Source organism: Microcaecilia unicolor, chromosome 11 (genome assembly GCF_901765095.1).
Source record: "Microcaecilia unicolor chromosome 11, aMicUni1.1, whole genome shotgun sequence".
Taxonomy (NCBI): Eukaryota; Metazoa; Chordata; class Amphibia; order Gymnophiona; family Siphonopidae; genus Microcaecilia; species Microcaecilia unicolor.
The window spans coordinates 68,837,533-68,907,769 of record NC_044041.1 but is presented as its reverse complement, the minus strand read 5'-3'; the positions used below and the strand labels follow the sequence as shown (position 1 = coordinate 68,907,769).

Here is a 70,237-nt window from a genome sequence, read left to right as displayed (position 1 = left end):
GCAGCATTGTTGCTGCACGCTTGAGTTGTTCTGCCTCTGATGGTCCTAATTTTTTTCATTCTGAAACTGAAATTATCTTTGTTAGTTATGGATATGAGCAGTTAATTGATGAGAGATATTTGAGTTTTGCACGAGTTTCCCCACGCTGAAGGTTCAGGTCCTTTGTAAACAGATTTCCTGTAGGTCAGCATAATGGAAGACAATGACCAACCACCCCCCATTCCTGAGTCCCCTTGCACTCCCAAGAAATAAGAAATAAGCAATAAGAAAGAAAAGACCTCCTTCTGATCCCCACAAACACTCCCAAATACTCCCCTATCCCAACTTCTTCTTTCCTCAACCACTGTCCATTCACCATTATCCCAGAACCCCTCCCCCCCATTGTTATTCATACCCCAAGCCCATTACTCTATTTCATGCTATGATCTCTATAATGGTAAAAGCAGACCTAGATGCAATAAAATCAATCTAGTGCATCCTCCACATGTCTTCATGTCACTGCACTTCAGCGGTGCTCTATTTCCATACTGTCCGTTCATTTCTGCTGGTGGCGCGGTCTTTTTTCACCTTTTGTCATTTCCCTCCTGCAGAATTGTCTAGTTCTTGAGAATGGGTTAGCTCAGCATCGCCTTCTAGGCCTAGGTCCCTCATTGTACTCCAGGCCTCCTCTACCAATCACACAGTTTTATGCACTGTCCCACCAGTAAAGGTTAACCTGAAAGGGAAAACCCATCTATATTTCACTGTGCCTTTTTTGCGGTTGCCACCTGAAACTCTCTCTTCTTTTTCAAGGCAGTATAAGCACAGAAATATCTTCCAAGAGGATTTTACATTTTCTTCACATTATAGCTGTGATGAAACTGTGGGTTTTCCATATTTCTTGAAGTGTATTTCTCTAGTCTGCCCAGCAGGTGGTGCATCTTTATGTTTAAAGCTGTTACAGAGAAATGACTGTTCCTTCTCAGAACACAGAGAAGTAACCTGCAGTGATGTGCGCAGCTACTTTTAAAATTTGCTGTTCTGGGCTCTGATTGGCCTAGGAGCTCAAATTCAGCCAGGATGTACTAGCTTTTTCCCTAGTCTCTCAGACTGGGAGGGAAGCGAGAAAGATCTCTGCACTGAGACCCTGTGAGAAGTTATACACCACTGAAGCACTGAAAAAAAAGGTGTCATTTTGCAATGAGCTGCACTGCCATGATTTTAACATGATTCTCTTTGGATCAGAATAATTTCATTCGTTAACCAATCTGATAGGATGTAAGCAAAGATGGAACATACAGATAAAATAGAGTAACAAGGACTGAGTTCGATTCCCACTTCAGGCACAGGCAGCTCCTTGTGACTCTGGGCAAGTCACTTAACCCTCCATTGCCCCATGTAAGCCGCATTGAGCCTGCCATGAGTGGGAAAGCGCGGGGTACAAATGTAACAAAAAATAAATAAAAATAATAATTTAGAGAAAGTTGAACATGAAGTTAGAAAGGTGAATGACTATACTCCCAGCTACTGTAAAAGTTGATATGCTCTGTGGTGGTGAGGCAAGTAAGTATGTGGGTCTACTGCATAATAAGTAAGGGTATCCTGTTGGTCTGTAGGGTGAGGGCATTGTTTGGGTCCATATAACCGGCTCTGGGACATGAGGGCACCCTGTTGGCCTGTGTAACATATTCTGGGGGCTTAGGGGAATACGTGGGTCTGTATAACACGTTAGATGGGGGGTGAGGCAGTATGTGGATCTGTGTAGTGTAGGCAATATGTGGTTCTGTGTAATACCCTCTAAAAGGAGGCTGTCTGGTAGCGCTATACAAATGATTTTTAGTAGTAGTGGGTCTGTGTAACTCATGGGGGGGGGGGGGGTGAAGCCAGTACGTGGATCTATGTAACAGACACACTTTGTGGAGGGGGGGGGGGTATGTGGGTCTGTGCAACACTCTAGGGTGAGGAGTATGTGGGTCTGTGTAATGCTAGGTAGTAAAGGCAGTGTGTGGGTCTGTGGGGTGTGGGCACCGGGCGGGCCTGTGTAATCCTCAGAGGATGAAGACAATGTCCACGTAAGAAACGCTGTATCGACGCGAACACCCCACTTTTAACGGCCGCCTTGACTAGAGCTTTAAGGTATGAGGGGACAGTGGAGCCTTCTATAACGGCACTTGGAGCGCGAGGTGGGCGTGGGCAGGAAGGATACCCGAAAGAGCTACCAGCAGCCTTTTACCTATTCACCCATGACAAGGAAATGCTCCGCGCGCATTTCGCTTTTGTCTACTGTAAAGGCCAGAGAAAGCTCCCATCCCCCATCCCATCATGAACCCGACCCCTCACTACCAGCACAGCACACCACACCACCACCCACTTATTCGTATTCATTGATAGTAAGCGGCTACTTCTGTCTCTCATTGGTTGAAGAGAAAAGATTGTCTCGCGACATATTGACGAGATGGGCGGAGCGAAGAATGCTATATAAGGAACTCCGCAACAATTAACCGCCCTCTTTTTATCTACAGTTCGAGGCTGAGTGTGTGTTTTTGCTGTTCTCAAGCATTGTCTAAGGTAACCTCGTTAGGACGTGGGGGATTTGGTTGTGGGTAGGAGCGGGAATATTTTATCGGAGGGAAAGGACGTGGGTTGTAGAAAAAAAATATTAAAGGTGTAAACACCGAGCGAGTCCCACCATCTTTGTAAGCCAAAGATTTCTCTTAATGGGCAGCCGTGTTCTTTCACGGTGAAGCTTTGTTTTATCATTTTGATGGTTGCAAAACTGTGTCGGTTAGTGTGTGAGTCGTAAAATGGCGCCTGTTTGCGGAAATCCCGGACTAAGATGGCACTGGGCGGGAGGTCACGTGGTATGGATAATGGGCGCTGGCTTATGCATGCGCATTTCTAATTACTTTGTCTTTCAATGCAGAGGCCTGGTAACTATGGCGTCAAACGAAGGAAAACTCTTTATAGGTGGCTTGAGTTTTGATACGAATGAGCAGTCGTTGGAACAGGTGTTCTGCAAATATGGACAAATTTCTGAAGGTAAGTTTGTACAGTGATAGTTAAAGTCGGCTTTTTTTTTAAGTATTAGGTTAACTTATCTTTTTTTTTTTTTTTAGTGGTTGTGGTTAAAGATAGAGAAACACAGAAATCCCGTGGGTTTGGCTTCGTCACATACGAAAATGCAGATGATGCAAAAGATGCTTTGATGGCTATGAATGGAAAGGTATGGAGAATGCTGGATTTCACTTTAAAGTGGCATTTTAAAATTCAAGCTGTATAGTGTTTAAGAGCACTTTAAAAACTTCTTGACCTTTTGAACTGGTGAGCTCAGTTTAGTTTTATAGTGTACACACGTGCTAGTTTACAGAACAGTGGTTTTATAAAACTAGCATGTATGCACAAAACAATTTTAGCTTCACCAGTTTCATAAGTACAGATGTATAGGTAAATGTTTAGTGTGACCACTTCTATAAGAAAGCTGATGGGTGTTACCTGTTTTACCTGTGTTTAGGTTACTGCAGCAGTACTTATAGGTCAACTATTTATTATAATTCTAGACACTTGATGGTCGTCAAATCAGAGTGGACCAGGCAGGTCAGTCTTCAGACAACAGAAATCGTGGTTACAGAGGTGGCTCTTCTGGAGGTAGAGGCTTTTTCCGTGGTGGTAGGGGAAGAGGTGAGTTTGAGGCTGTTCTGAATATCAAGATTACAGTAACTATATACAATTTTGATTAACAGTAACAAAGTACTAATGCTTTCCTTAGGTGGAGACAGAGGTTATGGAAGTAGCCGGTTTGAATCTAGAAGTGGAGGCTATGGTGGTGGATCCAGAGAATACTATGGAAGGTAACTTTGTGTAGTGAACACTATTGCTTGATGTACTATAACTCCAAAAATAGTCGAGAGCAACTTTGTTACAAATTGGGTGAAGTTAAATTTGTAATTTGTACTAAAGCTGTAACTTAAAAGTAAATCATTTTTACTAGAAACTTGGAATCTGAGGTTACACTACTTATTTTATAAATGTTGACTTTTTTCCCCCAGTAGGAACCAAGGGGGCTATGGTGATCGTTCAGGAGGTTCATATAGAGACAGCTATGATAGTTATGGTAAGTATATAGCTAAAGTGGCATCTTGGTTGGGGATACTTGCCCATAAACTTGGCCTTGTACTGAAGGCTAGGAATAACCCAAGTTTCAATAAACGCCTGCATTCTGCCCATAAGGGTCTTGAAACATTTAAAGCCTTGTTATAATGCATGAGTACAGATCTGTTTCAAAACACATTTCAAGATGTCCAAATTTGCAAAATAAGCTGGGAAGGGGACAACTAAAATGAAGTGAAACTTTTTCAGATAAAACTAGGAGTTGAATGCTGGAACTTGTAACTATGCTTCGGTGCCTTTACAATTCTGCCTGCTTCTTGTCCTCAGCTACACACGAGTAAAAATCCTTCCTGGCTCAAGATCGTCCTTCCAATGGCTGTGTTTATAAAGATTTTTGGAGCTGCGCTGAATCGTTGTGTAGTACATCCTACTTGTAATTCTTTGTTTGTAGTAACTGTTCTGATGTTAAGCACAGCCTGACAGCTTCTGACTTTTTGGAGTTTTCCTTAAGAAAGCTCCTTATTGAGTACCTTAGTTTTAAAAAACACTTCAGTTTTTCCTTTTGTCTGAAGGACATTAATTCAGTGTTGACTGGAAGCTGAACAAGCTGTGGATTTTTTTTTTAAGTATTTATACCTCTTGACTTTTATAGAATTTCTCTAGTGTAGCAAGGTGGAATTTGGAGTGTGTACATGAGAAAGCAAACCACCTTGATATTTTAAAGAGAAATTACTTGTATATGTTCAGGCTGCAAAATACTTTTTTTTACTGTGTAACTTGCCCAGAGATAGGCTGAAGACTTTCTATTAAAGTTCTGAAATGTTAGTCCATTTTGCTGGAAGAAAAGATTTGGTTTGTAACGAAGTGATTTAAGGAATTCCTGTATTCAGTATTTTCTTCGGCTTCACGAAGCCTATTAAAAGACCATCTGAAACAAAACTTTTTTTTCCTGAAAATTACATCTCATGCACAACACTGTTCTCATGCTTAAACTTGGAAACTGAGAAGTTAGCCATAGTAACTGTAACTTGTCCCAGATAATCAGTTAAGATATTAGTACTTATTCTAAGTCGGGAAGAATGAATTCAGCTTTACCCTTTTTTGTTTATCCCAATTATTAAAATGACTTGGGAGGAGGGGGGGGGGGAAGGATCCACTGCTTGCTTCTAGGATAAGCAGCATAAAATGGTTTGTACTGTTTTGGGATCTTGCCAGGTACTTGTGACCTGGATTGGCCACTGTTGGAAACAGGATTCTGGGCTTGATGGACTTTGTCTGTCCCAGTATGGCAATAGTTATGTAACTGAACAAAACTTTGCCATCCCTGTCTCATAAGCAGGGGGAAAAATTCCAAAACTTTAATCATATCTATGGGCATACAGCTGAAAGCTTTATAGTAATAGGAGTGTGGGGACAGGCCAGTATTAAATCTGCCCCTTAGTGCTGTTCAATGACAAGTGACTAAATAAAACATGAAAAAACACAAGCATTTTAAGTACGTAAAACCCAATATTCAGCTGGCAGCAGTTAGCACGTTGCTGGCAACTTCTTTATCCTTGAATATTTAAGGATGGGCCATTTGAGTTTTGGCATTGAATATTTGAGCATACACCAGACAAAACTTGGCCAGTTCCTAGAACTATAAATAGGACCACATAAAATACAATCCTATTTTTGTGATGGTCCTTGACTAGAGGAGTGCCAACTGTGCTCTGGAATGCTAACATAGTTCCAGTTTGGGTTCTAACAGGCATTTTTAGTGGCACTTGTTAAGTGCTACTGAAAATTTCTAGTTAGCCTGGACAAGCAATTTAAACAGCTCCTGGCAGTTTAAATTGTTTTAAATATTGGGCCCATAGAGTATTCTAAGGGAATGGACCAAATTAACTTGGTTCAGAATCTCTTAGTAAGAGCATAAGACTGAATTGGTAGTTGGGTTTGTTGATGCCTTAAACTTCTAAGAATCCTCTGCTAGCATATGGAAAACAGCAGTGTCCTTGGCGAAAAAAGAAGTGTTGTGCCTCCAGTGAGACTTCTGAGACGAAAGCTGCTCTTGGCTAGTTCATATGTTGGAATAGTCCTGTAAATTCGAGGTAACTCTTTTGCTCATGTCCACATCTTTTGAGCTCATTTTCAGTCTAGTGTGCCTGTGAAATGCTCTTTGGCTAAATTCAGACTTAAAACCATGGTTTATGCAATTATGCCATTCATCATAGAGTAACAATTCTTGTGCTACCATCTTTCTAGTAGGAGCATTAGCAGACTTTTTGGGGGATAGTGTACAGAATGAGTGAATTTTATCCTTGTGCTCATCTACAGAGAATCTTAATATAGCTGATAACTGCAGCCAATAAGCATAAATGTTAACATTGCTTCTTTTGAAGCAACGCTACCAATTTGTATGAAAAAAAAAATCAGCTGGGGGACAAATAGTCAAAATAAGTGCCCCAAATTTGAAGTGTACCAGTGGAAGTTCTTAATCTTCAAGGGGAGGGTTAAGTGTGAGGTCAGTGCTCTGCTTAATATATTTCTGTTTTGGCAGATTGATAGGTGCAGATTGTGGTCTAAAGCCTAGCTGTGGTCTGAAGCCTAACTCTGGGATGTCAGTTGAAGCTAAAGAAGCTGGCTTACAGGTAAATTCCTTTATAGAGATCATATGGACCATACTGATTCTGTTGCTCTTTTGATCTATTCGTTTCCTCATAAAAATTACCTGTGTAAAATGGTACAGCTAATCACTGAACAATAAACATGAAAAACATAATTACCACTTTGTAGGAGATTTTGTGCTGCATTTGTCATGAAGTGCTTTTGTTTTCTAACAGGTTGTGTGTATACAAGCACTTGGGAGCGTTCACTGTTTGCTGGAAGGTTTGACATCAATGGAAGATGCACATCTGTTTCAAAATGTTTGCAAGTTATTGATGTCAGTCTTAAAGATTAATGATCTAGTATTTTATATTTGAATTGTGTGGTTCTGGTATATCTGTCTTTTGCTGAGTAGTTCAAATTTCTGCAGAAAGTCTTGTAGTACTTTATCATTCCCATTCACAAAATGGGAATGGGATGACATCAAGATGTCAAGGCAAATTTATTGTGTAATTACAGTATTCTAAAATTTTCCTAACATTATGTAGAATTTCATCGGTAATTGGACAAAATATAAGCTTTGTTATAAAAAAAAAAAAAACTGCCTGGCGAAAGGGATGTGTGTGTATATAACTTGCTATTTCTTTGCTTGTTCCAAACTAAGATTAGGTGTAGCGCACACTACCATTCAGATAATAGTGCTTATTTGGATAAAGCAAGCTACTTTTTACTTTTTATACATTTCAAATAGTTTATGTAGGTTTTAGCTACGTATTCAGTTAAAAGCAAAAATTCTAAACTATATGAACAAAAGGATTAGGAAAAGAGTTAATGGCTTCAGAGGAGGGGCTGACTGGCTGGCCCACTTCATCTTTATCTGTATAATACATGCCTCCAGGTGTGAGCTTAGTGGCAGGTACATATTCCAGTATAGCATCTTTTAAGCACTGGCAACTGGTGCAAGGATCTAAGGCAGTGGGCTTTTGTTTTTCCAGTTGCTGGTTTATAGCTATAAGGACTTGCTGCTGCTAAAGGTACAACTTATGGTAATGCTGACTTCCCCCCCCCCCCCCCCCCTTTTAAAGGATGTAAGAAATTAAAGCATTAAATAAAAAAAAAAGTCCCAGGGTATTTTGGTCTTGGAGAGTAGAAGGGCCATACACTGATACATAAGTACTCTCCTACCTTAAGTCTGCAAGCACTTAGTGCCTCTGCTCATGTTTTTAGTAAGGAGTTTGGCCCTTTAATAACTGTTCTGTACTTACCATCCTACATCCTCTAAACATGACAATATAGCAGTTAGTTCATCCTGGTCTTGTTAAATGCAGCTACCTCTACTTCAGGAATTGGGCGAAAGCCTGGCTGTTCTCCCAAGCCTTTAATCCATTACATAGGGTGACTGTCTATACATGAGTTCTGTACCTGGACTAGGTTGCTACTCATATGCTGTAAAATACGTTTCTTCCTCTTATGTTTAAACATTTTTTTATTGATATTTTGAAAGTAGCCAACAAGCTCTACAAATCGCATATTAGAGCCAAATCTTCTAAACATGAACATAACATATACCATCAACAGTTTGACTTTTCCTTCCCACCCCTAACCCTCCCTTTCCTCCACTTCTAATTATAAACAATTTTATTGATGACACATAAACAGCCACCCAATTCACTATACACTGAATAAGAGACAGCATGCTAAGTACAAATGAAGTACTAGGTTTGTCATCTAGCGCTGTTTGACTATTCCTTCCTTCCTCTTAACTATACAAAGATCTTGCCTTGTTTAGCCAACCATCAAATTATCCCAACACTCAGTTCTATCATATCTGTTCTTGGGCCCTCAGCTATAGCTATATGGTAAACTATGCTAAAAACTTTAGGCATATCTGTTGAATGTTCTAATGCATACTTGTTAGAATTTATAGAAACATGGCAGATGAGGGCCAAATGGCCCATCTAGTCTGCTCCTCCTTGGTAGCCACTAAACTCCTTTTTCTAAGGGATTGCACATGCCTGTGCTATACTTGTTGCCATATAATTTAGCATGTTTGCTTTTAACTGAATATGTAGTTAAAAACCTACATAAACTAATTTGAAAAGGCCAATCACTACTTTTCACACTTATATAGGTATGCACTAAGATCTAAATGTTGTGTGCTACCTCCTAACCTTAGTTTGGACCATGCAGTTTTAGGTATAGCATGAGTATTATGCTAACACTGTATATTTCTTGAATTCCAGTGTTATTACATGTGTATTTTTATACTATTTCACAGTAATGTTTTAATTTGCTGTTTTCAACATTTATTGTATTTAGTTCAGTCTTGGTTATATTATATTTATTAAACTACCCTACCTGATGTACACTGCCTTGGGTGAATCTTTTCATAAAAGTGGTTAATAGACCCCAGTAAATTAAACTATTCGTACTTGTTTATAATCTACTTAGGAACCTGATTATGATCTGTACAATATACTGCTGGACAGACATCTTAGTTCTGTTTGGCTATAATTTCAACAGAGGAAAACGTGTGTAGTGATATTAGAGCTAGAGAAAAAGGTAGGGAAACAAGCTGTCCTAAACCTGGTTATGGCTTATAAATCCAAATTCCATCCAAAGTATTTAGCTGTTTTCAAGATTAAAGATCTTTTCTGCCTAAGCCCCTGTCTCCTCCCTTCAGTGGTGTAGGCTGACTGTTGCTCTTTCATGCGAGCTCCTGCTTCTAGATCAAACTGCTACCTGCATCCTAAACCTCTCCCCAAGCTGTCATTGTGCCCAAATCAGCAAACACTACAACCTTGCAGACATATTGCCAAGAAAAAGCTAGTCATGAAAGCATTCTCATCTGGCTGATTTCTCCCAGGCCCTATTATCTTCCAGAAGCTCTTTTTTTCTGGAAGATTAATGGGGGGAAGGTAGGAACAGTAGTTGGTGATGCAATCTTATGGAGCTAAGGTGCTGGAGCTCTCCCTTAGCTATTTTTGAATTCCTCATTGTTGAGGGGATTCTCACATTAATGGGCATATGCTCAAAACTCTGGTACTATTCTAAATAGCAGTGGAAAAATAACACCAGCTCAGCAGGGTGAAGGAACTGTCTAATCCTTAATGCTAATGAGATGCAAATGTAGGCATGCTCATAGGGTTGAACATTAGGGAGTTCCGGTGGGAAGGTAGTGTCTGGTGCAGGTGTTCCAGAGGGACGGAGGAAGTATTGCAGACTCATGTGGATTGTAAGTAGTTCTCCTACATGTCTGCCAGATTTCAGCTGTTCTGTTCCATTTTTCTGTCTAACTTTACCCCTCCCCTGACATTTCCTGTTTCAGTACAGCCTGAGGCAATTTTGTTGGGATAGGTATTTGCATATCCTCAGCTAGTCCCCTGACTGCTTCGGTGTGTGACTCACTCACTTTATAATTTTGCTTTTGAGTGTAAGGGATAGGTTTTCTCCCAAAGGGAAGCCTGTTCAAGCTGCGAGGCCACCAGCAACACTGGTTTCCCTATTCCTCTTCATGGCTTACACAACCCTAACTCCAGCTTTGAGCTGGTGTAGTGCTGAGGGTGGAAAGAGTGCCCTTGTTTGGCATGCTGTCTGAGCATTAGTGAGGAATAGGGAGTGACAGCATGCAGTTACATGATCATTGCCCTGTGACATGACAAGCTTGTTTCATGTGCTTGTCAGCTTTCAGCATTCTGTGCTAGTAAATGCAGGTGCTAGAGGCCTTTAGGAGCTTAACAAAGCTCGCCACTGAGGAGTGCGGTCAGCTGCCCCTTCCCGTGGGGGGGGGGGGGGGGCTTTAAAAAAAGGGAACAAAATCACTTTTACAGCTGACATTCACCACTGCACCAAGGGGGCTCTCGCATGTCCAACCTAGAGAGTTACACAGGGACAGAAATCTAACCCATCTCTGCCAGAAGTAATAGTGTGCCCAGCCCTTGCTGTACGCGCAGTCATCTTGACATCCCCTCCCACCCCACCCCAAGAAAGCCAGATTCTACAAGCAGTAAAAATACTAGTAAAAGTAACAATCATTTTCTTCAGTACTCTACTAAGTTAACAGATGAACATATCAGCACAGGACCAAAAGCAGTCCAAATTCCAAAACAAGTAGTCCGAAGCAACACAGTTTACACCGAATTCAACTACCCTTATCATTCACCTTTGGGCTTAAAAAGCAAAACCATGTACATGGAAGGGCTGGATAAATGAATTAAAGCAAATGCCTGTAATACTTGGTAGCAATAATAAAACGGTGCTGGAATATAAAATGAGTGGAGTGGAATGGATAGCAGTGAATCGCTTGTTTACGCTTTCTAAAAATACTAGCACTAGGGGGCACACAATGAAGCTACAAAGTTGTAAATTTAAAACAAACTGGAGAAAATTTCTTTACCCAATATGTAATTCCATAGCGTCCCCCAGATCAATCCATAACCTTGTGGGTTATGTCCCTCTAGCAGCAGGAAGAGATAGAGAACCTCTGACGTTTGCTATATGTGGACCTATGCAGCCAAGTAAACCTCAGTATTTGAGGGGCAGGTGTTTGTGGGGGCTGGAGAGCAGCGTCGGGGGGGGGGGGGGGGGGGGGGGGAGTGTCGTGCCGCTGTCAGCCCACAGTGGCTGTTCAGTGTGATGGGGATTCCCCTCAGGCGTCCGGTGAGTTGGAAGCGCAGGGGATAGTTTCGGCGGTTTCTTCAGGGCAGTTAGTGCAGCGTGTGTTGGCGGGCGCCATTTTTTCCCCTCAGGCGTGACCCGTTCTGCACGTGGGGGTTGACAAGGCACAGTGTGCTTCTGTAACACAGGCTTCAATGGAGGAAAGCAATTTAGAGGGAGCAGGGTAGTCCCTGTTCAGTCAGTTCTTTTCCCTACCCCCCCCCCCCCCCCCCGGGATTTTGTTTTATTAATGCACAATGCCTTTCTGAAGAAATCAGGAGCTTCTCTTCAGGCAGCCCTGTCTCTTCCTCAGCAAACTTCGGTTGCTGCAGCCTCTCTTTCCTGCCCAAACGTCCCCGGGTGGACATTTTGGATCTCGAGGAGCTATCTGACACAGATGGCCCGGTTTTGTCTCCGGGCTCTCCCTCAAAATCATGTGATTTGGCAGATGGCCCCCTGCCTTCTGAGGAGGGAAATGACCCGAAGGCTTGCCACCTTTTTTGCAGGGAAGATGTTCTCTCCCTGATTAGGGCTTTTGAGGTTTTGGCCATTTCACCCCCTGAATCGTCTGGGGGAACAGGTCCGGTGCCCTCTATTATGTCTGGCACCAAATGTCCACCTCGTTCCTTTCATTTCCATTAGGCCATGAAAATCCTTATTTTGGCGCAGTGGGATATACCAGACAGTGGGCTTAAGGTTGCTAGAGCTATGTTGCGTCTTTACGCTCTGCCTGCTGCTGACTTAGACTTGCTGAAGGTTCCTACGGTGGATTCATTAATCACAGCGGTCACTAAGAAAACCACTCTCCCTGTGGAGGGTGGCATGGCGCTCAAGCACCCTCAGGATCGTAAGTTGGGGACTTGCTTGAAGCTGGGCTTTGAAGTAGTTGCCGTTTCCCTGCAAGCTTCAGTTTGTGGCTCCTATGCAGTGAGGGCATGCTTATCGTGGGTACAAAAAGCCTCCTCTGGAGGACCTCATGGCTGTTTTGCCGGCCTTAGAGTCCGGTTTAGCCATCCTTGCATATCTTCTTTGATCTTTTGAGGGCTTCGGCGAAAGAGGTTTCCCTAGTGGTCACCGTGCATCGCTGGCTGCGGTTGCGACATTGGGCTGCAGACGTGGCCTCTTAAGTCTGGCAAGGCTTCCTTTTAGGGGAAAGCTTTTGTTTGGGACAGACCTAGAACAGATTGTGAAGGGCCTCGGTGACTAAGGGTCAGCGCCTCCCGGAGGACAGGTCCAAATTTGTGCGACCGGCAAGACCTAGACCTAAGTTTAGGGATACACATGATTACCGTCTAGGTCGCAGGGCCTCTTTTCAGAGAGCAAGGTCTTTGAGACCTCAGCCATTTCAAGGTGACAGGCGCGAGCCGTTCTTTCCAGTAACAGAAACCAATCCGCTGCCAGGTTTGCCCAATGATGGGGCCCTGGTCCATCTCCAGCTGGTTATTGAGGGCAGGCTGCCCGTATTCCTGGTGGAGTGGACCAGCGTAACATCCAAGGGATGGGTCTTGGAGGTTATCAGAGACGGCTGCAAGTTGGAATTGGCTTGTCCGATGATAAAGACTCGTTTCTGGAATCTCCTTGCAAATCTCCCGCCAAGGTGCGGGCAGTTCGTCACACCCTCCTCAAATTACAATGACTGGAAGCAGTCCAAGCTGTACCCCCAGAAGAAAGAGGGTGAGGTCGATACTCCATTTATTTTGTGGCACCAAAAAAGGGCGGTTCTTGGCGACCTGTCCTAGATCTCAAGTGTGTCAACAGGTCCTTACGAGTTCAGCATTTCCGCATGAAAACCCTCCACTCGGTGATCACAGCGGTACAGCCAGGGGAGTTTAGAGGCCTATTTACACATTCCAATTTGGCCTCCCCACAGGTGTTTTTCTTCGCTTTGCAGTGCTCGGTCGTCATTTTCAATTCAAAGCGATGCCCTTTGGCTTAGCCACAGCACCTCAGACTTTTTCCATGGTCCTTGTCGTAGTGGCAGCCTATCTCAGGAAGGGATTCAAGTCCATCCTTATGTAGACGAGTGGCTTGTGCGGGCGTCTTCTTTCAAGGACAGTTGAGGGGCAACCGACAGAGTGGTCGGGTTGCTTAACTCGCTTTGTTGGGTGATCAGCTTCCCAACGTGCAGCCTTACGCCCTCCCAGAGTGTGCTTCGATACCCGAACAGGGATAGTTTCTCTTCCTTCAGCTCGAGCACAGCAGTTGCAGGGTCAGTTGCAAGCTCTGTTCCAAACTCCGAACCTGCGGACTTGGGACTATGTACAAGTTCTGGGTTCCATGACCTCCATCTTGGATGTCGTAAAGTGGGCTAGTGCTCACATGTGCCCCCTGCAGTGGCACCGTCTGAACCGTTGGTCTCCTCTCTCGGAGGATTACAACGTTCGGGTGCCATGTTTGACCCATCTGCATGCAATCATGCACTGGTGGTTCATTCAAAAGAATCTGATGTCGGGACATTCCTTTGCAAACCCCAGAATGGAAGAGCGTGACCATGGGATGCGTCACTGTCTGGTTGGGGGGCTCATTCAACAGACGGCCCAGGGCATTTGGACCTCGACGGAGGTGTCTTGGTCCATCAACCGCTTGAGGCCCAGGGCATTTGGACTTCGACGGAGGTGTCTTGGTCCATCAACCGCTTGAGTTGTGAGCGATTTGTCGGGCAGCCCTGATTTGCCGTTGGGCAGATAATCATCTCTTTCTTGACGGCGGCTCATATAACCGGTTCACAGAATGTGCAAGCAGACTTTCTCAGTCAACACCAGTTGGAGCCGGGGGAGTGGACACTTTCCCCTCTGGCCTTCGATCAGCTGCCTGTTGGGGGATGCTGGTGATGGACTTAATAGCCACCGCATTCAATATGAAGGTTCCCGTTTCTTCAGCAGGGGAAGAGAGCTGGGTTCAGAAGGCATCAATGCTCTTCTACAACCTGTGCCTTTCCCCCATGGCTTATGGTGGGCAGGTTTCTGACTCGCCAGTCATCCTGGTGGCCCCGGATTGGCCCAGAAGTCCCTGGTACGTGGCTATTGTCAGGCTCCTGTTTGATCGTCCTCTCCAGGCGCAGGCTGGTCTCTTGCTGCAGGGACCAGTCATGATGGAGGATCCCTCCCCCTTTGGTCTTACGGCCTGGCCCTTGAAAGGGCGAAGTTGAGAAGGAAAGGGTATTCAGACGCGGTTATCGCTGCGATGCTTCAGGCTTGGAAAAGATCCACTTCAATAGCTTATGCTAGGGTGTGGCGTACCTTCGATTTTGTGGTGTGCGAGTTCGGGATCGTCAGCAGCTTCGGTATCTTATCCTCGCGTTTCTTCAGGAGGGGGTGTACAGAAATCACTCTCGTTGAGTTCTCTTAAGGTGCAGGTGGCTGCTATGGCATGCGTTAGAGGCCAACTTCAGGGGGCATCGCTTGCTTCCCACCCGGATGTGGTTCATTTTTTGAGGGGCGTAAACAGTTGCATTCTCCACTCGTGCCAGTTCTGCCATCCTGGAACTTTAATCTAGTTCTCAAAGAGTTTCAGCATCCTCCTTTCGAACCCTTATCAGGGATTACGGTTAAGGATCTTTTCGGAGGATTTCAGAGTTGCAGGCTCTTCCTTGCAGAAATCCCTTCCTGCGTTTTACGGAGGCGGGGGGTATCGATTAGGACAGTTCCTCTCTTTTTGCCCAAGGTGGTTTCTCGTTTCCATTTGCGGCAGTCTCTGCATTTGCCGGCTTTTCGGCGGGAAGGTTACCCTGAGCGATTCCGGGCTCTTCGGTGCCTCGACGTGAGACTGGCTCTTCTCAGGTATTTGGAGGTGACGAATGAATTTCATCTTTCTGACCATCTTTGTCCTTTTTTGGAAGGGTCCTATGGCTTCCAAGGCCACCATAGCCTGTTGGGGGCAGGAGGCCATCACTTTGGCCTATGTGGCATTGGGTAAGCAAGCCCCTGTGCAAATTCGTGCTCATTTACGCGAGCTCAGCAGCCTTCCTCTTATGCAGAGTCCTGCTCCATGGGCTTCGGTCCATATGTTCACTCATTTGGGTGGATGTGACAGCTCGGCAGCATGCAGTGTTTGGCTCGTCAGTGATTTCTGCTGGGTTGGGGGTGGCCCGTCCTACTTGAGGACTGCTTGGGTACATCCTACAAGTCTCTGGATTGATCTGTGGGACGCTATGGAAGGAAAAACTCTTACCTGATAATTTTCTTTCCATTAGTCCCAACAGATCAATCCAGATGCCCCCCCCCCCCCCTGGATTTACTGTCTGCGGTTTTGTTTTGGTTGGTTAGTTTTTTCGGGTTTCGTTGTTCTGAATGTGCCTTCGTTTGATTAAATAATACATTTTGAAGTGGTGGAAGTTCGTTGGGCATTTGGTCCGACAATGTCAAGAGTTTTCTATTGCTTCCATTCCACTGCTTTGCTAAGGTTCATATTGAGGTTTACTTGGCTGCACAGGTCAACATATAGCAAACCTCGGGCATTCTCTCTATCTCCAGCTGCTGGTAGAGGGACACAACCCACAAGTCTCTGGATTGACCTGTTAGGACTAATGCAAAGAAAACTATCAGGTAAGAATGTATTTTTCCTTAAATTCTGGAATTTGTTGCTAGACTGTGGTAAAAGTGGTTAGCTTAACAGGGTTTAAAAAAAGGTTTGGGTGGCTTCCTAAAAAAAAAAAAAAAAAAAGTCCATTATTATTAAAATGGACTTGGGGAAAATCCACTGGTTTATTTCTAGAATAAGCAGCATAAACTGTATCATAGTGTTTTGGGATTGTGCCAGATATTTGTGACCTGGATTGGTCACTGTTGGAAATAGGATGCTGGGCTTGATGGCCCTTCGATCTGTCCAGTATGGCAATGCTTATATACTTATCTAATATAATAATTAGCTCCTCCAACATTCCATTGTGTCTCACTGGGATCGTAAGCACCTGCTGACATCACTCCTCCAACGTTCCAATGTGTGTCACTGGGATTGTAACCACCTGCTGACATCATTCCAACGTTCTCTGATCCCCCTCCCTCCCAGTCCCATGGGACCCTGGAACTGGGAGGGAGGGACAGAGGGAAGGGGAGCTGGAACTCGGAGGGAGGTGGAGGGGGCAGGGGAGAGATGCTGCGGATGGATGGAGGGGGCAGGGCACAGAGGATGTTGCCTGCATATGGATGAATGCAGGGGAGGGAGGGGATGCCCCTTGAACTCGGAGGGAGGCAGGGAGTGGATGCCCCTTGAACTCGGAGGGAGAGAGGGGGACAAGAACCCTGGAACTCGAAGGGAGGGAGGAGGCCTGGCACACACTCGCACCCAGTCTCACTCTCTGTCACACACATGCACTCGCACAGTCACTCACACACACACAAACTTACACACTCCGAGGAAAACCTTGCTAGCGCCTGTTTCATTTGTGTCAGAAACGGGCCTTTTTTTTTTTTTTAATAGTCCTGTATAATAATTATTATTATTACATTTGTACCCCGCGCTTTCCCACTCATGGCAGGCTCAATGCGGCTTACATAGGGCAATGGAGGGTTAAGTGACTTGCCCAGAGTCACAAGGAGCTGCCTGTGCCTGAAGTGGGAATCAAACTCAGTTCCCCAGGACCAAAGTCCACCACCCTAACCACTAGGCCACTCCTCCACATCTCCAATGTTCTGACTTGCCTGGGACCGTGGCTCATTCCGAGTTGGTCTGCTAGGCTCTGTAGATCAGGCTGACATCTCTGTAGCCATTATGATGTCAACTTCAGAACCGGGGGGGGGGGGGGGACATGCCTCACAGCTGATCCAGAGGAGGGTTGCTGGACCATGGGTGGCTGGGGGGGGGTCAGGGGAGAGTTGCTGGACATGGGTGGCTGTGGTCCCTCCAGGAACAAGATCTTCAGATCAACCTCCTGGAGCTCCGAGCGGTCTGGAACGCACTGAAGGCCTTCAGAGATCGGTTGTCCTGCCAAATCATCCAAATTCGGACAGACAATCAGGTTGCAATGTATTACATCAACAAGCAGGGGGGCACCAGCTCTTGCCCCCTGTGTCAGGAAGCCGTCGGAATGTGGCGTTGGGCCTGCCAGTTTGGCATGCTTCTCCAAGCTACATACCTGGCAGGTGTAAATAACATTCTCCGAGGACAAGCAGGCTGCTTGTTCTCACGACTGGGTGACGTCCGCGGCAGCCCCCACCAACCGGAAATAAGCTTCGCGGGACGGTCGACACGCAGGGCACGCCCACCGCGCATGCGCGGCCGTCTTCCCGCCCGTGCGCGACCGCTCCCGCCAGTTACTTTTTTTCCGCGACTGAGAGAGTTGTGTTTTCCCCTCTCTCTCGTTTCAGCCGCCGGATTTTTTCGACCGCGTTTACGCGGATCGTCGCTTTTGGCCTGTTCGGCCTCTTCTTCTTCTTCTTTCTCTTTTATTAAAAAAAAAAAAAAAAAAAAAAAAAAAAGAATTTTGCGCGTGTGGAGCACGCGCTCCTTCTTTTCCCTCGCTTTCTAGCGGGGACGCCTCGTTGCGGCCTAGTGGCCGCTCGGTCGGTTTCAGTTTTCGTGGTGTGATTTTAGCCACCATTGCCGACTTTGACTTCGCCGACGCGATTTTTCCGTCGATGTCCTCGAAGGTCCCGAGTGGATTTAAAAAGTGTGGTCGCTGCGGCCGGCCGATCTCGCAGACCGACACCCACGCTTGGTGCCTCCAGTGCCTCGGGCCGGAGCACAATCTCAAGTCGTGTGTTTTGTGTCTCGGTCTCCGGAAACGGACTCAGGTTGCGAGGCAAGTTCTGCGGGACCGTCTTTTTGGAACTTGCGCCGGCCCCTCGACGTCGACCTCGACGGCATCGGTATCGAAGACCGGTTCTTCGGTACCGGTATCGATGCCCGAGACATCGGCACCGATGGCAGCGACCCCAGGAGAACAGGTCCCGTCGGCCCGCCGGTCCGCCGGCGAGAGTGGGGTAGAGAGACCGCGTGGGCAGTCGGCCCCGGTCACTCCCTCAACTCGTGAGCCACGGGACCGAACCCTGTCGGACCCGGTACCCCGAGACCGAGGGGGATCGACCTCCTCCTCCTCCATGCCCTCCGGCACCGGTGACGTGCACCGGAAAAAAGGCAAGAAGCGCCGTCACCGGGAGCCCTCGGTGCACCCTGAAGAGGAGTCGACGCCGAAGCGTCATCGCAGAGAGGAGAGATCTCCGTCGGTGGTGGAGGTACCGACGCGTCGGGGTTCCGGCACCTCGGTGCCGTCTCCTGGCCCCCAGCAGCTTCCGGCACCGACACCCTTACCGGCCCCACCCGCCTTTCCCGGCAGCGGGCCTGGACGAGTGCCTCAGAGCCATCCTTCCGGGGATCCTGGAAGGGCTGATGCGCCAGGCTGTGCCGGCGCCGGGGGTGCTTGCGCCCTCGGCGCCGATGACTGTGGCGCCGGCGAGCTCTAGCCCGGCGCCGGGGCAGTCGACACCGCCGCCGCTTGCGGTGCCGGTCTCGACAGCCACGCAGGTGGAGTCCCCGTCGACGTCGATGGAGGGAGCTCCGTCCCCGCCGGCGCGGGAGTCCACCGCTCGACGACACCGAGACCTCGGTGCCTCGACGTCGAGCCGGGCCCGGTACCGGACGCAGCTACATGAGCTAATGTCCGATACCGAGGATGAGGACTCGTGGGGGGAAGAGGAGGACCCGAGATATTTCTCCTCAGAGGAGTCTACGGGCCTTCCCTCGGACCCCACGCCGTCACCGGAGAGGAAGCTCTCACCTCCTGAGAGTCTCTCCTTTGCCTCCTTTGTGCGGGATATGTCTATAAGCATTCCCTTTCCCGTGGTCTCTGTGGAAGAGCCGAGGGCCGAGATGCTCGAGGTCCTCGACTATCCATCACCACCTAGAGAGTCCTCCACGGTACCGCTGCACAATGTCCTGAAGGAGACGCTGCTCCGGAACTGGGTGCGACCACTAACTAATCCCACCATTCCCAAGAAAGCAGAGTCCCAGTACAGGATCCACTCTGACCCAGAGCTCATGCGGCCCCAGTTGCCCCATGACTCAGCGGTCGTGGATTCTGCTCTCAAGAGGGCACGGAGTTCGAGGGATACCGCCTCGGCGCCCCCGGGGCGGAAGTCTCGCACTCTGGACTCATTTGGGAGGAAGGCCTACCAATCCTCCATGCTCGTGACCCGCATCCAATCTTACCTGCTCTATATGAGCATCCACATGCGGACCAATGTGCAACAGCTGGCGGACCTGGTCGATAAGCTCCCGCCGGAGCAGTCCAGGCCTTATCAGGAGGTGGTCAGGCAGCTGAAGGCGTGCAGAAAGTTCCTGTCCAGGGGGATTTTTGACACCTGTGACGTGGCATCTCGTGCTGCGGCCCAAGGTATAGTGATGCGCAGGCTCTCATGGCTGCGTGCCTCTGACCTGGACAACCGCACCCAGCAGAGACTGGCTGACGTCCCTTGCCGGGGGGATAACATTTTCGGTGAGAAGGTCGAGCAGATGGTGGACCAACTGCATCAGCGGGAAACCGCTCTCGACAAGCTCTCCCACCGGGCGCCTTCAGCACCCGCCCCCACGGGTGGGCGTTTTTCCCGGGCACGGCAGGCTGCACCCTATTCTTTTGCAAAGCGTAGGTACAACCAGCCGGCCCGAAGGCCTCGCCAGGCACAGGGACAGCCCCAGCGCGCTCGTTCTCGTCAACAGCGTGCGCCTAAGCAGCCCCCTGCGCCTCCACAGCAAAAGCCGGGGACGGGCTTTTGACTGGATCCACGGGAACATAGCCGCCCTACAAGTGTCCGTACCGGACGATCTGCCGGTCGGAGGGAGGTTAAAATTTTTTCACCAAAGGTGGCCTCTCATAACCTCCGACCAGTGGGTTCTCCAAATAGTGCGGTGCGGATACGCCCTGAATTTGGCCTCCCTGCCTCCAAATTGTCCTTCGGGAGCTCAGTCTTTCAGCTCCCTTCACAAGCAGGTACTTGCAGAGGAACTCTCCGCCCTTCTCAGCGCCAATGCGGTCGAGCCCGTACCACCCGGGCAGGAAGGGCAGGGATTCTATTCCAGGTACTTCCTTGTGGAAAAGAAAACAGGGGGGATGCGTCCCATCCTAGACCTGAGAGGCCTGAACAAATTCCTGGTCAAAGAAAAGTTCAGGATGCTTTCCTTGGGCACCCTTCTGCCAATGATTCAGAAAAACGATTGGCTATGTTCCCTGGATTTAAAGGACGCATACACTCACATCCCGATACTGCCAGCTCACAGACAGTATCTCAGATTCCGCCTGGGCGCACGGCACTTTCAGTATTGTGTGCTGCCCTTTGGGCTCGCCTCTGCCCCACGAGTGTTTACAAAGTGCCTCGTGGTGGTGGCGGCGTATCTACGCAAGCTGGGAGTGCACGTGTTCCCATATCTCGACGATTGGCTGGTCAAGAGCACCTCGGAGGCAGGAGCCCTCCGGTCCATGCAGTGCACTATTCAACTTCTGGAGCTGCTGGGGTTTGTGATAAATTACCCAAAGTCCCATCTCCAGCCTACTCAGTCTCTGGAATTCATAGGAGCGCTGCTGAATACCCAGACGGCTCAGGCCTACCTTCCCGAAGCGAGGGCTACCAATCTCTTGGCCCTGGCTTCGCAGACCAGAGCGTCTCAGCAGGTCACAGCTCGGCAGATGTTGAGACTTCTGGGTCATATGGCCTCCACAGTTCATGTGACTCCCATGGCTCGTCTTCACATGAGATCTGCTCAATGGACCCTAGCTTCCCAGTGGTTTCAAGCCACCGGGAATCTAGAAGATGTCATCCGCCTCTCCACCAGTTGCCGCACTTCACTGCTCTGGTGGACCATCCGGACCAATTTGACCCTGGGACGTCCATTCCAAATTCCGCAGCCCACGAAAGTGCTGACGACGGATGCATCTCGCCTGGGGTGGGGAGCCCATGTCGATGGGCTCCACACTCAGGGTCTGTGGTCCCTCCAGGAAAAGGATCTGCAGATCAACCTCCTGGAGCTCCGAGCGATCTGGAACGCACTGAAGGCTTTCAGAGATCGGCTGTCCTGTCAAATTATCCAAATTCGGACAGACAATCAGGTTGCAATGTATTACGTCAACAAGCAGGGGGGCACCGGATCTCGCCCCCTGTGCCAGGAGGCCGTCGGGATGTGGCGTTGGGCGTGTCGGTTCGGCATGCTCCTCCAAGCCACGTACCTGGCAGGCGTAAACAACAGTCTGGCCGACAGACTGAGCAGAGTCATGCAACCGCACGAGTGGTCGCTCCATGCCAGAGTGGTACGCAAGATCTTCCGAGCGTGGGGCACCCCCTCGGTGGACCTTTTCGCCTCTCAGACCAACCACAAGCTGCCTCTGTTCTGTTCCAGACTTCAGGCACACGGCAGGCTAGCGTCGGATGCCTTTCTCCTCCATTGGGGGACCGGCCTCCTGTATGCTTATCCTCCCATACCTTTGGTGGGGAAGACCTTACTGAAGCTCAAGCAAGACCGCGGCACCATGATTCTGATCGCGCCCTTTTGGCCCCGCCAGATCTGGTTCCCTCTTCTTCTGGAGTTGTCCTCCGAAGAACCGTGGAGATTGGAGTGTTTTCCGACTCTCATTTCGCAGAACGACGGAGCGTTGCTGCACCCCAACCTCCAGTCTCTGGCTCTCACGGCCTGGATGTTGAGGGCGTAGACTTCACTGCGTTGGGTCTGTCTGAGGGTGTCTCCCGGGTCTTGCTTGCCTCTAGGAAGGATTCCACTAAAAGAGTTACTTTTTCAAGTGGAGGAGGTTTGTCGTGTGGTGTGAGAGCATGGCCCTAGAACCTCGTTCTTGCCCTGCACAGAACCTGCTTGAATACCTTCTGCACTTATCAGAGTCTGGCCTCAAGACCAACTCAGTAAGGAATCACCTTAGTGCGATTAGTGCTTACCATTATCGTGTGGAAGGAAAAGCCATCTCTGGAGAGCCTTTAGTCGTTCGATTCATGAGAGGCTTGCTTTTGTCAAGCCCCCTATCAAGCCTCCTGTTGTGTCATGGGATCTCAACGTCGTCCTCACCCAGCTGATGAAACCTCCTTTTGAGCCACTGAATACCTGCCATCTGAAGTACTTGACCTGGAAGGTCATTTTCTTGGTGGCAGTTACTTCAGCTCGTAGGGTCAGTGAGCTTCAAGCCCTAGTAGCTCATGCTCCATATACCAAATTTCATCACAACAGAGTAGTGCTCCGCACCCACCCAAAGTTCCTGCCGAAGGTGGTGTCGGAGTTCCATCTTAACCAGTCAATTGTCTTGCCAACATTCTTCCCCAGGCCGCATACCCGCCCTGCTGAACGTCAGTTGCACACATTGGACTGCAAGAGAGCATTGGCCTTCTACTTGGAGCGGACACAGCCCCACAGACAGTCCGCCCAATTGTTTGTTTCTTTCGACCCTAACAGGCTAGGGGTCGCTGTCGGGAAACGCACCATCTCCAATTGGCTAGCAGATTGCATTTCCTTCACTTACGCCCAGGCTGGGCTGACTCTTGAGGGTCATGTCACGGCTCATAGTGTTAGAGCCATGGCAGCGTCAGTGGCCCACTTGAAGTCAGCCACTATTGAAGAGATTTGCAAGGCTGCGACGTGGTCATCTGTCCACACATTCACATCACATTACTGCCTCCAGCAGGATACCCGACGCGACAGTCGGTTCGGGCAGTCGGTGCTGCAGAATCTGTTTGGGGTGTAAATCCAACTCCACCCTCCAGGACCCGAATTTATTCTGGTCAGGCTGCACTCTCAGTTAGTTGTTCTTCGTAGGTCAATTTCTGTTGTTTCCTCGCCGTTGCGAGGTTCAATTGACCTGGGTTCTTGTTTTGAGTGAGCCTGAGAGCTAGGGATACCCCAGTCGTGAGAACAAGCAGCCTGCTTGTCCTCGGAGAAAGGGTATGATACATACCTGTAGCAGTTGTTCTCCGAGGACAGCAGGCTGATTGTTCTCACCTTCCCTCCCTCCTCCCCTTTGGAGTTGTGTATTTCATATTTTTTGCTAGTCATTCAACTGGCGGGAGCGGTCGCGCACGGGCGGGAAGACGGCCGCGCATGCGCGGTGGGCGTGCCCTGCGTGTCGACCGTCCCGCGAAGCTTATTTCCGGTTGGTGGGGGCTGCCGCGGACGTCACCCAGTCGTGAGAACAATCAGCCTGCTGTCCTCGGAGAACAACTGCTACAGGTATGTATCATACCCTGTCTGGCCGACAGACTGAGCAGAGTCATGCAACCGCACGAGTGGTCGCTCCATTCCAGAGTGGTACGCAAGATCTTCCGAGAGTGGGGCACTCCGGTGGACCTTTTCGCCTCTCAGACCAACCACAAGCTGCCTCTGTTCTGTTCCAGACTACAGGAACACGGCAGACTAGTGTCGGATGCCTTTCTCCTCCATTGGGGGACCGGCCTCCTGTATGCTTATCCTCCCATACCTTTGGTGGGGAAGACCTTACTGAAGCTCAAGCAAGACCACGGCACCATGATTCTGATAGCGCCTTTTTGGCCCCGCCAGATCTGGTTCCTTCTACTTCTGGAGTTGTCCTCCGAAGAACCGTGGAGATTGGAGTGTTTTCCGACTCTCATTTCGCAGAACGACGGAACGCTTCTGCACCCCAACCTTCAGTCTCTGGGTCTCACGGCCTGGATGTTGAGGGCGTAGATTTTGCTTCATTGGGTTTGTCTGAGGGTGTCTCCCGCGTCTTGCCTCTAGAAAGGATTCCACTAAAATGTGGAGGAGGTTTGTCGTTTGGTGTGAGAGCAAGGCCCTAGAACCTCGTTCTTGTCCTGCACAGAACCTGCTTGAATACCTTCTGCACTTATCAGAGTCTGGTCTCAAGACCAACTCAGTAAGGAATCACCTTAGTGCGATTAGTGCTTACCATCATCGTGTAGAGGGTAAAGCCATCTCTGGAGAGCCTTTAGTTGTTCGATTCATGAGAGGCTTGCTTTTGTCAAGGCCCCCTGTCAAGCCTCCTGCAGTGTCATGGGATCTCAACGTCATCCTCACCCAGCTGATGAAACCTCCTTTTGAGCCACTGAATTCCTGCCATCTGAAGTACTTGACCTGGAAGGTCATTTTCTTGGTGGCAGTTACTTCAGCTCGTAGAGTCAGTGAGCTGCAAGCCCTGATAGCTCATGCTCCTTATACCAAATTTCATCATAACAGGGTAGTACGCCGCACTCACCCTAAGTTTCTGCCAAAGGTGGTGTCGGAGTTCCATCTTAACCAGTCAATTGTCTTACCAACATTCTTTCCCAGACCGCATACCCGCCCTGCTGAACGTCAGTTGCACACATAGGCCAACGCTCGCTTGCAGTCCAATCTGGAGTGGACACAGCCCCACAGACAGTCCGCCCAATTGTTTATTTCTTTAGACCCCAATAGGAAAGGGATCGCTGTCATGAAACGCACCATCTCCAATTGGCTAGCAGATTGCATTTCCTTCACTTACGCCCAGGCTGGGCTGGCTTTTGAGGGTCATGTCACGGCTCATAGAGTTAGAGCCATGGCAGCGTCAGTGGCCCACTTGAAGTCAGCCACTATTGAAGAGATTTGCAAGGCTGCGACGTGGTCATCTGTCCACACATTCACATCACATTACTGCCTCCAGCAGGATACCCGAAGCGACAGTCTGTTTGGGCAGTCGGTGCTGCAGAATCTGTTTTGGGTTTGAATCCAACTCCACCCTCCAGGACCCGATTTGTTCTGGTTCAGGCTGCACTCTCAGTTAGTTGTTGTTCGTAGGTCAATTTCTGTTATGCCCTCGCCGTTGCAAGGTTAAATTGACCTGGGTTCTTGTTTTGAGTGAGCCTGAGAGCTAGGGATACCCCAGTCGTGATAACAAGCTGTCTGCTTGTCCTCTGAGAAAGCGAATGATACATACCTGTAGCAGGTGTTCTCCGAGGACAGCAGGCTGATTGTTCTCATCTACCCTCCCTCCTCCACTTTGGAGTTGCGTTCACTCATTCTTTTGCTTGTCATTCAACTGAGCGGGAATGGTCGCGCACGGGCGGGAAAACGGCCGCGCATGCGCGGTGGGCGTGCCCTGCATGCGGGACCGCCTGAGAAGATTTGTTCCGGTTGGTGGGGCTGCCGTGGACGTCAACCCAGTCGTGAGAACAATCAGCCTGCTGTCCTCGGAGAACACCTGCTACAGGTATGTATCATTCGCTATCACCAATGACTTTCAGAGATTGGATAGGCTATTCATGCTTTTTGGCAAGCAGAAATTGGCTTCTAAGCCCACGATTGTGTAAAGGCTGAAGAAAACGATTACTTCAGCTTATATTCTGGCAGGGATCCACCCCCTCTGGTATTGAGGGCTCATTCTATGAGCCGTACAATGACTTCCTGGGCGGAATCCAATTTGGTTTCCACGGCATACATATGCAGGGTGGCGGCAGCATGGTCTACACTGCTTTCCTTTGTGAAACACTATAGGATAGATATTGCGGAATGTTTGCTGTTTTTGGTGCTGTGTTTCTGCAGGTGGCAGGGTCGGGGTCCCACCCTTCTTGGGGATTGCTTTTGAACATCCCAAAAGCCCTAGAATAGTGGGAAGACATGTAATGGAAGGAGAAATTTGGACTTACCTGATAATTTCTTTCCATTAATTCTTACTACTATTCCAGGAGCCCACCCGTGGTTCTGAGGCCTGAAGGATGAGTTGGATATGTAAACTGGCCTTCGGTCACTCGTTAGGAAATATTGCAGCTGCTGGGGACTCTCAAGTCTGCGGGGATCCCAGAGGGCGGGTTCCTGCATGGAGTTCATACTATTGTTATGTTTGTTAAAGTGGAGGAGTGGCTAGAGCACCGGTCTTGCAATCCAGAGGTGGCCAGTTCAAATCCCACTGCTGTGCCTTGTGATCTTGGGCAAGTCACTTAACCCTCCATTGCCTCAGGTACAAACTTAGATTGTGAGCCCTCCTGGGACAGAGAAATATCCAGAGTGCCTGAATGTAACTCACCTTGAGCTACTACTGAAAAAGGTGTGAGCAAAATCTAAATAAATAAATAAAGCTGTTGTAGATGTCCATGGTGTGTTGTTTCCTACTTCTTGTCTTTGTTTAAAAAAAAAAAAAGGGCTAGTTGACTGGGAATGTAAGGCACAGCCCAGTTCTATTTTCTATCTCAATCTTCTGTTTGGTTGCTATGTACTACATCAACAAGCAGGGGGGCACCGGATCTCGCCCCCTGTGTCAGGATGTGGCTTTGGGCTCGCCAACACGGCATGTGTTTCTCCAAGCCACGTATCTGGCAGGCATAAACAACAGTCTGGCTGACAGGTTGAGCAGGATAATGCAACCTCACGAGTGGTCTCTCAACTCGAAAGTAGTATGCAAGATCTTCCAAGCGTGGGGCACCCCCTTGGTAGATCTTTTTGCCACTCAGATCAATCACAAGGTCCCTCAGTTCTGTTCCAGACTTCAGGCCCATGGCAGACTAGCGTCAGATGCCTTTCTCCTTTATTGGGGGAAGGGCCTCCTGTATGCGTATCCTCCCATACCCTTGGTAGGGAAGACTTTGCTGAAACTCAAACAGGATCGTGGAACCATGATTCTGATCGCTCCCTTCTGGCCGCGTCAGATCTGGTTCCCTCTTCTTCTGGAGTTGTCCTCAGAAGAACCGTGGAGATTGGAGTGTTTTTCCAACCCTCATCACTCAGAATGAAGGGGCGCTTCTGCATCCCAACCTCCAGTCCCTGGCTCTCACGGCCTGGATGTTGAGAGCGTAGACTTTGCCTCCTTGGTTCTTTCTGAGGGTGTCTCCCGAGTCTGCTTCTAGAAAAGATTCCACGAAGAGGTGTTATTCTTTCAAATGGAAGAGGTTTGCTGTCTGGTGTGACAGCAAGGCCCTAGATCCTTGTTCTTGTCCTACACAGACCCTGCTTGAATATCTTCTGCCCTTGTCTGAGTCTGGTCTCAAGACCAACTCTGTAAGGGTTCACCTTAGTGCAATTAGTGCTTTTCATTATCGTGTAGAGGGTAAGCCTATCTCGGGACAGCCTTTAGTTGTTCGCTTCATGAGAGGTTTGCTTTTGTCAAAGCCCCCTATCAAGCCTCCTACTGTGTCATGGGATCTCAATGTCGTTCTCACCCAGCTAATGAAACCTCCTTTTGAGCCACTGAATTCCTGTCACCTGAAGTACTTGACCTGGAAGGTCATTTTCTTGGTGGCAGTCACTTCAGCTCGCAGAGTCAGTGAACTTCAAGCCTTGGTAGCTCATACTCTTTATACTAAGTTTCATCATAACAGAGTAGTCCTCTACACTCACCCTAATTTCTTGCCGAAGGTGGTGTCAGAGTTCCATCTTAACCAGACAATTGTCTTGCCAACATTCTTTCCCCGTCCTCATACCCGCCCTGCTGAACATCAGTTGCACACATTGGACTGCAAGCAAGCATTGGCCTTCTATCTGGAGCGGACAAGCCCATTCAGACAGTCCGCCCAAATGTTTGTCTCTTTTGATCCCAACAGAAGGGGAGTGTCTGTCGGGAAACGCACCATCTCTAATTGGCTAGCAGATTGCATTTCCTTCACTTATGCCAAGCTGGGCTGACTCTTGAGGGTCATGTCACGGCTCATAGTGTTAGAGCCATGGCAGCGTCAGTGGCCCACTTGAAGTCAGCCACTATTGAAGAGATTTGCAAGGCTGCGACGTGGTCATCTGTCCACACATTCACATGTCATTACTGCCTGCAGCAGGACACCCGACGGGACAGTCGGTTCGGGCAGTCGGTGCTGCAGAATCTGTTTGGGGTTTAGAATCCAACTCCACCCCCTAGGCCCATTTTTATTCTGTTCCAGGCTGCACTCTCAGTTGTTCCTATTTAGGTCAATCGTAGTTATGTCCTCGCCGTTGTGAGGCCCAATTGACCAATGTTGTTGTTTTTGAGTGAGCCAGGGGGCTAGGGATACCCCATCAGTGAAAACAAGCAGCCTGCTTGGCCTCGGAGAAAGCAAAGTTAGTTACCTGTAGCAGGTATTCTCCGAGGACAGCAGGCTGATTGTTCTCACAAACCCGCCCACCTCCCCTTTGGAGTTGTGTCTTCCCTTGTCTTTGCTTTTTACTTGACTGAGGAGCACGCTCGCATTACGGGCGGGAAGATGGTCGCGCATTCATGGTGCGCGCGAGGGCTAGCAAACTTTGTTGCTAGGAAGATCTCCGATCCTGGGGCTGCCGTCGGACATCACCAATCAGTGAGAACAATCAGCCTGCTGTCCTCGGAGAATACCTGCTACAGGTAACTAACTTCGCTTCATCCCTGAAGGGATTCTATGCTGCGTTGACAATTTTCCTTTAGATGGAAGCTGCTCTCAGAGACAGAACAGGGATATAGTCTCCAATCTTTCTGAATTTTCCGACAATTTTGCAGACTTAGAAGACATTGGTTCTATACTAATATGAGTTGAGAGTTTATGTTCTGTGAATAATGAAACTGGTCTCTCTCCTGGGTGAACTTTTACATTTCTTTTGGCGATCTCTTCCTGGTTGAAGCTACTGTCATAACCAGGACAAAGAACCAGGATAAAAAATGGTAAAGATTATTCTGGAGCATGGGAGGGATGAAATCTGGTTTCGAGATGATAGGTGAAAAGGAATAGGCAGATGAGAAGGAGGGGATAGATAGTTGGGTAAAAAAATTAAAAAAAAACTTTTATTTTTGTTACATTTGAACCCCCGCGCACTATAATAAGAGAACACATTAGCCTCTGTGGGAGGATCTGGTGGGCCTCTGGGGCGTCAGGTATCTGCTAGTTCTTCCCAATTCTAATCTTTTTTTCTCTTTTCTATGTATTAGTAGCTGCTTGCACTCTGTTTTTGTTTATGCTTAATGACTACTGTTTAGAGTGAAGAAAATAAAGAGAAGCTGCTGAATTGACAACCGGTTGTGTGAGAATCATTTAGGTACGCTTCACTCATCGCAGAAGGGTGTACAATTGGGTGTATGCTTGAACTGTACTCTGGTGATACATAATCTTGGACATGTAGCTCAATGGTCTAGCGACCTCCTGACAAACACTAGGCTGTGATAATCACTGCATTACAAACATATGCCTATACTGAGGAGAGTGACACTCAAGAGTTTCTCCACTTTCACTAACACTGTTATGTGGGAGAATGAAAAGACAGGCATGACACACTGAGTATATATATCATAGTAGTAGTACTTGTTTGGACAAAATCATCATTCAACTTTCCTGTTAGCCAGCTGTGGCCATATTGCCCTCAAACTGCTGGAACAGGGCAGAGTGACGCAAGCCTGGCTACCACATTTAGGATTTGTATGCATCACAAACCACCTTACGGTTGCAACAAAGTTCTGTAACTTTAGGGAAGAACTTACTGCTGGTAAATCTGTAACTCCAAACAAACAGTTTCAGCATGGAAGTTCTGCAGCTTTAAGAGCCACAGCAAAGAAACTCTGTGACTTCAGTCAAACATTCACCGTAAAGAAGTTCTGTAACTTTAGGCAAGAGCCTACTGCCAGTAGATCCGTAACTCCAAACAAGCATCTCAGCCTGGAAGTTCTGTAGCTTTAAGCAAGAGCCACAGCTAGGAAACACCATAACTGCAGTCAAACACTCAGGGCAAGAAGTTCTGTAGCTTTAGGCAGGTATTTGTGACCTGGATTGGCCACTGTTGGAAAAAGGATGCTGGGCTTGATGGACCTTTGGTCTTTCCCAATATGACACTGCTGGTAAATCTGTAGCTACAAACAGTCTCAGCAATGATATTCTGTGGCTTTAAACTGAGCTTCAGCAAGGAAATTCTGTGACTGTAGTCAGACACTCTGTATGAAGTTCTGTAGCTTAGGCAGGAACACACTGCTGGTAAATCTGTAGCTTCAAACAGGCAGCCTCAGCAGCTTCGGGAGACAGGAGGAAACCAAGCCATTGCTGAAGCTCTGATTGTCCTGAGTCAAGGGAATTTAAAGAGGTAGGCTGGCAGTAGAGGCGTGGCCAAGCAGACGTGCTGGAGGAAAGCAGATGATGTCAGTAGCTCAAGTTCGCGTTCTCTTCCCTCAGAGCTGTGCTTGGGAAGCCGTGCGATGCCAGATGCCCTGCTACGCACAGCCCCAGCGCTTCCAGGTAAGGATTGCGATGTGGGCATTGGGGGTGTTGTTCACGCCTATGGGCTGACTCTGCCTCTGCCCCAGCTGTGCTGCTGTTGTGGATTATCTTGTGCCGCCCTCTGCCTGAACTGGAGCCTGAGGCAGAACTTGGCCTGGGGCCTCAGCCTCTTCGCCCAGGACATGCACTGCTGCTGCTAGGGTCAACCAAGCCATTGTGAAGAAAATGATTGGCAACTGTCTATTTGCCTTTATTGGCTGAAAGTGTATGTAGGTGGAGCCATTGATTAATCCTGTTCTTTCCTTTGCTGGTGCGTTACTACGCGCTATACATCTAACACCTAAATGGCCAAAAATCCCCTAACTCTGCTTTCATGGCGCTAAAACCTCCTGCACTGTCTCCCACATTAAGGACCTATGCACACCTGCGCTAGCGCCCTTTCATAGATGTGCCTACAACACAACCCTAACCGGCACTGCGCTAGCGGTTTCACATACACTAATCCACATGTTAACGGCCCTAAAGCAGCTTAGTAAAAGGACCCCTTAATGTTCTAAGGTGTTTGTATGGTGCTGACATCATTCGTTTTGTATCTGTTATAAGAATATGCTTCCATGCTGCTTCTGTTGACATTTATATTTCTGTTAAATGTTTATATTTCTGATGATGATGGTAATACTGTATCTTGTTAGTCCCATTACAAGGATTCAATTTGCCATCTCCAAATATACCTCATTAATAGTACAATGACCAAGTATAAGAATAATACAATTGTTATGCTGTTAACAAAATTGTAACTTTTATGTCAAGTAGCACCTGCTGTACACCACTTTGGGTGAAACTTTTCATAAAGACAGTTAATAAATCCCAATAACAAAAGTAATAAAATAAATGTGCTTTCTCAACCTATTTTGAAAGCTTTGTTGTTAGAATTAATTGAGGCTGTGTAAAATGCATATATTTTTCCCTCTCGCTAGATTGCATGTACATAAGAACATAAGCGTAGCCATACTGGGTCAAACCAATCGTCCATCTAGCCCAGTATTCTGTTTTCCAAACAGTGGTCAAGCCAGGTCACTAGTACCTGGCAGAAATCCAATCGTGGCAACACTTCATACTACAAATCCCAGGGCAATCTTTTGCTTCCATGTCTGTCTCAATAGCAGACTATCGACTTTTCCTCCAGAATTTGTCCAAATCTTTTTTTTAACCCAGATATACTAAGCCACTGTTACTACATCCTCCAGCAAAGAGTTCCAGAGATTAAACATTCGTTGAGTGAAAAATATTTCCTCCCATTTGTTTGGATTGGCCCACCACTGAATTGTCAGATATTTTTGAAAAAGCATCTGAATGTGGAAGGAGAGGGATTGGAGAAATTGGTTCTATTGTAATTTTAGGATTCACTGAGCCTCTGTCATATGCGGAATGAGCTAGTGGAGGCCATGCTACCTTTGATGCCATATCCCTAACCAGCTTCAGGACTTGTCTGGGCTGGTGCATGTTGCTTGCATGAGAAGATGTGAACTAAGCTCATGATAAGTTCTGCTCTTGGTTGTGGTAAAATGGCCATTAGGCATTTGAATGGGAAGCCCCAGTGAATTCTAGCATTTGAGAGTGTGTGAGAAAAGACTTTGATCAGTATATGAGGAATCTCATATATCTTTAAGTATGTGAATCACTGTATACAGTGGGGGAAATAAGTATTTGATCCCTTGCTGATTTTGTAAGTTTGCCCACTGACAAAGACATGAGCAGCCCATAATTGAAGGGTAGGTTATTGGTAACAGTGAGAGATAGCACATCACAAATTAAATCCGGAAAATCACATTGTGAAAGTATATGAATTTATTTGCATTCTGCAGAGGGAAATAAGTATTTGATCCCTCTGGCAAACAAGAACCTAATACTTGGTGGCAAAACCCTTGTTGGCAAGCACAGCGGTCAGACGTCTTCTGTAGTTGATGATGAGGTTTGCACACATGTCAGGAGGAATTTTGGTCCACTCCTCTTTGCAGATCATCTCTAAATCATTAAGAGTTCTGGGCTGTCGCTTGGCAACTCGCAGCTTCAGCTCCCTCCATAAGTTTTCAATGGGATTAAGGTCTGGTGACTGGCTAGGCCACTCCATGACCCTAATGTGCTTCTTCCTGAGCCACTCCTTTGTTGCCTTGGCTGTATGTTTTGGGTCATTGTCGTGCTGAAAGACCCAGCCACGACCCATTTTTAAGGCCCTGGCGGAGGGAAGGAGGTTGTCACTCAGAATTGTACGGTACATGGCCCCATCCATTCTCCCATTGATGCGGTGAAGTAGTCCTGTGCCCTTAGCAGAGAAACACCCCCAAAACATAACATTTCCACCTCCATGCTTGACAGTGGGGACGGTGTTCTTTGGGTCATAGGCAGCATTTCTCTTCCTCCAAACACGGCGAGTTGAGTTCATGCCAAAGAGCTCAATTTTTTGTCTCATCTGACCACAGCACCTTCTCCCAATCACTCTCGGCATCATCCAGGTGTTCACTGGCAAACTTCAGACGGGCCGTCACATGTGCCTTCCGGAGCAGGGTGACCTTGCGGGCACTGCAGGATTGCAATCCGTTATGTCGTAATGTGTTACCAATGGTTTTCGTGGTGACAGTGGTCCCAGCTGCCTTGAGATCATTGACAAGTTCCCCCCTTGTAGTTGTAGGCTGATTTCTAACCTTCCTCATGATCAAGGATACCCCACGAGGTGAGATTTTGCATGGAGCCCCAGATCTTTGTCGATTGACAGTCATTTTGTACTTCTTCCATTTTCTTACTATGGCACCAACAGTTGTCTCCTTCTCGCCCAGCGTCTTACTGATGGTTTTGTAGCCCATTCCAGCCTGTGCAGGTGTATGATCTTGTCCCTGACATCCTTAGACAGCTCCTTGCTCTTGGCCATTTTGTAGAGGTTAGAGTCTGACTGATTCACTGAGTCTGTGGACAGGTGTCTTTCATACAGGTGACCATTGACGACAGCTGTCTGTCATTGCAGGTAACGAGTTGATTTGGAGCATCTACCTGGTCTGTAGGGGCCAGATCTCTTACTGGTTGGTGGGGGATCAAATACTATTTCCCTCTGCAGAATGCAAATAAATTCATATACTTTCCACAATGTGATTTTCGGATTTAATTTGTGATGTGCTATCTCTCACTGTTACAATAACCTACCCTTCAATTATGGCTGCTCATGTCTTTGTCAGTGGGCAAAACTTACAAATCAGCAAGGGAATCAAATACTTATTTCCCACTGTACTACCTAGGATCTAAAATAATGCACTTCCAATTTTCTAGGTAAAAAAGACAATCTTCCTCATACTGGCAAATTGGGCAGGAACATAGTCACAAACTAGGTCCATGCTTACTTTGTTGCTGATTTGTCATTTTCTGAGGTTTCTAATCCCTTGCTCTTCAGGATTGTTGAAATTGTTGCGGAGGTCTTGGGGCCTAGATGTTCTTAAGGATATTGAAAATGGTACTGATGTTCAAAGTGATTTAAGTGGGCAGTGCCGCTGAATATTGGCTCTGACTAGTCCAAAAAGGGTCTGTACAGGAAACAGCGTTGGGGAGGAGCCGGGGTTATGCATGTTATCTCCTGGGAAAGCCAGAATGGGGTTGTCTGGGTGAGTTCCCCCAGGAGATTATTGGATTATATCTGACTTCTAACCAGGGGCTGGGGGAGTGATGAGAGTGGTTATTGGCTGGGGGAAGGACTATACCCAGCCAATTGATATGTGGTGGTGGTGGTGGTGGTGGTGGAAGAGCACAGTTTGGCACATTCATGTGAGAGGGAAAATGATACTGAAATAATTCACAGATCAATGTCATTGGGGGGGGGGGTGGTGTGTGTAGAATAAAAGTGTCTGCCATTTTGAGCACAGGGTCTTTGATTACTCTAACCCCGCCAGGACCTGTGGAAGAACAGGGTATCCTATCTGGCACAATTAAGCAGGGGCTGCTGAGATAGAGTAATCTCAGCTGGCAGAGCAGGGGGGGTGGCAAGAAGGATCGGGGATGGGAGAGAGATTACCTCCTTCAGGAGTGGAAAAGGGAGAAGCCTGTTTGGGCCAGAGGTAGGTGAGAGGAACTGCACCTCTGGTGAAGAGCAACAGACAGGGAGGTCCAGTCCTGGATACAGTCTGACAGCCGGGGAAACGCCCAACGGGATGCTTATCTGGCAAGAGAGCAGAAAAGCTGCAGCCCTGGATTGTCCTGTTGGGTGGGATGCACTCAAAGGGTTGAGAACTGAGCGAACACTGAAAGGGATTGAAGTTCAGGGTTTTTCCATCTGACTAGTGCCCCAGGATTACCTCTCCCTTCTGGAGTGAGAATGCTTATTTTTCTGGGACTGTGTTAATTAAAGTGATAAGATGGTGGCTTGAAACCTCCCCCCCCCCCCCCCACCCAAGCCTACCAGGATTAAGCTTGGCCCTAGCCTGTGTCCAGTTCAAGAAGATACTTAACCTTTTGTCAGGGTGCCTGACCCAAACTGGACTGTGTGGAGGAAACCAGGGTTATATGCGATTGCTTACAATATCAGTGTCAGGACCCACACAGCTAAGCAGGTGAATTTAGGACCTAAATTTACCCGCTTAGCTACGTGGGTCCCGGCACTAAATAACGGCTGGGACCTGCATTAAAAAAAATTGCTGCATCCCTTTGAACTCCTCCCCTCCTTCCCTGGCCTCTAAAGGAAGACACCTCTCCCTTAAACCTAGAGACAAACCAAATCCTTATATTTTGGGCAAAATTAACTGCAGAGGACATAAAAAAGAATGTCGTCTGCAAAGAGTGTGATCTTGTGAGAATTATCCCCACCTTACCCAGCCCTTTGATCCAAGGGCCTGTGAAGGAAAGGATGGTATATGGAAGAGTACTCCCTCCTTGTTGATACAGTTCAGCCACTTTGCTAGTCTGCTGAGGCTGAGTCAGAGGGTGAGGCTCAGCCATGAGGGTGTTAAATTTCCTGAACAGTTCAGGGAGGCCCCAATACAGAGGTTTCCACCAGGGAGGAGAGAAGCCACTCTGGAGTGTGGGTCTCCACAGCTTGTAAGTAAGCTGTGAGAACCTGATAAAGGGTAAGCTTAACTTGACTTTAAGCTACATAATATATACTTGTTTTTTGCTCCCCCTTTTCAGGTGCTAAAGGTGAGTTAAATTCAGGTACTGGGTATTTCCCTATGGAGGACTCACAATCTAGGTTTGTACCGGAACATGAAGGGTTAAGTGACTTGTCCAAGATTGTAAGAGCAGTAGTTGGATTTGAACTGGCCACCTCGGTATTGACCAAATTTACACTCAAGCCACCTCTGGATGTCAAGACCAGTACTCTAACCACTAGGCCACCCTCCACTCCATAAACGTACTGTTGAGCTGTGGGAGGCAGATCCGTTGGTAGAACCTGGCAGGAAAGGTGTATATGTATACTGTGGAGTTAAAGCCAGTAGTTTACAAGCCAGTACAGTTGACTCTGGAGTAAAGAGCCTATAGTTGTTGTTCACTATACCTGTAGGATAACAGGCTGCAGTAACCGTGTTAGTAAAAAAGGTTTTGTTTCACTTCCCCTGGTCTGGCTGTATGTTTATGAGGGCCTCCTCCTGCCCAACTCGGCTCACACAATCACAGGCCCTATAAAAGTGCAAATATTAGAGGGGACAATGGACAGCCTTGTTGAGTCCCTCATTGAATGCCAAAAGCATCAGTATCCCCGTTAATTTTGATATGGGCTTTTGGTAGGTATAGTTTTATGAAACCACATGCAAAAATGGTTACCCAAACCCACCTTCCATAAGACCTTCCATAAATATGGCCAACTGACCCTGTCAAAGGCCTTTTCCACATTAAACACTAATAAAACCAATTTAGACTGGGCCATACACATTCAGGCTGCGGTGGACATTACCAGCTGCTTGCAATCTAGGTACAAGCCCAGACTGGTTGGGGTAAATCAGGCCAGTAAGACCTGTGCCAACTTCTAGGCCAAAATCTTTGCGAGTAATTTAATGTTCACATTTAAAAGGGATAGGCCTGTAAGATCCACACGCCACTAGATCCTTACCCTTTTCCACAAAAAGAAATTCCTGCTTCAGCCATACTAGATGGCAAGGGGTTACCCACAAAACATAGTAACATTGTAAATGACGGCAGATAAAGACCTGTACGATCCATCTAGTCTGCCCAACAAGATAAGCTCATTTTACATGGTATGTGATACTTTATTGTATACCCGAGTTTGATTTGTCCTTTCCATTCTCGGGCACAGACTGTAGAAGTCTGCCCAGCACTCTTGTACTAAAAGTTCTGAAGCTAACGTCGAAGCCCCTTAAAATTTACAGTCAAGCCCATCCATACTATTCAGTTATGATCAGGGCGTAGACCATAGAAGTCTGCCCAGTACTGTCTTGTTTCCCAGTTACCGGCGTTGCCACCCAATCTCTGCTAAGATTCCGTGGATCCATTCCTTCTAAACAGGATTCCTTTGTGTTTTCCCACGCATGTTTGAATTCCATTACCGTTTTCATCTCCACCACCTCCGCAGGAGGGCATTCCACATATCCACCACCCTCTCTGTGAAAAAATACAAGAAGATGATAACCCATCCTACAAAGAAGAGGACTCAAGTCCCCTACGTATAACTTATAAATTTTGAGAGAGGCCATCTAGCCCGGGGCTTCCACTTTTTAATTGTTTAATGGCCCAGTGAATTTCGAAAAGGGCTATGGGGGACTCCAACTGATCCCAATCAGCCTGAGACAGAGAGGGAAGGTCATTAGATTGCAATTACATATCCATATGTTCCTCCATCTCATCCCTCTCACCCCCTATAAGTCCTATAAAACTTCAAGAATTCCTCCCCAATGTCCTTATCTGAATAATAGAGAATATCCATTTACCTTTTATCTTCTGAATAGTGTGGCAAATTCTCCACTTGTGTACGTAGCCAGCATAGTGCCTGACTTGAAAAAAAAAACATTAAAAACTTTTTTTTTAAACTGTTGCTGTAACCTCTTTCTCATAAAATCCAACTTCTCAAGCTGAACAACTTTAAGTCCTGCAACAGTTCCCAGGTAGGTCAGGCTTTATTCTGACTTTCCAAAAAAGAGAACTGCACTCTCAAGGATAGGCCTCTCTATCATATAGATGCTTCTTCTTGGCCCCCCACTTAGTTAAATGACCTCTCACTACTACTGCCCTTGAGGGCATCCCATACAAAACTCATTGACCAAGCCATTGTCATTCTCTTGCAAAAACTGTTTTACTTTGCTAATACAATTACACACAGCTTTGTCACCTAAGAGATTTTCATTGAGCCTCCAAAAAGTGCTGGAGCAAACATCTTCCTATAGAACCACTTCCAACCAAATAGTGGTGTGATCTGATATTTGAATAGACTCTATGTGGGCATCATCTATTTGACCCCAAAAATTCCTATGACACCATAAATGATCGATTCGGGTGTACGTATCTTTAGAATGAGAGTAAAAATATAATTTATTTGAGTGGGGTGGTGCAAACGCAGGCATCATCTACTAGTTCAACCCTCTCATCAAGTCCTCTGATGGGCAACCCCAGAGCTCCCTCGCCCACCCTTAGAGTGGTCAAGACTATTATCTGGAACAACATTAAAATCCCTCCCCCCCAATCAATATCAGTTAGTGGAGAGAGGAGACCCCTAAAAAACTACTCTGCCTGCTATTTGGACCACACAAATTCACCAGGTTAACTTCCAGCCCCTGTAAAAGACCCCTAGCCGCCAAGCAACGACCAACAGCATCCTTAAAAGTGTCCTGTAAAACAAAGGATCATTGCTTATGAACCAAAATAGCCAACCCACTATCTTACCCCCTGAGCTATCAGAATGAGTACACGCAGTAGAATAATTTTGTACCTCAAACAAACAGTTGTCATGGGGACAAATGTGTCTCGTAATAAGCTAATATCCCACTTCAACCAATGAAGTTCTCTAATACAATACTGTACTGCGCTTTCCTCATCATGGAGACCATTAAACATTCCAACCTTTTTTAAACCCAGATACGCAAACTGTTATTACCACCTCCTCTGGAAAGAGTTCCATAGCTTAACTATTCGTTGAGTGAAAAAATTGTGCCTGGAAGTACAGGAAATATAGCTGCTCACAAGTTCTAGAATATAAGTGATCACGCGTCTGAGTAGAGAGTCCTTTCTCCCTTTACTTCCAACTGAGAGTAACAAATTACCTCACAGTTACAGGAAAATAAAACTGTCACTTATGGTAGATCTTTAAAAAAAAAAAAAAACCTCAATCACCATCTGCTAGCCAACCAGGAGAAACACATATCATCAGCAAAACAACCAGGAGAAATACATGTCATCAGCAAAACAATACAGTTCATAGGCTCAGAAACTCACTGTTTCATCACAAAGTGCAATTTATTAGAAGCCACATGGAGCTAAGCACTTAGGCTGCCATGACCCTCCAATGACGTCACGTCCTCAGGACTAGATTCTTGATGCTCATCTCCAGCATTATGGCTAGCAGACCACATGAGGCAGTACTTGAAGTCCATGGTGCGAAGTGTGCTAGACTTTGCAGACATTCTCCCACCGGAGCAGGCTACAGAGATTTGCTAGCTGGCTATGCAGCAGAAGCACAGAACACTAGTCAGGGGCATGTTTGATACTTTTTGACACTGGTATCCAGACTCTCTGCCTTAGGTGTTGGGATTGCGTAGACTCTCGTAGCTTTGCATCTCGGACCTTCAACCAGCTGGTTCAAGAGAAGGTGGTGGATGTTCCATGTCAGGAGATAACCTATTGGGGGGACAAGGTAGGGAGGTCACAGACCTTATTAAAAAACACTCTGACATCATCAAGTCCATCTCTCGGCAGCCTCCTTCTGCAGCCACCTCCTCTCAGAAGTTTTCGGCTGGACCTCATAGGAGTGCTTACTACTATCACAGGCATAGGTCACTTCTACCCACCCTACCCAACAGGCCCAGCCTCAGTGCTCTCTGCCCTGACCGCAGCACACCCTGAAGCCCCAGCCAGCTCCCGAGTCAAAGCAAGAGACATGCTTTTGACTGGCCAAGCGAGCATAGCCACCATCCAAGTAGCCATCTGGGTGACCTGCTGGTAGGGGGGAAGCTCAATCTTTTCCAAGAAAGGTTGCCCCCTTGTAACCTCTGACCAGTAGGTTCTCCCAAATTGTCCACCACAGTTACAATGTCCATTGGGAAAAACATCCTCCAAATTGCCCACCAAGAGCATCTTAGCTCTCTGCACAAGGACTGGTATTTGCAGAAGAACTCTCCACCGATGAGGTTACTACTACTACTATTTAGCATTTCTATAGCGCTACAAGGCGTACACAGCGCTGCACAAACATAGAAGAAAGACAGTCCCTGCTCAAAGAGCTTACAATCTAATAGACAAAAAATAAAGTAGCAAATCAAATCAATTAATGTGTACAGGAAGGAGGAGAGGAGGGTAGGTGGCGGCGAGTGGTTACAAGTGGTTACGAGTCAAAAGCAATGTTAAAGAGGTGGGCTTTCAGTCTAGATTTAAAGGTTGGCCAAGGATGGGGCAAGATGTAGGGGCTCAGGAAGTTTATTCCAGGCGTAGGGTTGCAGCGAGACAGAAGGCACAAAGTCTGGAGTTGGCAGTAGTGAAGAAGGAAACAGATAAGAAGGATTTATCCATGGAGCGGAGTGCATGGGAAAGGGTGTAGGGAAGGATGAGTGTGGAGAGATACTGGGGAGCAGCAGAGTGAGTACATTTATAGGTTAGTAGAAGAAGTTTGAACAGGATGCGAAAACGGATAGGGTTGAGCCCGTTCCTCCAGGGCAAGAAGGGAAGGGATTCTATTCCAGGTACTTCCTTGTGCTAAAAAAAAAAACAGGAGAATCTCGCCTTTTCCTAGACCTCAGGTGCTTGAACAAGTATCTGGAAAAGTTCAGGATGGTTTCCCTAGGCACTCTTCTCCCCATGCTCTCTGAATTTAAAGGATGCTTATACCCATATTCAGATACTTCTCAGTCACAGGAATTATCTCAGATTTTGCATGGGGAAATTCCATGTCCAGTACCGTGTTCTGCCCTTTGGTCTCACGTTAGCTCCCAGGGTCTTCATCAAATGTCTAGTGGTAATTGCAGTGTCGCTATGCAGACTGGGGGTGCATCTGTTTCCCTACTTGGATGATTGGCTGGTCAAGAGCACATTGAACGATGTGCTTTCGAGTCCATACGGAGGACTATTCGGGAGCTTCTAGGGTTCATGGTCAACTACTCAAAGACCCACCTAAACCTGTACAGCAATTGGAATTAATTGGAGCCCTGATAGATATAGTGCAAGCTCAGGTGTACCTCCGCAAGAATGGGCAGATGCTCTGATAGTCATCACCACTCAGGTCCGCAGCAGCCAGCAGCTCACAGCTTGGCAAATGTTGAGGCTGTTGAGCCACATAAGAACATAAAAATAGCCATACTGGGTCAGACCAATGGTCCATCCAGCCTATTATCCTGCTTCCAATAGTGGTCAATCCAGGTCACAAGTAACTGGCAGAAACCCAATCAGTATGAACATTCCATGCTACCAATCCCGGGGCAAGCAGTGGCTTCCCCCATGTCCATCTGAATAAGAGACCAAGGACATTCCTCCAGGAACTTGTCCAAACCTTTTTAAAACCCAGATAAGGTAACCACTGCTACCACTTCCTATGCCAGTGAGTTCCATAGCTTAACTATTCTTTGAATGAAACAATATTTCCTCCTATTTGCTTTAAAAGAATTTCCATGTAATTTCATTGAGTGTCCTCTGGTCTTTGTACTTTTTGAAAGAGTGAAAAATGGATTCACTTTTACCTGTTCTACATCACTTGGGATTTTATAAACTTCAATTGTATCCCCCCCTCAGCCGCCTCTTTTCCAAGCTGAAGAGCCCTATTCTCTATAGCCTTTCCTCATATGGGAGAAGTTCCATTCCCTTTATCATTTTAGCTGCTCTTCTTTGAACCTTTTCAAATTCCACCATATCTTTTTTGAAATACAGCAACCAGAATTTTATGCAATACTCAAGGTGAGGCCGAACCAGGGAGCAATACAGAGGAATTATAATATTAACATAGTAACATAGTAGATGATGGCAGAAAAAAAGACCTGCACGGTCCATCCAGTCTGCCCAACAAGAAAAACTCATATGTGCTACTTTTTGTGTATACCTTACCTTGATTTGTATCTGTCATTTTCAGGGCACAGACTGTATACGTCTGCCTAATATTCTTGGTCTTATTTTGTATCCCTTTCTTAATAATTCCTAGCATCATGCCCATGGCACACCTTCACTTGAGGAAGCCCAATGGATGCTAGCTTCCCAGTGTTCTCAGGCCAGAGAGAACCTAACAGATATCATCCATAGTGGAGTGGCCTAGTGGTTAGGGTGGTGGACTTTGGTCCTGGGGAACTGAGTTCAATTCCCAGCACAGGCAGCTCCCTGTGACTCTGGGCAAGTCACTTAACCCTCCATTGCCTGCTACATTGAGCCTGCCATGAGTAGGAAAGCGTGGGGTACAAATGTAACAAAAATAAAATCACTCCTAATTTGGCTTGCTCTCTTCTCTGGTGGACAATTCACTTAATTTGGACTCTAGGACTATCATTCTAAATTCTTCCACCTCAGAAGGTGTTACCACAGATACATCCAACCTGGGCTGGGGGGGGGGGCATGTAGATGGCTTCATGTAACTTCATCTTACAACTCATGAACTTGAGAAGGAAGCTCTCTTTGGCATGAAGTACTACAATGAGCGTTAGCAGTACTTTTGAGAGGTTGAGACCATAGTCTACATACCTTAGCTTAAGGGTGAGGTTAATTTCTGTCAAGGTATTGACTTTGTCTCTGAGAGATGTCTCCAAAATATGCTTCACATCAGCATTTAAGGTCTTCTTTGGTAGGTACTCAGAAGAATCACTTATTTTAATGGCTATTCTTCATGTTTTGAAAGGCTTCTGATTATAGCTCACCGACAAAATATTGTTGGTAGAGATGGACAACCAAGTAGTGATGTTTGTTTTATATGAACTCCTTGCCAGTCATAAGCTTGGGTATCACTAGAGTGTGACTGACTTATCCTGCTGTCCACGGAGAACATCCGTTACAAGTAAAAAAAACAAAACAAAAACCTTCTGCTTTTAAAATATTGTGTCTTGGGATACAGTGATTTTTTTTTTTAATAGTTTATCTCATGCGTATGGAGGTGTTCTTTGTTCTTACATCAGTTTTCAACATCTTTCACGTCAATCCACAATTGCAAGTGAATGAAAGAACTGGAATTGCACGCTGATTGATAACATGTTTCTTATTCAAGAATGTTGGAGCTTCAATATCAAGTTAATCTTCTGTAGATGGGTGCTGTTAAATTGCTGTGGCGATTATTTTCCAAAAACTGGAGGCTATTGTACCTAGCTACAGTGTTTACATTGGCAGAAGAAGCGCAAGGGATAAAATATACTACCTAAAAGCTATTTTATTTAAAATAAGGGGCTAGTAAGTCATAAAATAATATTGGAACGGCGTTTCGGGCAGTTATCTTTGTGATCTGAACGTGTTACCCACACTACGTGCTTAACTATAGATTGCTGGTGGTAGTGGTAATTTTTCAGGTTCTGAACGCATTACCTAATTTGCTGATTATGGCTGCCTAGTGCCTACAACAGCCGCGGTAAATCTGAACCAAGACGGTTAGACACTGCCTTGAGCAACCTCCATGTTCTGAACACTTGTGCACGCCCACTTGATCTCGACCTTTGATTGGCTGAAGCTTTTGGCGCGGTGCTGTATTAATATTAATAAGATGGGCGTGCTCAATCAGTCTATAAAAGAAGCCTTTCAAGCGTTGTTCTTTCTTTTTCAGCTTGCCACACGGTTGGAGGTAGTTTCGGTGCAGTAAGACGACAGACGGTAAGAGGTGGGTACGAGCGCGGGCTCTGTTATGTGTTTCGTATCTCAAAAGGTGAGGCTTGAGGTTTCCACGCGCGGTGAGCATCCTGTAATCCACAAAGCAGAAAAAAACTGCGATTCCAGGCGCTGCTTACAAAATGGCGTCTCCCGGACCTTGCTGAGGGGATGAGGCATAAAATGGCGGCGGTTTCTGCTGTGCCTGAGACGTGGGTAGTGGCGCAGCGCGAAATCGGCGCGAGCCGTTCTGTAATCGAGGTTTATTTCTCGAGGTTTCTTTCATATTTACTCGCTTACAGTACTGGATATGGGCAGGTGTTGATGGAAGACTATTTTCCTGTGGAGAGTATATTACCAGCCCGCCGTCTTTGTGCTGTGTGGGGGTGGGGACTAATAGGGGTGATCATGTGGGGAACAGTAAAAAATTACTGCCTTTTGAGATTATTGGGGAAGGATTGGTGGATTTTTTTTTTAATTTTTTGTAATGAGGTAATTAATGTTACTTGAGAATATAGTGAAAGGCTGTTGGAGGGGAGCTTGGTAATTATCCTTTTCGGAATATTACAGGGGGAAGGATGGGTAGATTTTTTTTTTTTTTTTTGGTGGGGGGGCGGGTGGTAATTATTATTTGGAAGTATTATGGAAAGACTGGTGGATTTAAGGACGGGAGGGGGGTGAATTTAGGTGATTTGTAGTGAACTCCCTCTAGCCCGCGGTCTCTTGTACTCCTTTTTTTTTCTTTTTTTTTTTTCCAGGCCACACCATGTCGTCCGATGAAGGAAAGCTTTTTGTTGGTGGGTTGAGTTTCACTACCGACGAGGGGAGTCTGGAGCAGGTTTTTTGCAAGTATGGTCAGATATCAGAAGGTGAGTCTTATGCGAATAAGGTGGGGCTCGATAGAATAACTTCTTTGAGAAACAAGCTTTAGATATGAGCCATATGGAGTTACGGAAAGCTATTGATGAGGGTCTCTATGGGTCTAGAAGTACAATGAAGGCTTGTACCTTAGTCGCAAGTATATAGCCATGAAGTCTAAGGTTCAGATTATTTTTAGCACGTTTGGGACTCTCCTTGCTAAAGACTTAACATTACAAAATTGTAATTTGATCTGCAGTAAATGCTTTTGTCTTGCTGTTAACCTATTTTAAATTTTTGAATTTTATAATAGTTTATACTGTATTCCACTAGGGGCATTTTGCCTTAACAAAATGGTTATGCACATTTTAGAAATATCTAAAAAATTTTTCCTGAAATAGTTGCATCAGAAAAAACGAACCTATTTTACCAGTATAAAGGCTTCAACTAAAGCCCCAAAAAATCCACCTTTGGAGGCAGGCTGTTGGGCTTAATGGTACTCAGTCTGGCACAACATAGAAACATAATGTTAGATAAAGGCCAAGTGGCCCATCCAGTCTGCCCATCCTCTGTAACCACTACAACTTGTGCTTGTGCTATTATGTATTTAGGAGCCAGGGGAATTGGGTTCGCTTTCTTGATACCTACTACTTTGATATTTCATTTTTATAAATGGTGCTTTCAACATACTTTAATCGTGCTGCTTTAAATACTTTCCTTTCTCCTATTTTTTTAAAGATTTGGCCCAACAAAGGGGGTTCAGACAGAACTTTGCCCCTCCATCCAATGTCTAGTTATATTTCTTAATGTACTTTAGTTCAAATAAAAATCACTGTGACTTAGGTAATAAATCAAATAATGCTAGTTGTCTACTTCTAGAGCAAGAACTAATTTTAGTGTTTTTATAACAAATTTCCTAACTTACCACATTTCCCTCTTCAAAATTAAATGCTGCAGCTCTGGTGGCCCTGATCATGCCGGTGTCAGGTGCCTAGGACTTAAGGGAAGGTGCTCAAGAATAGAACTTTGTAGACCAACAGTGGCTGCATATACTGTAGCATAGGTGTTTTTAAACCAGTGGTGTTTGCACACAAAGGAGTGTGGGAAGAGGTCAAACGGGGTGAAGAGAGAGTCTTGAAATCTGAGGCAACTTATTGAATCTGCCTAGGCAGAGAAGGTGGGTAAGTAGGACAGTAATTGGTAGTATAACTGTAGTTTTAGCAACATGTTTGGCAGCACTGTTAACTAACAGTGACATATAACTATCGGCCACTAGCGGACACCATGTTCAGAAGAGGGTGCAAAAAGGTTAACATCTGCTGTAGCAGCACTTGCTTAGCCACTCCTACACAAGCTGAGATTTATTTTATTTGTTACATTTGTACCCCGCGCTTTCCCGCTCAATGCGGCTTACATGGGGCAATGGAGGGTTAAGTGACTTGCCCAGAGTCACAAGGAGCTGCTTGTGCCTGAAGTGGGAATCGAACTCGGTTCGTTCCCCAGGACCAAAGTCCACCACCCTAACCACTAGGCCACTCCTGCATCTCTTGATTTCACCTGCAACCTTGTTCCCTTATTTTCTAACTCTAACTTACCTGTCTTATGTTCATCTCTGCTTATACCCTAGGTTAAGATGTTTTGTGTTGAGTTTGTAAGTAGCATACTATCCCATAATATGCAGTTTTAGAATATTTTTTCTGGTTGAAATTGTCTATTGCCTGTGTCCAGGTTCTTGCTGTACATGGGTGAACTCTTCAAAAAGGTGGTAAATCAAACATGCTTTCCTTTTAGTTGTTGTAGTCAAAGACCGAGAGACACAGAGGTCACGTGGATTTGGCTTTGTCACCTATGAGAACCCAGAGGATGCCAAGGATGCTATGATGGCTATGAATGGAAAGGTGAGTGGGATAATCTGTTTCAAAGGAGATTTAATGTGATTCAGGATTTATGGCATTATTCAGCTAAACTGTTACTGTGTAAGCCACATTGAGCCTACTAATAGGTGGGAAAATGTGGGATACAAATTTAACAAATTAAAGCAAATCATACTTGCATCTTGGAAATAAAGCTTTTAATTTACTTTTGAAAAAGTAAGTTTTCTTCAGCAAACAAAAATAAAACAAACTTTTTTTTTCTCCTCTGGTACCTCGTCAAGACTGTTGATGGGCGTCAAATTAGAGTTGACCAGGCTGGCAAATCTTCAGACAACCGGAACCGTGGCTACAGAGGAGGTTCATCAGGAGGCAGAGGATTCTTCCGTGGCAGCAGAGGACGAGGTCCTGGTTCAGTGGAAATTAAATTGAACCACTTGGTCACTCTATGTATTCATTAGTTACAGATAATTTATGAAGTTGTGGGTTTTGCCTGCTCATGATTTGTATATTCCCTTTGGCAGGTGGTGGAGACAGAGGTTATGGAAGCAGTAGGTTTGATTCAAGAAGTGGTGGATATGGCGGAGGATCCAGAGAATATTACGGGAGGTAAATACCAAGTATAAAACTACTGCTTTTTAATTTGTCTCTAGAACATTGCTATTTCAACTTATAAATTCTGAAATATAAATATTGCTTTATAATTATTTCAGTTGATTTTTGTAACACCACTAACCAGGTTTTTGGTACTTTATTTTCTTAACAGGAGTCAGGGAGGCTATAGTGATCGCTCAGGAGGCTCCTACAGAGACAGCTATGATAGTTATGGTAAGCTTTAAATGTAGTGGGGGAGAGAATCATGGGAGGGATGTGATCACACATTTTATTTGAAGGTTGGGAGTGTTATATTGTAGGCCCTGATGCTATCTTCTACGTTCTCTGGGAAACTAGCTGTAGTGCATGTGTAGAAAGAACCACCTTACACCTGACAGTGTTTTCATGGATTGGGAGGGGGATGTTACCTCTCAGATGACACTTAGGGGAGTTGAATGCTGGAACTTGTTGCTGTGCTTCAGTGCCTTTACAATTCTGCCTACTTCTTGTCCTCAGCTACACACAACGAGTAAAAATCCTTCCTGGCTCAAGATCGTCCTTCCAATGGCTGTGTTTATAAAGATTTTTGGAGCTGCGCTGAATCGTTATGTAGTGCATCCTACTTGTAACTTGCCCTTTGTAGTAAATTGTTCTGATGTAAAAAAAAAAACAAAAACACAGCCTGACAGCTTCTGATGTGATATACATTTTCGGAGGTTTTTTTATAAGGGTTTCTATTCTAAGTTTGCTTTTTTGGAAAACGCTGCAGTTTTTTGTTTTTGGTGCTCTAATGAGCCAAGATTTGGGGCACTTTTTATTTTTTTAAGTACATTTTGAAAACGTTACCATTTGGGCTGGATTCAGTGATTATTGGAAAACACTTTTATTTGGTGTTTACTGGAAGCTGAACCAGTTGTGGGTTAAATGTTTATAGCTTTTTTGATATTTCTTTAATGTAACAAAGTGGTTCTGGTATAGTGTTTATAAAAACAAACCACCTTGGTATATCTAAAGAAATGTATTCTGTTCAGGCTGCATAATGAGCTATTTTTACTGTACAATGTAAACAGCCCATACTTAAGACCTGGAAATATTTTTTGTATTGTCCTTTTTTCTTTACTACAAGAAATCAACAATTCATTGATACTGTACACAGTGGTTAAGGAATTCCTGTATTCATATTTTCTTCGGCTTCACGAAGCCTATTAAAAGACCGTCTGAAATAAACTTTGCTCCTGGCGATTACCTTTTCACTGCACAGCATGAGTGGTTTGACAAGATGTAGATACAGGAATAGCACTTCAGAAGTCAGTTGGGTACCAAGGCTAGTTCTTCCCCCTCCCCCAACCCATTACACACAACTTTCTCCCTCACCCTTAGATTTTGACCCATTAATTCATATTATAGTGCAGATGTGGGGGTACATCTTGAGTGATTATATACTACTGAGACTGCACCATTGAGAGGAGTGTTGAACATGTCCATAGCTATCCACTGTTGGTGCAGATCTTGTATGTAGCTGTAATGTTAATGATACAAGACCAGGCAAGCAGAAATGGGAGTACATTGACATACAGAATGGACTGTTAATCATCATTTAAATTGGTGAAATAGAATAGGCTTTAACCTTGCCCCTAAGCCTGCCTTGCTAGGAAGTGTTTAAGAATGGTGACATAACTTCCTTATTTAATAAGTTGATGCCCTATGGGTGAACACTTAGACTGAATTCTATAAATGGCGCTGAAAATGTTGCACCAAAAGCGGTAAACTGTATTCTATAAACTGGGCTCAGTTTAGATGCTGTTTATAGAATAGTGCTTAGCGCCAGGAACCATGTCTACATTTAGGCATAACCATTTACACCAACAAAATTTTGGTGTAAATCCTTGTGCCTAATCCCTCCCAGTGGTTCCCCAACCTGGTTCAGGAGGCACCCCAACCAGTCAGGTTTTGGGATATCCACAGTGAATATTCGAGTTGCATGCAGTGGAGGCAGTGCATGCAAATAGCTCATGAATATCCTGAAAACCTGGACCAGTCTTGAGAACCACTGCCTTATTCTATGATGTGCTTAAATTGCAGTAATGCCATGCTATCATCCCTTTTTTGATTGTGTAATTGATAGGGCCCAATCAGTGCTAATTAGCTTAAGTTGCATGTGCAAATTGGGCACATGGCCAAACTTGCACATGCAGTTTAAAGCGCTACTTATAGAATTTGGGGGCTAGCTTAGCATTCAGCCTTTTTTATACTGGGGATTGTGCAGGAACACTTAAAAGTAGAATGGTCTTGGGTAGTTGGGTTTGTTGATGCCTTAAACTTCTAAGAATCCTCTGCTAGCTTATGGAAAACAGCAGTGTCCTTGGCGAAAAGAAGTGTTGTGCCTCCAGTGAAACCTCTGAGACGAAAGCTGCTCTTGACTAGTTCATATGTGGGAATAGTCCTGTAATTCGAGGTAACTCTTTTGCTCATGTCCGCATCCTTCTATTGGGCTCATTTGAATCTAGTGTGCCTGTGAAATGCTCTTTCACCTTTGCAGTAAGCATTCTATTTTTTTTTTTCTCATGGCATAGAGTACCAGTGGTCAGACTGGCTCTTGCTGTGGTTTTGTATTTTCTTTGTAGGAATGTTAGTGATTCCATTTATGGGTGATAACGTTTAATACAGAATTTTTTTTTTTTTTTTTGGGGGGGGGGGGGGTGTATTATCCTAGCACTTTCCATGGTCTCCAGACCGGCCCAGACTGATAGGTTATGCACTCCTGCCAGGGAGACTGAATTCAAAGTGAGCGTATAATCCTGTGCAGTCCACTACAGAACCAGTATTTCTCAGCCTCCAGCAAGTGGAGGCTGGTAGGCTTAGAAATGGGATCCTGGGGTCTTAACTAATTTTTTTTTGGGTGAATTTCTGCTGGTACTAAATGTTAAAAGTAGTGGTTCCCTCTGTGCTCCAGGGCTGTGCTGGTGACTAGGGGCAGAGGCCCATGAGGGTCCCTACCCCTCTTCTCCCTGCTTAGTACTTGATTACTGAATATTTCTGGATAGATCATTTGCTACAATATTGTAGTTCTCAATTTAGCAATTTTGTAAATAACCTGTTAAATGTACTGGAGGGAGTTGTAGTTTTAACACGATTATATGATAAAGCATCCTCCCAAATGTATCCAGACCAGATTTGGGTATGTTTTAAGATGTTTGGGCTGTGCTGTAGGTGATCCTTAATCTACTTGGATTCATCTTCCCACAGGCAGGGGAGGGGGAACTGTGTAGAAGACAGGCTGATTTCTATGCAGGGGATATACCGTGTAATAAGTCTGCAGTCAAATGGGGAGATGTAGGCACACTGTATAGTGATGTCATCCAGTGGATCCTTTAAGTAACATCTGTTTCTGTTTTGACAGACTGAAGATGAATCACAGATCCTGGTTTATAAAGTCTAACACGATGTAACATGAATGTAGAAATCAAAACTTTCATGCAGGTAACCATTGTTAATAGCTATTAGGAACTTTTTTGATATGTTCTTTGGTAGAAGCTCACCTGCCCAGATATGCATTCAGATGAAAGTTGTGGAGATGAAATGTGTGTAAAACTTAAGTATAGAGATTTGTGAAACAAAGCAAAAATATTTGTAACCTAAGACAAGACGTTTGTTCTTGTAAGCATCCAGTTCAACAATGAATGCAGTAAAGGCAAAACTGAAAGCTTCCTCAGCGACCCTCCAGACCAGTCAAGATGTGTGGGTTATGTCCTCCTACCAGCAGAGGGAGACTGAGAACACTAAGGTTTTGAAGCCTGTATATATAACCTGTGCAGAACCTCCACTAGCCAGTATTTTCTCAGTCTCAGCAGAGGTAGCAGTTGACAGCCTGTGCAGAACCTCCACTAGCCAGTATTTTCTCAGTCTCAGCAGAGGTAGCAGTTGACAGCCTGTGCAGAACCTCCACTAGCCAGTATTTTCTCAGTCTCAGCAGAGGTAGCAGTTGACAGCCTGTGCAGTCTCCAATAGTCTGGTGAGGTAGTTTGTCATTGGGGCGTAGGATTTTTTCCTTCCATACTTTATTCTGTTGCAGTACCCTGTACGTATGTGTGAGAAAAAAAGTGCTTCGGGGCCCAGTTTTTCCCCCTGGGATGTTACACCTATGTTTGGGTCCCTCCCCCTGTACTGCTGTCTATTTCTGTTTGCTTGGCAGCTTTGTGCCTCAGCTGCTTTCTCAGTATTGTAGCCTTGAGTGCCTTACAATTTCCAGCTGCCAGAGTTGGAGTACTGTGCCTTTCAGGGCATTTCTTTATTTTCAGCAGACCGAACGGGGGTTTCGATTCCTTGCTGGAACGAGGGAGCAGCACTTCAGTGCTTTTGCAGTGAGTGAGTTTTTGGTTTGGCACGTTTGCGGAACAGCTTCTCCGATGTCGCTCATGGCAAGGGGTAGAGGCGCCGGGCACTCAGTGTAAGCTTTGCGGTGCGCCTAAAAAGGTGGCTGCAGCTCCCCCCGACTTGACCGTGGAGGGATCGATGGTGTCGGGAGTCTCCGGGTCAGCGGGAGCATAGGCAGGGCTGCTGTCAGCGGGAACAGTTTCGGCGGGAACGGCCGCCATCTTGAGTCCGGTGCGGCCTGTGGAGCCAGCTGTTTGGGGCCTGCGGCCTCTGTTTTTGGCACACAAGGGCCTAATGTCGGTCCAGGAATGGTGGGCTTTCCTCCAGATTTTGTTTGGACGCGGTATCAAGCCTGGAGATCGGGCTGTTTCCGTCGTGGCTGAGAGACCATGGTTAGAGTGGTCAGAGGACAGGCAGTGTTTTTCTGCTGTAGCTGCGGAAGCTGCGCTTAGTGATCTGGGGGAATCAGATGGAATTGATGGCTCTCAGAAGCAGGATTGTTGGATTCCTGGAGAGGATCATTCAGTAGTGCGGATTTTCCATAGAGATGAGCTGTCGGAACTCATAGATCGGGTGTCGTTCACCCTTCAGTTTGGTCCTGAGGTGGCTTTGGGGGAAACTGGCCAGGATCCGTTGGTGAAGGGCATTCAGCACCAGGCGTGATCCTTCCCTATGAACAAGGATCTCCGGGAGATTTGTCAGGAATGGGATTTGCCGTGTAAGCTGGCAAAGGCGAGGCTTTATCCCCTCCCTCAGGAAGATAGGGATTCCTTTAAGGCTCCCACGGTAGATGCAGTAGTGACGGCATTAATTATAGCTACAGCTATCCCGGTTGATGGAGGAACGGCCCTCCGTGATCCTCAGGATAGGAGGTTGGGATCTTTTCTCAAGCGTAGTTTTATTTTGTCGGCTCTAGCCCTGCAGGCCTCTGTTTGTGGGGGTCTGGTAGCTCGGGCATGTTTTCGTTGGGCCGAGAAGCTCCTGGATGATTCGGTAGATGTTGGTTCTTCTGGGGGTCAGGAGTTAGCCAACTTGGACATGGGTTTATCCTTTTTGTCTGAGGCATTTTATGATTTGCGTACTTCAGCCAAAATATGGCTATGGTTGTGGGAGCACGTAGGGCCCTTGGTTTACGAGGTTGGGTCACGGATGCAGCTTCTAAGGCTAAGTTGTGTTTTCTGCCATTTAAGGGAGCTATGCTGTTTGGAGAAGATTTGGACAAGTTAGTGTGAGGTCTTAGTGATACCAAGGTTCTATGGCTTCCACATTTTCGGTTCAAGGCAGGGGCCAGAACTAGTTCCTCTCAAGGATGGTTTAGGGAGGCTCGGTGGTATAGGCCGGGCAGATCGAGTGGGACCTCTAGGGGTCGGTTTTTCCAGCGCACAGTTCTTTCGTGGGAGTCATCACGGAGGGCATGACTTTTCCCGCAGGAGGTTAGTATTCGGGCTGCAATTCCCAATGAAGGTGTGCGGGCTCAGGCTCTGGTGCATGTCGGGGCTCGGCTGAGTCTGTTTTACCAGAGCTGGGCCCAAATCATGTCAGATCAGTGGGTTCTCGAGGTGTTTCAAGGCGGATATGCGTTGGAATTCGAAAGCTCTTCTCCCGAAGTGTTTCTGGAATCCCTCTGGGAGCAAGAGGGCAGCAGTGAGGGACACTCTGCGGCGGCTGCTCGTGTTGGGAGCCGTGGTTCCTGTTCCTTCAACAACGCTCGGGCTGCTATTTGATCTATTTTGTGGTCCACAAGAAAGAGGACACTTTTTCGTCCCATTTTAGATCTCAAAAGGGTCAATGCGGCACTCAAGGTGCACTCTTTCCGGATGGAGACGTTGCGGTCGGTCACTGGTGCGGTCTGGAGAGGAGAGTTTCTCACTTCCCTGGATTTGACGGAAGCTTACCTTCACTTTCCTTCGTGCGGCCTTTTGGTTCCAAGTTGCAGGGTCCGATTCGTCGGTTCCTTGCAGAGAAGGGGCCGACGGCCCGTACTTATCGTCAGGTCCTGGGCCTGATGGCAGCAACCATAGAGGTAGTTCCGTGGGCCAGGGCGCACATGCGTCAGGTACAGTCAGCTCTGCTCAGTCATTGGTCCCCTCTGTCGCAGGACTTGGAGATGTGTTTTCCGCTGTCTGTGGCCCCTCGTCTCTCTGCTGGTGGCTCAACCCGCGCAATTTGGGAAAAGGAATGCCATTGGAGTCCCCACAGGGGCTGGTAATGGTCACAGATGCCAGTCTGCAAGGTTGGGGGGGCACATTCTCGGTCAGGTAGCTCAAGGCCGGTGGTCTCGGGCAGAAGCAGAGTGGTCCATCAACCGGCTGGAAGCTCGGGCCATTCGGGTGGCGCTCCAGGCCTTGCCGTTGGTGGTTTGCCATAAGGCAGTCCGAGTGCTCTGCGACAATGCCATGGCAGTAGCGTGTATCAACCGTCAAGGGGGGACGAAGAGCTTTGGCGGCGCAGTTGAAATCTTCAAGCTCTCGGCAGTGCATGTGGCTGGGGTAGGTCACATAGATGCAAATTATCTCAGCAGGCACACTCTAGATCCCAGAGAGTGGTCATTTCTTCGGTCAGTGTTTCAGCGAGTTGTCGGTCTGGGGACTTTCGGTGATAGATCTTAGGGCAACGGCTTGCTATGCGCAAGTTCAGAGTTTTTTTTTTTTTTTGTCGCTGGAGACCCTCGAGCGGAGGGAATCGACGCTCTTCTGTTGCCTCGCCCTCTGGAGTGGCTGTATGTGTTTCCTCCATGGCTGTTAGTCGGTCGAGTAATATAGCGCATCGAACATCACTCCGGTCGGGTGATTCTGGTGGCTCCGGATTTGCAGCGTTGACCGTGGCGGCGGCCCTGCCCTTGTTGGGATCAGTTCTGTGTCAAGGCCTGATAATCATGCCGGATCCGGCTCTGTTTTCGCTTACGGCTTGGCTCTTGAGCGGTACAAGTTGAAGGGGCTTTCGTCCAGTGGCTTTGCTACGATGTTGAGTTCCCGTAGACAATCCACTTCCTTGGCGTATGTCCGGGTTTGGAGTACATTTGAGCACTGGTGTGAGTTCGGCCGTTTCGCTCTTCGGTGGCGGAAGTTTTGGAATTTGTGCACGATGGTGTTGATAGGGGTTTGGCCTTGTCTACACTGAAGGTTCAGGTGGCAGCTTTGTCATGTTTTCGTGGGAAGCTTCAGGGAAAGTCCTTTGCTTCTGTGCCTGAGGTAGTGCGTTTTTTGAAGGGTGTTAAGTTGCTGCGTCTGCCTCAGTGACGAATGGTGCCTCCGTGGGATTTGAAGCTAGGATGCTTTGGCCTCCGTTTGGGCCGCTGGTATCGGCATCTTGTAAGGATTTATCTTTAAAGACGGTCTTGTTGGTGGCGATTACTTCAGCACGGAGGGTTTCAGAGCGTCAGGCTTTGTCTTGTAGGGAACCATTTTTGTCCTTTCTAAGGGAAAGGTTTCGTTGTGACGGTGCTTTCCTTTTTTGCCCAAGGTGGTTTCAGAGTTCCATGTTAATCAGGTCATCTCTTTGCCAGTGTTTGGTGATATGGCTGGAGAGCAGCATGGTATTGTCAAGCTGGATGTCAGGAGAGTTTTGAGTTATCTCTCTGGAACTCAGGACTTCAGAGCCTCTGACGGTTCTTCATGATGGCCCAAAGAAGGGTGCAGCGGCTCCTAAGGTGACCATAGCACGGTGGTTGAAGGAGGCGGTTGCATCTGCTTACTTGGTGAAGGGTCGTGTGGTGCCTACGGGCTGGTCTGCTCATTCCACTAGGGGAATGGCAGCCTCATGGGCGGCGAATAGTATGATTTCTCCGTTAGATATTTGTTGGGCTGCGGTTTGGTTTTCGTTGCATTCCTTTGTGAAGCATTATAGGATTCCTGTGCATGCAAAGGACGAGGCGCGCTTTGGGGCAGCAGTTTTGACCTCTGGCCTTAGGTCCCTCCCACAAGTTAGTTCCTGCTCTGGTAAGTCCCACGCGTCTTGACCTGTCTGGAGGGTCGCTGAGGAAGGTGAAATTAGATCTTACCTGCTAATTTTCTTTCCTCTAGACCCTCCAGACCGGTCAAGAGCCCGCCCTGTCTGTATTGGAGGCCAGGAGGTGTGTGTGTTGGATAATTCTTGGCAGCTGTAGATTGTTTCTCTAATTGCAGACTGTTTTTATTTCTGTTTTGTGATAGGAGTCTGGGACAGGTGGGGCTCTTCTTTGATAGTCCACCTGTAGAAACCCAACTGTTTTATCAAAGGCAAAGGAACACGTTTCCGTAAGAGCAAGCAGAAGATGTTTCTTGTTTTTGCAGTTTACTGTGACCACGTACAGGGTTCCTAGTTGTTGTTAGTGTTTTTTGTTTCTCTGCTTTGTCAGGGTTATACTGGCTAGTGGAGGTTCTGCACAGGTTATATATACAGGCTTCAAAAGCTTAGTGTTTTCTCAGTCTCCCTCTGCTGGTAGGAGGACATAACCCATGCATCTTGACCGGTCTGGAGGGTCTAGAGGAAAGAAAATTAGCAGGTAAGATCTAATTTCACCTTTTAGCTGAAACCTCACCACTTGGTTTTGGCCAAAACCAAAAATTCAAATTTGGTTGTGTGAACCAGTGAGGACTGCTGGGGGGGATTGTCAGAGTTTGCAGTCTGCATACCTCTGCTTAAACTGTATCCAGGCTTGAATATAATTTAAATACAGACCTTATTTTACCTCCATACACATGGACTGCTAATTGAAAATAAGCCACAGTAGCTGATCACTGGGACAGCTGTTACCATAATTCTATAGGCTAATTCGTAAGCAGCTTATCCTAAACCTAGGCGTTAAATTCCTGCTAAAATTTTGTAACAGCATTTATTTAGAGTATTGTTTACATATAAATTATTGTGCAAGATCATAACTGCATTACTTGCAACCATAGTACAAAAAATAAATATGAAGAGTAGCCCCTCCACCCCCCCTCCCCCGGACCTCCTTACAATCCCTAGTGGTATAGTTGAGGTTGGAGTGATGCCTGTCAGGGCAGCCATTTTGAGCAGAGCTGGAATGGGCACATATAACTGGGGATAGCTCCTGCCCAAAATTTCACCTACACCACCAGGAATTGTAAGTTAAGCCCAGGGAGGGGGAAGGAGTCAAAGTGCTAGTGTTTGGCTTACACTTACACATGACCACTTTTGGCTGAAACCAGGCAGAAAAATGATTTGGCACCATAACTGAAACCAAATCAGCCTCTATTGTACAGCGTTCTGCACTATAAAATTCTATGCATGAATGTATAGCATAATATAAATGTTTGATTCCATGCTTAGAAACAGAACATATGACAGCTATAGTCCATATGACTTCTGTAGTGTTCCAATCTATACTAACTAAACTCTTAGTTTTACAATTTCTTCCTCCCCCTCAGATCCTCTGCTTCCCCTATGGTTTCTTGAATTTTAATTCTCATGTCTACCTTCACTGTAAAATATTGCTAACATGTTAATCCAGGACTTGTGTGTTATGCCCATCTGGTGCAGATCAGGGGCATAGTTGAGCTGTTCCCTAGTAGGCAATGAACAGGGAAAACCGCTCAGTGTTCCTCATCGACCCTCCAGACCGGTCAAGACGCGTGGGTTATGCTCGCCTACCAGCAGAGGGAGACTGAGAACACTAACTTCAACTATGTACATATAACCTGTGCCCATCCCACAAAAGCCAGTATTTTCTCAGTCTCAGCAGAGGGTAGACAGGCAGCCTGTGCAGCTTGTCTGGTCTGGTAGGAGTCAGGGATCAGTTGAGAGTTTTAGCCTGGTCTATTGATCATTCCTGAGGAACTTCCCTGTGCCTGGACTACTCTGTGTGCTGGGGATTGGCGGTGCCGCTGGGGCCTGCCATTGTCCCCCCTGGGGTGTCACACCCGGGTGGCCGGGTCCCTCCCCCGAGCTAGCTCTCCAGTTTGGGCAGCTTTGTGCCTCGGCTGCAGTTTTATATTGCAGCCTTGAGTGCCAGGGATTTAATAGCAGCAGGGCTCAAATGGTGCTGCAATAAAGTTTAAAAAAAAAAAAAAAGACCCAGACGCTGTGGAGAGCTGTGCAGCTGCACTCCGGAGTGCCGGAGCTGGGCAGCCGTTCAAGTTGAGCTGTGAGTGGCTTCTTTGGGTGAGTTCCCAGTTCTTTTACCTTTGGGGGAGGTTTTTGGCGCGAAGATGTCCTCGAAGCCGCTTCGCTGTCGTTTTTGCGCTCGTCGGGGGGTCGACGCGATTGGCGGTTCCTGCCGCTTTTGCGGGGAACCGAAGACTCAGGCCTCCGCTCCGCCGGTGTTAGCGGCGGAACTTCCCGCGCCAGCCTTGCAGGAGGTTGCAGGGGCTTCGGCTAGCGGTTCAGCGGCGGTCCCGGTTTTGGCAGGAACCGCCGCCATTTTGGATTCGGGCCCGAGAATCCCGGATTTAGTCAGCGGCCCTCAGGGCAGCCCGGTGGCTGGTGCTTCGGGAGGGGACGTTTCGGGAAGGATGGGTTTCCCTCCTGAATTTGTTTAGTCCTTATTTCAAGCCTGGCAGGCGGGACCATCGCGCACGGAGCCCCTTAGTCCGGGGGCGGGCTTGAGCGCTAAGAGGCCATGTGTTGAGTGGGCTGAAGACCTGGACTGTTTTTCTCCTCCAGAGTCAGAGGGCGACTTTAGTCCCCTGGAGGAGGAGGAGGGGTCCTTGTCCGGACCAGATAGAGAGACAGTGCCCGGGGAGGATCCGTCGGTGGTCCGCATTTTTCACAGGGAGGAATTGGCGGATCTTATTGAGCAGGTGTCTGCTATGCTCAAGTTTGACCCGGCAGTAGATCCGGCTCCCTCTGAAAAGCAGGACCCGTTGGTTAAGGGGATCCGCAGGGTATCTCGGACCTTTCCTATGAATGCGGATCTTAGAGAGATGGTAACGCAGGAATGGCTCTCGCTGGAGGCACCTTGTAAGGTGGCACGGGCCATGGCTAAGCTCTATCCCCTTCCGCAGGAAGATAGAGACTCTTTAAAGCCTCCAACTGTGGATGCCGTAGTGACGGCGGTGACCAAGGCTACTGCAATTCCTGTAGATGGAGGGGCTGCCTTGCGGGACCCTCAGGACAGGAAATTGGAGACATTTCTGAAGCGCAGTTTTGATTTATCGGCGCTGGCTTTGCAGGCTTCAGTTTGTGGAGGTCTGGTGGCTCGAGCATGTTTCCGCTGGGCTGAGCGGCTGCTAGATGCTCCGCAGGTTGATAGAGCTGCCTTAGTGCAGGATTTGGCAAAGTTGGAGATGGGCTCGTCATTCTTGGCAGATGCGCTATATGATTTGTTGCGTGCATCGGCGAAGAACATGACCCTTGCAGTGGCGGCTCGAAGGGCCCTGTGGTTGCGGGGCTGGCTGGCAGATGCCGCGTCCAAGGCAAAGTTGTGTTCGCTTCCCTTTAAGGGCGCTTTGCTTTTTGGAGACGAATTGGATAAGTTGGTTAGGGGTCTTGGTGACACTAAGATCCCGCGGCTTCCAGAGCTTCGGCCTAAGGCGTCTAGGGGCGCGGCGGTGCGAGGCCGTTTTCAGGAAGCTAGACGGTATCGGCCGGGTAGGCCCTCGGGGGGGTTCCGGGGTCGTTATTTTCAGAGAACCCAGCCCTTTCGTGGGGGCCGCCGGGGGGGCGAGCTGCCTTTTCTGGAGCGGCCAGTACGTCCCGTGGGTCGCAATGATGGTTTGGGGGTCCAGCCTCTGGTTCGTGTAGGGGCTCGCTTACGCTTGTTTTACCAGAGGTGGGCCCAAATCACGTTGGACCAGTGGGTGCTGCAGATAGTGCGAGACGGGTACGCGCTGGAGTTCGACGGTCCTCTGTCCGATTTCTTTCTCGTCTCTCCCTGTCATTCAAGGCGCAAGGCAAGGGCAGTGCGAGACACTCTGTCACGTCTGGTAGATTTAGGTGCTGTGGTGCCGGTTCCGCCAGAAGAACGAGGTACCGGTTGTTACTCCATTTACTTCGTGGTGCCAAAGAAAGAGGATTCTTTTCGGCCCATTTTAGACCTCAAGAGGGTCAATGCGGCTCTAAAGATTCCTTCCTTTCGGATGGAAACGTTGCGCTCGGTCATTGTAGCGGTTCAGGAAGGGGAATTTCTGACTTCATTGGATTTGACAGAAGCTTATTTACACATCCCCATTCTAGAGGCGCACCAGCGCTTTCTTCGTTTTGTGGTGTTAGGGAGTCACTTTCAGTTTTGTGCGCTCCCGTTCGGCCTGGGTACAGCTCCTCGCACTTTCTCCAAGGTGATGGTGGTCGTGGCAGCGGCTTTACGGTTGCAGGGCATTTTGGTGCATCCGTATCTCGACGACTGGTTAATTCGAGCCAAAACGCAGGCGGAGAGCGAGGAGGCTACCGCCCGGGTGGTGACCTTTTTGCAGTCGCTGGGTTGGGTTGTCAATCTGGCCAAGAGTCACCTAGTTCCGTCACAGTCGCTGGAATATCTGGGAGTTCGGTTCGACACGGAGCGAGGCCGGGTGTTTTTTGACGGCTCCTCGCATTTCCAAACTGCAGATTCAGATACATCAGCTCCGAGCTCAGAGGGCGCCTGCGGCGCGGGAATATCTTCAGGTGTTAGGTCTGATGGCTGCGTCTATAGAGGTAGTCCCTTGGGCCAGGGCCCACATGAGACAGTTGCAGAGTTCGTTGTTGACTCGTTGGTCCCCTCAATCCCAGGAGTTGGAGGAGCGGTTAGCGCTGCCGGAGAGGGTTCGGCGCAGCCTCCGCTGGTGGCTTCACACTCCGAATCTAGCGAAGGGTATGCCGCTAGAGGTGCCGAATTGGGTGGTACTGACCACGGATGCGAGTCTGTTAGGCTGGGGGGCGCATTGTCTAGGGCAGGTGGCCCAAGGGCGATGGACGTCGGTAGAGGTGGCGTGGTCCATCAACCGCCTGGAGACTCGAGCAATTCGGTTGGCTCTTCGGTCTTTCCAGAGTCTGCTAGAGGGCAAGGCGGTCAGAGTTCTTTCCGACAATGCCACGGCCGTCGCTTATGTGAATCGGCAGGGGGGGACGAAGAGCCCGGGATTAGCTGTAGAGGCGGCGGAGTTGTTGGGGTGGGCAGAGGCCCATCTTCAGGCTCTTTCGGCAGGCCACGTAGCAGGAGTGGACAATGTGGACGCGGATTATCTGAGCAGGCACATGTTGGATCCCGGAGAGTGGGCCCTCCATCCCTCAGTGTTCGAACGGATAGTGTTGCAGTGGGGTCGGCCGGTGTTGGATCTCATGGCATCGGCCGACAATGCGCAGGTCCCGCGGTACTTCAGTCGTCGAAGAGATGCTCGAGCCGAGGGTCTCGACGCGTTGGTTCTGCCGTGGCCGACTCAGCAGTTGCTCTATGTGTTTCCGCCGTGGCCGCTGGTGGGCCGCGTGGTACAGCGGATCGGTCGTCATCCCGGCTTAGTGATTCTGATAGCGCCCAATTGGCCTCGTCGGCCATGGTACGGAGATCTGATGCGGTTGTTAGTGCAGGGTCCTTTTCCCCTGGGGTCTCAGGTGAGACTGGTGCAGGGACCGATCGAGATGGCCGACCCCTCTCCATTCTTGCTTACGGCTTGGCTCTTGAAAGGCACAGATTGAGAAAGAAGTGTTTCTCGGCCAGAGTCATTGATACAATGTTGCGATCGCGTAAGAAGTCCACGTCGTTGGCTTATGTGCGGGTGTGGCGCATCTTTGAGAGTTGGTGTCTTGAACGGAATGTTGTCCCTTTGCGGGCTTCGGTGATGGAGATTTTGGAGTTTTTGCAGGATGGTTTGGACAGGGGGCTCTCCCTTTCTTCCCTGAAGGTGCAGGTTGCGGCTTTGTCTTGTTTCAGAGGTAAGGTTGGAGGAGTCTCCTTAGCAGCTTCTCCGGATGTAGGGCGGTTCCTGAGGGCAGTGAAGTTGATTCGGCCGCCCCGTCGTCCAATGGTTCCGCCTTGGGATTTGAATTTGGTCTTGGAGACTCTGGTGGGTCCTCCGTTTGAACCATTGGCGTCCATCACATGTAAGGATCTTACCTTGAAAACAGTTTTTCTGGTGGCCATTGCTTCCGCTCGGAGAGTATCAGAGTTGCAAGCCTTGTCTTGTAGGGAGCCTTTTCTGTCCTTTGCGAAAGAGAAAGTGACTTTGAGGACGGTTCCTTCCTTTGTTCCTAAGGTGGTTTCAGCGTTCCATGCTGAATCAAGTGATTTCGTTACCGGTGTTGGGGGATCGTTCGGGGGATGCCTCTCAGCGTCGGTTGGCTAAGTTGGATGTTCGGCGCGCCTTGCGGTCCTATTTGAGCAGAACGCGAGATTTCCGGGATTCGGATAGGTTGTTCGTTTTGTTTGGAGGTCCTAAGAGAGGAGCTGCGGCCTCCAAGGGGACTCTGGCTAGGTGGTTGAAGGAGGCTATTGCCTCAGCGTATTTGTTGAGGCGGCGTTCGGTGCCCCCGTTGCTTAAGGCGCATTCAACTCGGGGGGTTGCCGCTTCCTGGGCGGAGAGTAGTTTTGTTCCTCCGCAGGATATTTGTAAAGCAGCGGCATGGTCGTCCATTCATTCCTTTGTTAAGCATTATAGGATTGATGTTCAGGCAAAAGAGGATGCAGGTTTTGGAGCGGCTGTGCTGTCTTCTGCGTTTCGAGGGTCCCACCCTTAAGTTTCTACTGCTTTGGTACTTCCCACGCGTCTTGACCGGTCTGGAGGGTCGATGAGGAAGGTGAAATTAGGCCTTACCTGCTAATTTTCTTTCCTCGAGACCCTCCAGACCGGTCAAGAGCCCGCCCTATGGATTTCAGAGATATTGTTCGTATCAGAAGTATTTGAGCCGTGTTCTGCTATGACTATTCCTTTTATCTTTCATTGGGTCGGAGAGTTTTTCTTCGTCCATAATACTTGACAGAGCGGGGCGCTTGACGTTCCGTCTGTCTGAGCACACTGTTGGTGTTGTCTATTGGTTTTCCAGGTACAGGGGTTTTTCTACATTCAAGAGTTCAGGTTGCAGGGGGTTTTCTCTGCTTTGCTAAGTGTATACTGGCTTTTGTGGGATGGGCACAGGTTATATGTACATAGTTGAAGTTAGTGTTCTCAGTCTCCCTCTGCTGGTAGGCGAGCATAACCCACGCGTCTTGACCGGTCTGGAGGGTCTCGAGGAAAGAAAATTAGCAGGTAAGGCCTAATTTCACCTTCCTCTAGCTCCAGCAGGTAGACATGGGTTGACTGTTAAATGCTACTCCTGCTCTAGTAGTTTTGGGGTGTTGCCAGCTGCCTTTTGTAGTACAGGGAATACTTGGGTGGTGCTGGATACCTTCCTGCTTCCCCCCTCCTGCTGAAGGGGTTTCCTTCCTCTATTTAAAATGTTTTTTTTCCCTCAAATATTTAAAAGCTGGTTCATTTGCAGAGAAGCCTTCAGTGCCCTCTTTATCAGGTCAGCTCTCAGCAGTGAGTAGGTATATTGTTTTTTCTGCATTCTGGGGTTGCCTCGATTGGCAGCACCTTCTGACACTCTAAAACTCTCTGCTCTTAATGTGGGGTCCTGTTTCGGATTGTGGCTCCCCGGCACTTGTGGATGCAGCTGCTCCCACTCGCTCAACACGTCTTCTGAAGCTTGAAAACGATGGGCATTTTAGAGCTGTGCACACCTGCTGCAGCAGCTCTTCAGCAGCCTGCTTCAGGAGCAGAACTGAACCTAAAAGGGAATTACCCCATGGGAAAGGTCCTTAGATTTAGTTCTGTGTGGTATTGCAAGTAATACTTCCCTGGTTGGTCTGCCTGATTGGGATCTGGGGTGGCTGGCCTGCAGGGGCCACTGCGACCCCCCCCCCCCCCCCCCAGGTTGGCCTTAGCTGCAGGGGATAGGCAGGTGTTTGGGGCCACAGTTTTCTCTGGAGTTTATTTGGGCCCTACACCAGGCCTGGAGGTTGAGGATTAGGCAGCCACTTAAAACCTTTTCTATGAATCGAGAAGGCTGCTGAGTGGGATTTGCCTGATTCTCTATATAAGCTAGGGCAATGACTTAAGCTGTACCCTATTCCTCTCGTTGACAGTCTTTGTGGCCGCCTACTGTGGATGCCTTGGTAATGGCAGTCACCAAGAAGACTATTCCAGTGGACGATGACGCGGCTCTTAGATCTCCAAGGTAGGAAAATGGAGTCTGAAAGTTTTGACTTAATGGCACTGGCTTTCAGTTGACTTGTGTGGTCTGGTGGCTAGGGTGTATCCCTTCTGGAGATAGAGCCTTGGTGGACTAGGAGTTGGACTCCTTGGCTGATGCCCTTCATGATTTGCTTAGGGCTTTGGCCAAGAACATGTCTTCGTTGCTCAGAGGGCTGCTTGGCTTCATGGTTGGACAGCAGATGCAGCTTCTAAAGCTTAGTTCTGTTCCTTACGTTTTAGGGGCTCCATGCTGTTTGGTGAGGAGCTAGATAAGCTGGTTAAACATTTAGGGGAGACCAAGGTTCCGCACTTGCCAGAGGATAGACCCAAAGGAAAAGTGCAAGAGTCTTTGAGGTGCCTGGTCGCAGCCATCAAGGAAATGTTGTAGACTTCTGTTGCTATAGGCAGTGGTTCCAGTACCTCAGCAGGAACATGGTCCTGGCACTTGTTTGTTTTTTTTGTGGTTCCTATAAGGGAAGGTACCTTTTTGTTTCATTCTTGGTCTAAAGTGGGTGAACAGCCTTGAAGGTGCCTCGCTTCCATATGGAGATGCTTGTCGATTTATAGTGGCAGTTCATGTGGGGAGTTTAGCCTTGGCGCTCACACAAGTGTACTTTTTTTTTATTTTTTTTTTATTTATTTTTTTTAATTCCCATCTGTGCTTTCCATGTTTTGCTGTTTTAGGGCAGCACTTTCAATTCTGCGTTTTCCTTTTAGTTTGGCTTTGGGCCATGAAGCTGCCATTCCCCTTGTAGAATGTGTGCCTTAAGCAGTTGAGGGCAGCTTTTGAGAATATAGGTTGATGCAATTTCTTCCCCCCCTTAAGTCAATGAGTTATAACTGCTATGGCAATTGCTGCTCCCTTGTGTCCACTGAAAGTCTGACCTCTGAAATTCCACTGTTCCCTTCAAGTACATCAATACTCTCCACACATCCAGACAGCTCTTCCAATCTTTATCGCCCTTGGGGTCTCCCAAGACGGGAAGAGTTTTTCACATGGAAAAATAGATCTTTGGCAGAAAGGAGGGAACTGTGTAGCACCAATTTCTCCTTGCACACCTGCAGAAAGCTCCCTACAAGACAGCCTGAAACTCCAAAATATGGCGTGCAGACAAGTGACCAGAAACACTGCCTTTAAAGAGATCTTTCAGAGAAGTCAGGCTCAAAAGCTGCAGAATCAAGGCCAACAACCAAATCGCGATCCCACTGCAGAGTAACAGCCCAAGGAGGAGGATGAAGAATCTTCACCCCTCTCAGGAAGTGTCCCACACTGCAAAGAAAATCGTGCCCTGAAAATAAGCCAAGGCTGCCACTTGAGCCTTCAAAGATGTTAAAGCAAGCCTTTCTCTAGAACCCCATGCGGAAAGTCCAAAATCTCAGCAACCAAAGCCTCAAGAGGAGAAATCCTCTTATGACACCAAGCTTAATTTCTCCACGCTCATGTAGACCTACGAGACTAACAGTGGGGAAAAATGCATTTCCAAAAAGTCTTTCCAACCGTTCCCACTTAAGAGCCAAACTGTGAAAATGGAGATGGGCTTGTTTATCCTGAGGAGAGGAAGTGGTGGCTGTTGCCAGACAAACCAGATCTCCATACTACAGGCATCGATACCATGGAGCTAATAGAATCACTGACCTGAATGCTTTTCTAGTCTGACCCGGCCTATCAGTGGCCAAGGAGGAAACAGACCCTGCCGCAGCCATGTCTGATTCAACACATCTATCCCTACTGCAAGAGGCTCTTCAACTGAAGAACTGGACCACCTTGGCATTGACTTGCTATTGCCATCAAGTCATCACTGGGAGTCCCAATACATGAACTAATGGTGTCTGGTCTCATGCCCCAGGCTCCATTCAGCAGGATCCAACATGTGCCTGCTCAGATCTGCCTGCAGATTGTTGGCCCATGCCACATTTATTGGATTGATCTCTTTTATGAAGAGATTCACACAAGGTGTGCTGCTGAGGGCTCCAGGAGGTAAACCTTGGGATTGAGGCTTCCAGTGTCACCTGAGTACTCTTGGTACCCCCTTCGACAGTTCATGTATGCCAGTACCATGGCATTTTGCCATACCTTAACTGACTTGCCCTCCAGAAGGGCCTAAAAGGCCTAGAGCAAGCTAGATAGCCTGTTTCCAGTCTGTTGATGGACCACCGACTCTCCACTGACCAGAGACCCTGCGCAACAGTCAAGGCAGTGCCCTCCCAACCTGACACTGGCATCTGTGACCACCGTCCAATCAAAACTTGTCTCATGCCTTGAACCAAGTTGACCAAGTACAGCCACCACTGTAGACTGTGCCTTGCTGCCCCTTTCAGAGGTAGCTGCATGTCCAGGTCCTGCTGGCAGTGTACTTTGGCCAGTGAAGCCACCATGGAGCCTAGCACGTGCAGAATCGTGCTAGACTGGTTAAAAAAATTCACTCACTGGAATTGTTGCCATACTTTGATAGTAAAAAGTCTTACTGAAGGAGTTATTCCAAAGGCTCTAAAAAGCACTGTTAGGCCTAGCCTAAAGAAAATTTGCTTGACCCCCCCCCCCCCCCCCTCCAAGTAACTGTCGCCCAGTGTCAAACCTTCCATTCCTGATAGATACTAGAAACTATTGTTCTCAAACTCATATTCAGAATCTTAGTGCATTACATCCAAAACAAATCTGGCTTTAGGTAGGGTTACAGAACAGAAGTAACAGCTCTCCTAAGTGAATTGCATTCAAGACTTGAACAAGGCATGAGTCCTGGAATTGCCCTGATTTATTTCTCTTATCTGAGGTTTTCGATTTGATCATAGCTTATTACTACGGTGCTTGCAGTCACTTGGTATCTCTGGTACTGTTTTATAACTGGTTCTCTTCCTTGGTAGAAGTACTACAAGACTCATCTATTTCAAAATCTCACCCCACATCCTGTCTTATCACTTCTGTTTAATCTTAGTCCATTGGCTTTTTGCTTATTGTCCTTTATCAGTTCATATTCCTATGCTGTCTATTCACGATGTAAATCCATCCTCCATAGATCTGAAGCCAGTCCAGGACTGTACTCTGAGGTTGACAAATGGCTTTCGGAACATCTGGTATTAAATCCAGATAAGATGACAACTTCCTGGGTAACATTACTTGATCATTCTGGTACTGTCTTTTCAGATATCTAGGTGTGATTATAGACACTGCTCAGCTGTCTGATGTGAAAATATAGTATTACCTTTCAGCTATTTTTTGACAATTGCACTCCGTCAGGAATTCTATGGATCAAGCATCCCTACATAGTCTAGTATGTTTACATTACAACAGAATATGATTACTGTGACATCAACGCTGGTATCACAAACTGGCCTAAAATGTTATGAGCAACTGTGCTCTGAATAGTTTGTATATCTGTTGAGCCACTCCTTTTTATTACATCACTGGATTCCAATAGACTTCAGAGTGAAAGTTCTCATTAGGACGCAAGGTGCTTTATATTGCAACCCTAACTATTCCATACACACCTAGTGACGGTGTAGCAAATGAGAAAAGATAGGAAAACATCCTCCCTCGGTCTTTAAAGTGCAACCTATTTGAGGGTCTCGTGCGCTTCCTTTGGAAGAAAACTGTAGATAGCAACTTGGTCTTCAGTACACACACTTTTTTTTTTTTTTTTTTTAAACACTGCATTCAGACTGATGGTGCTGCCAAGTTGGATTCTTTGGAGCTTTGCTTCTCCTGGTAGAAGTTTTCATTCCCACCCTACTTGGACTGCCTAGGTACGTCCCACAAGTCCTGAATTGATCTGTTAGCAACAATAAAGGAGAAATTAGATCTTGCTAATTTATTTCCCTTTAGTTGACCAAATCAATCCAGGAAACCCCACCCCTGTCTTATTTGTGCTGTTTTGTTCATCCTTTTTATAGTGTAAAGACTTCTGTTCAGGTGGTGGTCTGGAATTATGCAAACAAATGAATTTCTTGAACAGAATTATAATTTCAGAGGAAGGAGACCTTGTCAAGTGAGTCTTGTGTTACTGCTTTATCGAAATACTGAGCTGCTTCCCTGTTCACTGCCTATTAGGGCACAATTGATTCTGTATCTCTAGGCAGATGGGCATAAGTTGTTGCAACTAAAGGAAATAATTGGCAAGTAAGATCTAATTTCTCATTAGATTCCTTAGTTTACTGCTTTCACTATTACCGACCACTGGTTCTGAAGAAGGGCTACTACCTTTTGAAAGTAATTTGATTCAAGTTCTTTTATTCTATTTCTATTATCTTTAAAAGTGGACTAATACAGCTAGCTACCACATCCGTTCCTCTCCTTTTGAAAGAGACCTGCCTCTTGTGTATTTATATACCTTGGATGTCATAGGATGGTCTTTGGTCCAGGAAAGCGATAATATGCTGATGCTTGTTTCACAGACTTGCTGTCTTGTAGAAATGTGTATTGGAAGGCATTAAGTTAATTTTAATGAAATGTGTTCTAGCCTAAGTGGGGGCACTTGTTAGGTGTTTATTTACATATGTACCAACTATAGTATCTATATAATAACTTGTACCTCAAGGTTCGCTGGCTGGGTTCGTAACATCTTGGTGACTGTCAGCTCACCTCCAACCTTTCCTTCCCTCATTGTCCCACCCTTGTATAGACGAAATGTCAGAGGAGGGCAGGACACTGAGGGAACACTGGCGGCAATGTGTGCCCAGCCTGCCTACTGCTGCTCGGATGGAGGGCAGAGGAGAATTGCGGGACACCGAGGGGAGCCTTCCTAGGGCCAGTTTCATTTTTAGAGAAATAGGCTGCTTTAACACTAGTGCAATCAGTATTAGAACTCTGAAAAAATAACTATTATGTACTTTGTTTTGAGATTCCTTGGTGATCAAAAATGAATAATGATTCAACAATAAACTAAAGTTGGGGGCTGCAGAATTGATTATTGGTATTCATCTCATTCCATTTTTTTGTATCCATTGTTTAACTTGATATTAAATTCTCATGAACAGGTGCTGTCTGAGCAAGAGTTGGTCCTGGTGTTTCTGATGACTGCTTGATGTGATGTGGGTCAAGTCAACTTGAAGTTGTGGCATTTAACATTTTTCAAGTTAAGATTTTTTTGCTGTAAACTTTTAAGTGAAATAAAAAAATGTTCAAAAAAAGCTTATTTGGATACTTAACAGCTATATCCAAGTTATACTGCTTTAACAATAACCCTAAAGTACCTGTTTCCACATCCAAATCCCTTTGATATCTAAGGCAAAGATGAGTACTTTGAAGCTGGATTATGTAGTGCTGCTTAATAAATACATTATATGGATACAAAATTCTTTGAATTTGGCTCATACAGGGTTTATACTCTTGCCTGTTGCCCAGTACATTATGCCTTAATACTATGCTAATTCCTTCACTCAGATGAAATTTTTTTTCTGAGGAAAGCAGGCTATCGCATTCACATCTGGGTGACCAAGGGAGCTTGGTGTGAACACTACCTAGTATATAGCCAATAGAAAGTTCTAGGGGTGTCACTTCCTGTTAAAGTATTACTAAAGTACACTAAAACGAAGGAAGCTCTTAAGTAGCACATGCCCTGGATAAACACTGAAGAGAAATAACACTTTCTTAGACATAAGACATCAATAGCACCAGCCAAACATCACAGGAAGACTCCTGAGGCAGGCCAATGGGCTGAAACAAGGCTGTATGGTCACTGCTGAGGTACTTTTACTGATCAGTAAACAGTTTTTGACCATACAGCATCATTGTTTTGTCATCTGCTTTTACTGAGCCCCATTCTAGACCTACATGATGTCAACCATTACATAAAAAAAAAAAAAGTTCAAAATGCACTTGACCCTATCCTTCCACTGTGAACCTGAACTGGCCACTTCCAGTACACAGTTCTCCCATTTGGCCTGCAAGTACTTGGTGCCTAGCTTGTAGCTATAGCCCTCAGATACAAGGCCATTGTCTTTCCATATCTAGATGACTTGCTCTTCTCCACACCTGCCCACTATACAGCATAAAGCATCACCATCACATCATCCAGAAATAGGGGTTCATCATTAATGCAGAGAAATCCACCCAAACTCTGATGCAAACACTGCAATTCATTGGGGCCTGTCTGGATACTAGTGTTGCAAAAGCCTTTCTAACTGAGAACAGGTTGTACGCTCTACAGCAGTGGTCTCCCAACATGTAACCCCAGTAATTCATTTTTGTGGCCCCATAACTGATTTTCTGCCAGGAGCTGCACTATGATGTAGCTTCCATGAGTCTGTAGTGGTGCTCTTTGGCTTCATCTGCTTTTACTTCCATTTGCTCCACTTGAAGTGAAAGCGGTCTGAGAAGCCTGTTCAGTGGTGGTGACCCACTTCTCCCTGAGCGGTCAGTGCTCTGGGAATCCCCCACTGGCAGTACAGGCAGAGCAAGTCATAGTGTCTCTGAGGATGACCCCCCCCCCCCAGAACCAATGCCTGCCCTGCAGCCTGGTAGTGTGGCTGCTGTGCTGCCACCAGACAACCAGTTCTGGTAAAGTTGCATTTCAGCGGGGGAAGGAAAGATAGCAAATTATTTTTTTTTCTTTTAGGGTTAGTGCACTCTAGATATTTTGAAATATTAGCACAATAGAGGGGTTAATAAAAATTACCTCGTTATCTGCCACAAGACGACCCATTTTATTCCTTTGAGTGCTGTTGCAGATTTGCTAATCTTTAGTAAAAGACCCCCTAGGGCAGGTAGGCAAAATCCATTTTTCCTCAGCGACCCTCCAGACCGGTCAAGACGCGTGGGTTATGTCCTCCTACCAGCAGAGGGAGACTGAGAAAACACTAAGCTTTTGAAGCCTGTATATATAACCTGTGCAGAACCTCCACTAGCCAGTATTTTCTCAGTCTCAGCAGAGGTAGCAGTTGACAGCCTGTGCAGTCTCCAATAATCTGGTGAGGTAGTTTGTCATTGGGTCGTAGGATTTTTTCCTTCCAAACTTTATTCTGTTGCAGTACCCTGTACGTGTGTGTGTGTAAAAAAAAAAAAAAAAAAAGTGCTTTGGGGGCCCTGGGTCTGGTGGGGCCCAGTTTTTCCCCCTGGGGTGTTACACCTATGTTTGGGTCCCTCCCCCTGTGCTGCTCTCTATTTCTGTTTGCTTGCCAGTTTTGTGCCTCGGCT

General features: G+C 47.0%; 2 protein-coding genes across 8 annotated transcripts; both read left to right on the top strand.

Moving 5' to 3' along the window:
* Window positions 1–2,469: 2,469 nt before the first annotated feature.
* LOC115481108 (cold-inducible RNA-binding protein-like) lies at window positions 2,470–8,404 on the top strand. 4 transcript variants are annotated; one of them, XM_030220140.1, is made up of 8 exons: window positions 2,470–2,547; window positions 2,903–3,018; window positions 3,096–3,202; window positions 3,537–3,657; window positions 3,746–3,827; window positions 4,029–4,090; window positions 6,629–6,719; window positions 6,912–8,404. In XM_030220140.1, exons 2-7 carry the CDS (start codon window positions 2,916–2,918, stop codon window positions 6,631–6,633), a joined length of 480 nt encoding a protein of 159 aa, XP_030076000.1. In that variant the 5' UTR covers window positions 2,470–2,547; window positions 2,903–2,915; the 3' UTR covers window positions 6,634–6,719; window positions 6,912–8,404. The 4 variants fall into 4 exon arrangements, with proteins under 4 accessions (XP_030076000.1, XP_030075999.1, XP_030075998.1 ...); XM_030220139.1 differs by having other exon boundaries at window positions 4,026–4,090; XM_030220138.1 differs by lacking the exons at window positions 6,629–6,719; window positions 6,912–8,404 and adding an exon at window positions 4,414–5,025.
* A 34,844-nt stretch (window positions 8,405–43,248) lies between these two features.
* Window positions 43,249–68,231, top strand: LOC115479799 (cold-inducible RNA-binding protein B-like). 4 transcript variants are annotated; one of them, XM_030217998.1, is made up of 9 exons: window positions 43,249–43,341; window positions 44,087–44,197; window positions 45,978–46,084; window positions 46,342–46,462; window positions 46,582–46,666; window positions 46,824–46,885; window positions 50,052–50,131; window positions 63,000–63,091; window positions 68,080–68,231. In XM_030217998.1, exons 2-7 carry the CDS (start codon window positions 44,095–44,097, stop codon window positions 50,054–50,056), a joined length of 483 nt encoding a protein of 160 aa, XP_030073858.1. In that variant the 5' UTR covers window positions 43,249–43,341; window positions 44,087–44,094; the 3' UTR covers window positions 50,057–50,131; window positions 63,000–63,091; window positions 68,080–68,231. The 4 variants fall into 4 exon arrangements, with proteins under 4 accessions (XP_030073858.1, XP_030073857.1, XP_030073855.1 ...); XM_030217997.1 differs by lacking the exon at window positions 63,000–63,091; XM_030217995.1 differs by lacking the exons at window positions 50,052–50,131; window positions 63,000–63,091; window positions 68,080–68,231 and adding an exon at window positions 47,168–47,878 and having other exon boundaries at window positions 43,249–43,334.
* Window positions 68,232–70,237: the final 2,006 nt, after the last annotated feature.

Coding starts and splice junctions, on each gene's coding strand:
- LOC115481108 (XM_030220137.1), top strand. CDS start 2,916: ATGGCGTCAAACGAAGGAAAACTCTTTATAGGTGGCTTGAGTTTTGAT. Junction 3,203..3,536: donor TGATGGCTATGAATGGAAAG/GTATGGAGAATG, acceptor TTATAATTCTAG/ACACTTGATGGTCGTCAAAT. Junction 3,828..4,025: donor TCCAGAGAATACTATGGAAG/GTAACTTTGTGT, acceptor TTTTTCCCCCAG/TAGGAACCAAGGGGGCTATG.
- LOC115479799 (XM_030217995.1), top strand. CDS start 44,095: ATGTCGTCCGATGAAGGAAAGCTTTTTGTTGGTGGGTTGAGTTTCACT. Junction 44,198..45,977: donor GTATGGTCAGATATCAGAAG/GTGAGTCTTATG, acceptor CTTTCCTTTTAG/TTGTTGTAGTCAAAGACCGA. Junction 46,463..46,581: donor CCGTGGCAGCAGAGGACGAG/GTCCTGGTTCAG, acceptor TCCCTTTGGCAG/GTGGTGGAGACAGAGGTTAT.